The sequence below is a fragment of the Heterocephalus glaber genome, unplaced genomic scaffold (genome assembly GCF_053883595.1).
Source record: "Heterocephalus glaber isolate CG9 unplaced genomic scaffold, H.glaber_assembly_v1.0 deba00000347, whole genome shotgun sequence".
In the NCBI taxonomy this organism is placed as follows: Eukaryota; Metazoa; Chordata; class Mammalia; order Rodentia; family Bathyergidae; genus Heterocephalus; species Heterocephalus glaber.
In genome coordinates this window covers 1,282-73,370 of record NW_028258143.1, presented here as the reverse complement: position 1 = coordinate 73,370, position 72,089 = coordinate 1,282, and the positions used below count along the sequence as shown (strand labels likewise).

At 35.4% G+C, this 72,089-nt stretch overlaps 1 long non-coding RNA gene across 1 annotated transcript; it reads right to left on the bottom strand.

Annotated features, from left to right (window-relative positions):
- Positions 1–17,290: 17,290 nt before the first annotated feature.
- Positions 17,291–69,778, bottom strand: LOC147829830 (uncharacterized). Its single transcript, XR_015445936.1, has 4 exons — positions 40,061–69,778; positions 28,257–28,377; positions 22,798–22,888; positions 17,291–22,083 (listed from the first exon to the last, which is right to left on the bottom strand). It is a non-coding gene; the product is annotated as an uncharacterized LOC147829830 (long non-coding RNA).
- Between the last annotated feature and the right edge of the window lie 2,311 nt (positions 69,779–72,089).

Here is a 72,089-nt window from a genome sequence, read left to right as displayed (position 1 = left end):
CCAATCTTTCTTTCATCACTGTTATCATGATATATCAGTTTTTTAGACCAGAGACCAACCATGTTCTTCATAAAGGATCAAATAGTAAATACTTCTGGCTGCTTCTATTTTTCTGGCTACATTGGCGATGTAAGTCCTCTGCATGCCACACACATTTGCCAGTGATTCTTGTGTTGGGCGCATATTTACTTGTGTATTCAGGGATGAGGAGCAGCGAGTTTCATAGGAGGAAGTACCACTGTTTCATTTACTTTCGCAGTGTGGGTACGGCCTCTGAATTCTTTCACATTTTTCCTTTACCAACCACAATGCAGTACATCTCAAATTTTCTTTCTAATAGAGCCCCTCCTTCAGAGACAGGACATCAGCAAGGTGGCTGAACGTTCCACGTGTCCATGTTACCCAGGGGATGTTCACACATTCTTGCAAGGATAAACTTTGGAGAGCTAACATTTCTATTTTTTCTCTCCAGTCCTTTGCCTCTCTCCCAAATTCATCTCCTTTTCTCCACATACGTGTAAAAGGCAGATAAAAACTTTCATTGTATAAGCAGATTGTCCAACTTGGAAAAACATGCCAATCGCCCCTTCTTGCTGGCTACTAAGTACTAACAAACAAATCTCTTTCAGCTGTTCTCATTTCAGGAAAGTATGTGGTTTGAAAAGAGACCCTCTTCTTTCCTCAATGAGAAGAAAGGAACATTAACTTTCCCCGTGAGAAGAGACCCAACTAACTTCAAGATCCATTTTTTTGATACCTGGGCAAATCTTCCCACCTATGCACATATAAAAGTGAATTGGCTTTCAGGATAAAACCATTCGTTTTTTACTAGATAAGCCCCCAGGAGGTTATGAAACCAAATATTCTGTTTCAGCTCCATTTGGAATTTGGAATAAAGCTCCTTTTCTCAGCTATTCATCCTATTCATCAACTTTAAGATAAATGAAAGTCTAAGAAATATACTTTAAAAACACAAGAAAACAAAAATAGTCACCTCTACCATGGGGAATCATTGAATGGCACCAGGACTAAGGTCCAATCAAGGAACTAGGAATATAAGCTTGGGTGAATTTCAGATGAAAAAAAATACTATAAGATGGAGATTGTTCTGACTCTTGCTCCTACCCTCTCAATTGTCTGTCCATTTGCTAAAATATAAAGCATGATTAAAGCCGAATACTTTTTTTTATTAAATTCTTTTATTGGTACATTGTAGGTATACAACACAATTACATTTCTCATTAGGAATTGTACCTTTACATAATGCATCTTGGTTCTTATTTTTTTCCCCTTTCCTAGCCCTCCCTTCACGCCCTCCACCCTTCCCTTTTTACAAAGACTTTATTTCCATTTTTTCCATTTCTCATCATTTTTCCTTTCCCTTCTTTCCTTTCCCCTGCCCCTACCACTACCCTTTGGACCTTTTCTTCCTATTTTACAGTTTCGATTATTCATTCTAATCATTGGTACATTTTAGGTATACAATATAATGACATTCATCATTGGAAATTTGCACCTTTACATAGTCTCTCTTGGTTCTTATTTTTCACCCTTGATTAGCCCTCCCTTCAACCCTTCCATTCTTCCCTATTTACAAATATTTTTTACAAATATTACAAATATTCCTATTTTTCCATTTTCTCATATTAATCCCATTGCCTTCTATCCTTTCCCCTAGCCCTCCCACTTCCGTCCCCTTTGCCCCTTTTCTTCCTATTTCACATTACCTATTATACATGTAGTCCTTATTTACACTTTCAGTTTCTCACACCAGAGAAACTATTTGGTATTTATACATGTGTGTCCTATTTACTTCACTTAAGAGTATCGCCTCAATGTGCATCCACTTAACTATAAATGTTTCTAATTTCTCATTTTTTATGGCTGAGTAGTACTCCATTTTACCAAAAAAAACACATTTTCTTTTTCCAGTCTCCAGTTGATGGGCATTTGGGCTGTTTCCAAGTTTTAGCTACCACAAACTGTGCTGCTATGAACATGGGTCCACATATATCACTGTGGTATGATTTTTTTAATTCTTTGGGGAAGATTCCCCAGCAGTGGAATAGCGGGATCAAATGGAACTTCCAGTCCTAGTTCTTTGAGGTATCTCCATACTGATTTCCACAGTGCTTGCACCAGTCTACACTCCCACCAGCAGTGGAGCAGGGTTCCTCTTTCCCCACAGTCCCACCAGCATTTGTTATTGGTTGATTTCATAATAGCAGCCATTCTTTCTGGAGTGAAGTGGAATCTCAGTGTTGTTTTCATTTGCATCTCTCAAATGACCAGTGATGTTGAACATTTTTTCATGTATTTATTTGCTATTTCTAATTCTTCGTCTGAGAAATTTCTGTTCATTTCAGATGCCCATTTTCGGATTGGGTCTTTAAATTTGGAAGGTCTGATCATTTTAAGTTCTTTACAGATTCGAGATAGTAGATCGTTGTCTGAGGAAGAGCAGGTGAAGACTTTTTCCCACATTGTGGGTTGTCTCTTCACACTGCTGGTGGTTTCTCTTGCTGTGCAGAAGCCTTTTACTAAGAAGAGATCCCACTTGTTGATGGTTTGTGCTAGTTCACGGGCAACTGAGGTTTTGTTCATGAAATCTTTTCCTACACCAATGTCTTCAAGAGTTCTACCTAAACTCTGTTCCAACTGGTTCAGAGTTTCTATTTTAATATTTAGATCTTTAATCCATTTTGATTTTAGTTTAGTGCGTGGTGAGAGATACAGGTCTAGTTTTAATCTTTGGCAAGTTGAAGCCCAATTTTTCCAGCAACATTTATTAAAGAGGCTATCTTTCCTCCAGTGAGGGTGTTTGGCTCCTTTATCAGAGATGAGATGGCTGAGTGTGTCTGGCATTGTTTCTGCATCTTCTAATCTGTTCCACTGGTTCTCAGGTCTGTTTCTTTGCCAGTACAATGCTGTTTTTATCACAGTAGCTTTGTAGTAGAGTTGCAGGTTGGGGATTGTGATACCCCCTGCCATGTCTCTGTTACCTAGAATTACTTTTGCTATTCTGGGTCTCTTCTTGTTCCAAATGAATTTTTGGATTGTTTTCTCAAGGTCCATGAAGTATGCTGCTGGGATCTCAATTGGAATTGCATTAAATCTGTGTAGCAGTTTTTGAAGTATGGCAAGTTTCACTATATTAATCCTTCCTACTTAGGAGCAGGGGATGTCTGTCCATTTTTTGATATCATCTTCAATCTCTCTTTTCAGAGTGCCATAGTTTTCAGAGAAGAGGTCTTTGATTTCTTTTGTTAGCTTGATTCCTAGATATTTCAGTTTTTTGGATGCTATTGTGACAGGAATTATTTGCCATATTTCTCTCTCAGTGAGTCTGTCATTGGTGTAGAGGAAAGCTATTGATTTTTGTGTGTTGACCTTGTAACCAGCTACTTGACTGAATTTGGTTATTAAGTCTAGAAGACTTTTGGTGGAGTTCTTGGGGTCTTCTATATACAGTATCATGTCACTTGCAAATGATGACAATTTGACTTCTTCATTACCTATCTTTATTCCTTTTATTTCTTTCTCTTGCCTATTTGCCATGGATAATGTTTCCAAAACTATATTGAACAAGAGTGGTGATAGTGGACATCCTTGTCTTGTTCCTGATTTTAGTGTGAAGGATTTCAGTGTTTGACCATTTAGTATGATATTGGCTGTTGGTTTTTCATAGATGGCTTCTATCAGTTTGAGGTAGAGACCATAGATTCCAATTTTTTGTAGGTTTTTTTTTTATCATAAATGCATGTTGGATTTTGTCAAATGCTTTTTGTGCATCTATGGAGATAATCATGTGTTTTTTGTCCTTGGCTCTATTGATATAGTGTATTGCATTGACTGATTTTCATATATTGAACCATCCCTGCATCCCTGGGATGAATCCCACTTGATCAGGGTGTATGATCTTCTTGATGATCTTCTGCATTCTGTTTGCCAGTATCTTATTAAGGATTTTTGCATCTATGTTCATTAGTGAGATTGGCCTACAGTTCTCTTTTTCAGTTGGGTCTTTCTCTGCTTTGGGGATCAAGGTGATGCTTGCTTCCAGGAATGAATTTGGGAGTATTGCTTCCCTTTCAATTTCATTAAAGAGTTTAAACAGTAGTGGCAGCAGTCCCTCTCCAAATGTCTTGTAGAATTCAGCAGTGAAGCCATCAGGGCCTGGGCTTTTCTCAGTTGATAAGTTTTTAATTACATTTTCAATTTCATTGGTTTGTTCAGAGTTTTTAGGTCTTCTTCATTCAACTTTGGTAATTCATATGTATCTAGGAATCTGTCCATTTCTTCTGTGTTGTCCATCTTATTGGCATATAGCTTCTGGAAGTAGGTATTGATGATCGTGTGGATTTCTGCTGGGTCTGTTGTAGTTTCACCCTTTCCATTCCTAATTGCATGGATTTGGGCCTTTTCTTTCCTTTTGCTGACAAGGTTGGCTAAGGGTTTGTCAATTTTGTTGATTCTTTCGAAGAACCAACTCTTCGCTTCATTGATTTTTTGTATCATTCTCTTAGTCTCCATTGCATTGATTTCTCATCTGATCTTTATAATTTCCTCCCTTGTATGAGCTTTGGGGTTGTTCTGCTCTTCTTTTTCTAGAAGCTTGAGGTTCAGCATCAGGTTGTTTAATCGGGCTCATTCTGTTTTCCTAATGTGCGTATTCACTGCTAGGAATTTCCCTCATCAGGCTGCTTTCACTGTGTCCCAAAGATTCCGATATGTTGTATTGTCATTGTCATTTAATTGAAGGAACTGTCTGATTTCCTCTTTAATTTCCTCTGTGACCCATTGGTTATTCAGAAGTGTGTTGTTCAATTTCCATGTGGTGATGAAATTTTTGGAGTTTCATTTGGTATGGATCTCCAATTTCATTGCACTATGGTCTGATAACATATAGGGGATAACTTCAATTCCTTTGCACTTACTTAAACATGTTCTATGTGTGAGTATGTGGTCTATTTTGGAGAATGACCCATGTGCAGCTGAGAAGAATGTGTATTCTGATTTTGTGGGATGGAAGACTCTGTAAACATCTGTTAAGTTCATTTGTTCAAGGGTTTGATTGCATTCTAGTATTTCATTACTTATTTTTAGTCTAGTTGATCTATGTATTTGTGACAGTGGGGTGTTGAGGTCCCCCACTACAATTGTATTAGTGCATATATGACTTTTCATGTCTGTTAGTATTTGTTTTATATAGTTGGGTACACTAGTGTATGGTGCATAGATATTTATGATTGTCATCTCTTCCTCTTGGATTCTTCCCTTTACAAGGATGTAGTGTCCTTCTTCATCTCTCTTAATCAGTGTTGGTTTGAAATCTACTTGATCTGCCAAGAGGATAGCTACTCCTGCTTTTTTTTCAAGTTCCTGTCACATAGAGTATTGTTTTCCACCCTTTAACTTTCAGTCTATGAGTTTCCTTTTGAATTAAGTGTGTTTCTTGTATGCAGCATATTGTTGGATTTTGCTTCTTGACCCATTCTGCCAGTCTATTTCTTTTGATTGGTGAATTGAGACCATTAACATTGATGGTTATAACTGAAACATATTGACTTGTCATTGCCATGACTTTTTCTTTTTGTTGGGTTCTCCTCCTTTACATTTAATTTTTTGTCATGCCAGATGGGTTCATTGTGCTTTGCTTCCTGGGGTTGTGATCCTCAGTTTCTGTTCCTAGGATATTGTGCAAAATTATTTGGAGTGCTGGTTTGGTATTCACGAAGTTCCTAAGGTGCCCTTTGTCATGAAAGTATCTTATTTCTCCATCCATCTTGAAAGATAGTTTTGCAGGGTACATCAATCTGGGTTGGAGGCTGTTTTCTTTTAGGGCTTGGAATATGTCCCTCCAAGCTCTTCTTGCCTTGATGGTTTGTGTTGAGAAGTCTGTTGTGATTCTGATGGGCTTTCCTTTTTATGTGATTTGTTTCTTTTCTCTGACTGCTTGTAGAACTTTGTTCTTCTGTTGATTTTCTGGAATCTTAATAATTATATGCCTATGTGTAGATTTTTTTTGATCAAGGCTATTTGGAGTCCTATATGACTCACTTATCTGTATGTCAAGCTCTTTTCCCCTGCTCAGGAAGTTTTCTGCCATTATTTCTGTGAAGAGATTTTTTTATGTCATCTGCACCCTCTCCTGTTTCTTCATTGAGTCCAATCAGTCTTATGTTATTCTTCGTTGCATCATCTAGCAGCTGCTGGATTGATTTCTCATGTTCCCTTATAATTTTGAAGCAATTTTTCTTTTCCTGGTCATTAATTGCAATCTTATCTTCTATATCTGAAATTCTGTCCTCAAGCTGGCTCATTCTGCTGTATAGACTTTCAATAGAGTTTTCATGTCCCAGAAACCTATTTGCATCTGTTTTATGGATTCCATTTGTTTCTTATGTTGGGATTCCATCATGTTCCTGAGGTCCTCTCTAGATGTATTAATCATGTCTTGCACTAGGGGCACAATTTCTCCAGTTATCTGAGAAATTATTTCTGATTTCATTTTTCCCAGATCCTGTTTTGTTGCCAGTTCAGTGGGTCCAGGTGGTTGAGTATCAGATTGTCCCATCTCATTTCACTTTGGGGTTGCTGTATGTGATCTGGAAGTCTGGTTTTGAGACTTATTTACGTGTTTTCTCATTTCAACTGGGGCGGGGGGCTGTTAGCGCCTGCATGGATTACCTCCTCTGAGCTGGGAGAGATGGGACAGTGGCTGGGAGCAGCAGTAGGGATGGTGGCCCAAAAGCCCTTTCCTGTGGGCTGGGAGCAGTGGGAGGGATGGTGGCCTGGAAGCCCCTTCCTCTGGGCCAGTAGCAGTGGGATGGCATCTCAGAAGCCCCTACCTCTGGGCTGGGAGTGGTGGGAGGGATGGTGGGCAGGAAGCCCCTTCCTCTGGGCCAGGAGCAGTTGGACAGCTGCTCAAAAGCCCCTACCTCTGGCTCTGGAGCAGCGGGACTCAATACCGTGGTCTGGTGGTCTGGTGGTCTGGTGTCCTCTGCGTCTTTGTAGTGTGGAACCAAGTGGCTGCCTGTGTGCAGTGGGCACCGAATACTTTTTCTTTCCTGGTTTCCTTTCCCATCGAAGTTTGGATGTGCCTAGGCCTCTTAATTTCATAGCACTGTTTTCCCTTTTAGATGGAGATGGCAGTGTTCTTTCAGTACCAGTGTCTTCAACATATTATGGGTCGTCTATGAATCTTGTTAAAGTTCACTGCATTAAACAGAAACTATTCACACAAATATATTGAGATATTTTTATATCTTGAAGTCCTATAATTTTGAAGGACAATGCACAAAAACCTATTAGATGTCTAATTGTAATGGAAATATACTGTAATTCATGCTGTAAAGTTCTTTAGATCGGCTTTCTATTCATCTGAAAAAGTATATGAGACACCATCTGAGATCTTTTTGAAATCTTAGAAAGTGTTTTAAAGATGTTTTTGAATCATATTTTCAGGACAGTACCCTGGATTGATCTTTTCCTGAAAGCTATCTCCCAATTTGAATACTAGTTTACCATCTGGAGATGGTAAAGAAACCTCTTTATTTCTGAGGCCAAATCCTGGGTTCTCTGTATTTGACAGTCCATTTTTAGCCTTATTTCTTTAGCTCTTCTCTCATTTCATTATAGCTAGACTGAAGAAACAAGGTAGAATCTTCAACACTATGCTTAGAAATCTGTAGGCAGGTTAGCCAGTTCATTAGGTGTATGCATTTTCCACCTACAATAGGTGAGAGTTTTTCTAATCTTCTCACAACTACATAACAAAGATCTCCTTTCCATTCTTGGAAGGAAACTTCAAAGAGCAAATATTTCAGTGAGAGTCAGGCAGGACCTTGACTCAAAATTCATGAAGGATCACTTCCACTGCATTCTATTTCCATTCAGTGGGAAAGGAAGGGTACTTTTCCCCAGCTTCTAACACTTGTTTATTTTCTTTTATTGATTTAAATCCTCCGCGACAAACTCCTCAAGCCACTTTCAATTTTCCTAACAAACATTAGCCTCTTACAGTTATTGTTCATGTCTTAGTTCCAGAGTCAATGACCCATGTTTGAGGTTGAGTTATGATACTCCATTATGTGGCACTCAAATATTTTCTGTTTACCTACAGTGACTTAACAACCCACTTCAAATTTAACATCACATGAACACAGAAATCACCCTCGATTATTTCTCAGGGCTCTGAGGGTTGCCTAGGGGTAAGCCAGTCAGTTCCACTGGGCATCTTTTTAACAAATATATTTATTTTTAACTGATTTACAAAAATAAAAAATTGCATGTATTAATGGAGTGCCATGTGATTTTTTGATACATTCATACATTGTATCATAATATAATGAGGTTAAATGTATCTATTGTCTCAAAGATTATCATTTATTTATAGTGAAAAAATTCAATAGTATTTCTTCTAACTTTTGAAACAGGCAACATATTATCATTATCAGTAGTCACCATAGTGTGCAATAATACAAGAGAACTTCTTGCTTCTATCTAACCATAATTTAGTACCTAGTGATCCATCATTGTTCCCCATCTTTCCTTCCCCATCCTTTCTCCCCAGCCTGTAATAACCATCACTCTACTCCTCACTTCTATCAAATCAACTTTCTGATATTGCATGTATTACTAAGACCATGTAGGACTTGTCTTTTTGTGTCTGGCTTATTTCATGCAACATAACTATCTCCATTTCTAGCTATGCTGGTGTAAATGACATTTAATTCTTTTTTTAATGACTGAGTGATATTCTATTGTTTATATGTTCCACATTTTCTTTATCTACAATAAACATGTGGATGCAGATATCTCTTTGATGTACTGTTTTCAATCCCTTTAGATATATATCCAGAAGTGGGATTGCTGGATTATATAGTAAATCTATTTTTTAATTTTTTGAGAAAACTCCACAGCTGTAGTAATTTACATTCACATCAACTATGTGAAAGTGCTCTCTTTTCTCCACATCCTCACCAGTGCTTGTTATCTTTTTTTAATAGTAGTCATTCCTATGGGAGTGGTTTGCATTTCCCAGATGGGTAGTGATGTTGAGCCCTTTAGTCATAGGCCTCATGGGCATTTCTATGTCATTTTTGAGAAATGTTTATTGAAGTCTGATGCCTAAATTTTATGTAGATTATTTGGCTTTTACTGTTCATTTTTTGGAGTTCCTTATGTCTTCTGGATATTAACTCTTTTTCAGATGTTGTTATGGCTTAGAACTCCCCTAAGTTTCACATGTTCAGGAGTGGAACATTTGGAAAGTAATTGGATCATGGGGTGATATATTCATCTGTGGATTAACCAATTAATGAGTTTGTAGCTGAATGTGCTGATAGGAGTTGGAACCTGTTGAAGGTGGGTGTTGGGGGCATGACCTGAAGGTGTCTGCTCACACTGGGCCCCTCCTTTCTCTATCTGCTTCTTAGCTGCCATTGGTTGAACAGATGTCCCTGCTTTGCCCTTCAGCTATGCCATTTCTGCCTTGGAGCTGGTTGGCCATGGATTAAATTCCCCAAAACCATGCATCAAATTAAACCTTTTTTCCTTTTTAATTGTAGGTGTCAAGTATTTTGTCCTAGTGTTGGAAAAGCTGATTAATACACATGTGTATTTTGCAAATATTTTCTCCTATTCCATAGGTTCTCTTTTCGCTCTTACAACTGTTTCTTTTCCTGCTCAGAAGCTTTTTAGTTTGATGTAATAACATTTGTTTATGTTTGGTTTTTAATAGTTTTGGATTCTTGTCCAGAAAAATTCTTGTCTATTCCAATGTACTAAAGTGTATTCCCTGTTTTTTCTTCTAGCAATTTCATTGCTTTGAATATTACATTTAGATCTTTAATTCAATTTGAATTGATTTATTTGTAACCGATGAGAATTAAATTTCTCTTTTACAAATTAATTTTATTGGTACATTTAAGATATACAATATAATGACATTCATCATTGGAAATTTGCACATTTACATAATCTCTCTTGGTTCTTATTTTTCCCCCTTCCCCTGCCCTCCCTCCAACCCCTACACCCCTCCCTATCTACAAAGACTTTGTTTCCATTTTTCCATTTTCTCATATTAATTCCATTCCCTTCTTTGTTTTCCACTACCTCTCCCACTTCACCCTCCCCTTTGCATCTTTTCTTCCTATTTCACATTATCCATTACATATTTTAGTTTTTATGTACACTTTCAGTTTCTCACACTAGAGAAACTATTAGGTATTTACACATGTGTGTCCTATTTATTTCACTTAAGAGTACCACCTCAATGTGCATCCATTTAGCTATAAATGTCTCTAGTTTCTGATTCTTTATGGTTGAGCAATACTCCATTTTATTAAAAACACACACACACACACACACACACATTTTCTTTATCTAGTCTCCACTTTACGGGCAATAGGGTTGCTTCCAAGTTTTAGCTATCACAAATTGTACTGCTGTGAATGTGGGTGCACATATATCACTGTGGTATGATTCTTTTAATTCTCTGGGGAAGATACCCAGCAGGGGAACAGGGGAATGGCTGAGTCAAATGGGACTTCCAGTCCTAGTTCTTTGAGGTATCTCCATACTGATTTCCACAGTGGTTGCACCAGTCTACACTACCACGAGCAGTTGAGCAGGGTACCTCTTTCCCCACAGCCCCAACAGCATTTGTTATTGGTGAATTTCATGATAGCAGCCATTCTTTCTGGGGTGAGGTAGAATCTCAGAATTGTTTTCATTTGCATCTCTCAAATGAACAGTGCTGTGCAACATTTTTTCATTTATTTATTTGCTATTTCTACTTCTTTGTCTAAAAAATGTCTGTTCATTTCAGATGCACATTTTTGGATAGGGTCTTTAAATTTGGGAAGTCTGACTTTTTAAAGTTCTTTATAGATTCATTACAGTAGACCTTTGTCTGAGGGACAGCTGGTGAAAATTTTTTCCCACATTGTGGGTTGTCTCTTCACAGTGATGGTGGTTTCTCTTGCTGTGCAGAAGCTTTTTAATAAGAAGAGATCCCACTTGTTGATTGCTTGTGCTAGTTCATGGGCAACTGAGGTTTTGTTCATAAAATCTTTTCCTACACCAATGTCTTCAAGATTTCTTCCTAACTTCTGTTCCAGCCAGTTCAGTGTTTCTGCTTTAATATTTAGATCTTTAATCTGTTTTAATTTTAATTTAGTGCATAGTGAGTGACATAGGTTTAGTTTTAATCTTTGACAAGTTGAAACTCAATTTTTCCAGCACCATTTACTAAAGAGGCTACCTTTCCTCCAGTGAGGGTGTTTGGCTCCTTTATCAAAGATGAGATGGCTGAGTGTGTCTGGCATTGTTTCTGCATCTTCTAATCTGTTCCACTGGTCCTCAGGTTTGTTTCTTTGCCAGTACCATGCTGTTTTTATCACAGTAGCTTTGTAGTATAGTTTCAAGATACCCTATACCTCGTCTTTATTGCTTAGAATTGCTTTTTCTATTCTAGGTCTCTTCTTGTTCCAAATGAATTTTTGGGTTGTTTTCTCAGAGTCTGTGAACTATGCTGCTGGAATTTCAATTGGGATTACATTGAATCTATATAGCAGTTTTGGAAGTAGGGCCATTTTCACTATGTTGATTCTTCTTACCCAGGAGCAAGGGATGTCTTTCCATTTTCTGATAACCTCTTCAATCTCTTTTTTCAGAGTGCTATAGTTTTCAGAGAAGAGGTCTTTGATTTATTTTGTTAGGTTGATTCCTAGGTTTTCAATTTTTTTGGATGCTCTTGTGAAAGGAATTGTCGGCCCTATTTCTCTCCCAGTGAGCCTCTTGTTTGTGTAGAGGAAAGCTATTGCTTTTTGTGTGTTGACCTTGTATCCAGCTACTTTACTCAATTTGGTATTAAGTCTAGAAGACTTTTGGTGGAGTTCTTGGGGTCTTCTATATACAGTATCATGTCATCTGCAAATAATGACAATTTGACTTCTTCATTTCATATATTTATTCCTTTTATTTCTTTCTCTTGTCTAATTGCCATGGCTAATGTTTCCAAGACTATATTGAACAGGAGAGGTGATAGTGGACATCCTTGTCTTGTTCCTGACTTTAGTGTTAAGAATTTCTGGTTTTGACCATTTAGTATGATATTGGCTGTTGATTTTACATAGATGGATTTTATCAGATTGAAGTAGCAACCATCTATTCCAAATTTTTCAAGAGTTTACATCATAAATGCTTGTTGGATTTTGTCAAATGCTTTTTCTGCATCTATTAAGATAATCATATGGTTTTTGTGCTTGACTCTATTAACATGGTGTATTGCATTTATTGATTTGCATATGTTGAACCATAAACTGCATCCCTGGGATGAATCCCACTTGGTCAGGATGTATGATCTTCTTGATGATCTATTTGTCAGTATCTCACTAAGGATTTTTGCATCTGTGTTCATTAGTGAAATTGGCCTATAGCTCTTTTTTTTTTGGTTGGGTCTTTCTCTGCTTTGGGGATTAAGGGAATGCCTGCTTCCGGGAATTAATTTGGGTGTATTGCTTCCCTTTCAATTTCATTGAAGAGTTTAAACAGTAGTGGCAGTAGTTCCTCCCTAAATGTCTTGTAGAACTCAGCAGTGAAGATATCAGGACCTGGGCTATTCTTAGTTGGTAAGTTTTTAATTACGTTTTCAATTTAATTGACTGATATTGGGTTGTTTACAATTTTTAGGTCATCTTCGTTCAACTTTGGTAATTCACACATATCTAGGAATCTGTCCTTTTCTTCTGTGTTTTCCATCTTATTGAAGTATAGATTCTCAAAGTAGGTATCGATGATCCTCTAGATTTCTGCTGTGTCTGTTGTAATTTCATCTCTTTAATTCCTAATTGCATGGATTTGGGCCTTTTCTTTCCTTTTTCTGATAAGGTTGGCTAGGGGTTGGCAATTTTGTTTATTCTTTCAAAGAACCAACTCTCAGCTTCATTGAATATTTTATATCATTCTCTTAGTATCCGTTGCATTGATTTCTGGCCTGATCTTTATAATTTCCTCCCTTGTATGATCTTTGTGTTTGCTCTGCTCTTCTTTTTCTAGAAGCTTGAGGTTCAACATCACGTTGTGTAATTGAGCTCACTCTGTTTTCCTAATGTGAGTATTTACTGCTATGAATTTTCCTCGTAAGACTGTTTTCAGTGTGTCCCATAGATTCCAATAAGTTGTTTTGGTATTGTCATTTAATTGAAAGAACTGTCTCATTTCTTCTTTAATTTCCTGTGTGACCCATTGGTTATTCAGAAGTGTGTTGTTCAGTTTCCATTTGTTTATGAAATTCTTGTGGTTTCTTTTGCTATTAATCTCCAATTTGATTGCACTATGGTCTGATAATATACAGGGGATATCTTCAGTTCCTTTGCACTTATTTAAATTAAACATGTTCCATGAGTGAGTATGTGTTCTATTTTGGAGAATGTCCCATATACAGCAGAAAATAATGTGTATTCTGATTTTGTGGGATGGAACACTCTGTAAACATCTGTTAAGGTCATTTGTTCAAGATTTTGATTGAGTTCTAGTATTTCATTGTTTATTTTTTGTATAGTTGAACTATCCATTTGTGACAGTGGGTATTGAAGTCCCCCACTACTAATGTATTAGTGCTTATATGACTTCTCATGTCTGTTAGTATTTGTGTTATATAGTTGAGCACACTAGTGTAGCATATATATTTATGATTGTCATCTCTTCACCTTGGATTTTTCCCTTTACAAGGACATAGTGTCCTTCTTTGTCTCTCTTCATCACTGTTGGTTTGAAATCCACTTGATGTGCAAAGAGGATAGCTAGCTACTCCTGCCTTTTTTCGGGTTCCTTTTTTGTGGAGTATTGTTTTCCACCCTTTAACTTTCAGTCTATGAGTTTCTTTTTGAATTAAATGTGTTTCTTGTATGCAGCATGTTGGATCTTGCCTCTTGACCCATTCTGCCAATCTATTTCTTTTGATTGGTGAATTGAAACCATTAACATTGATACTTATAATGTATATGTATTCACTTATCATTGTCATGACTTTTTCTTTTTGTTGGATTCTCCCCTTTGCATTTAATTTCTTGTTATGCCTGATGGATTCATTCTGCTGGGCTTCCTGGTGTTGCGATCCTTGTTGGATCCTTGTTGTCTTTTCCTAGGATATTGTCTAAAAGTTTTTGGAGTGGTGGTTTGTTATTCATGGAGTTCCTGAGGTGTTCTTTGTCATGAAAATATTTTATTTCTACATCCATTTTGAAAGATAGTTTTGCAGGTTGCATCAATCTGGTTTGGTGGTTGTTTTCCTTAAGGGCTTGAAATATGTCACCCCATGCTCTTCTTGCCTTGTGGATTTGTGTTGAGAAGTTTGCTGTGATTCTGATGGGCTTTCTTTTGTACGTGATTTGTTTCTTTTCTCTAATGGCTTGTAGAATTTTGTTCTTCTGTTGAGTTTCTGGAATCTTAACTATTATGTGCCTATGCATAGAATTTTTTTGATCATGGCTAGTTGGAGTCCTATATGCCTCACTTATCTGTATGTTAAGTTCTTTACCCCTATTTTGGAAGTTATCTTCCATTACTTCTGTGAGCAGTTTTTTTATGTTATGTGCACTGTCTCCTGTTTCTTCATTGACTCTGTTCAGTATTATGTTATTCTTCTTTGCATCATCTAGCAGCTGCTGAATTGATTTCTCATGGTCCCTTACTATTTTAAAGAAATTTTTCTTTTCCTGGTCACTAATTACAATCCTGTCTTCTATCTGAAATTCTGTCCTTGAATTGCCTCATTCTGCTATGTAAACTTTCAATGGAGTTTTTAATCTACTGCAAATCTGTTTGCATCTGTTTTATGGATTCCATTTGTTTCCGATGCTGGGATTCCATCATGTTCCTCAGCTCCTCTATTTTTTTTTTTTTATCTTTGTCCTCTCTAGGTTTATTAGTCATGTCTTATACTATGGGCAAAATCTCTGCTGTTATGTGAGGAAGTATTTCTGATTTCATCTTTTCCAGATCCTCTTTTGTTGCCAGTTCAAGGAGTCTAGGTGCTTGAGTATCAGATTGTTCTATCTCATTGCCCTTTGAGTTTGCCCTAGGTGATCTGGAAGTCTGGTTTTGCGACTTATTTATGTGTTTTCTCATTTCAACAGATGCAGCCTGCTGTGCTTTTGTTGAGGCAACTTTGTTCACCTAGTGGTCTTGAATTCTCAGCAAGCCACTGAGCAGCCTTTACTCTTCTACTCCCCAGTACACCAATTTCTGGGTTCAGAGTGGTGGCCTTCTGGATCCCTGAGCTGATCTGTTGTCTAGGCAAGCTTGTGGTTGGGGCCTATGCACTCTTGGATAGTATCTAGGCATGCCTCTCACTGGGGCCTCTGTGTAGCTGTTGTCTGCGAGGGCCTTTGGCTGGAGGCTGTGTACCTCAGTTCTTGTTTTCTACATAAGCTTCTGGCTAGGTTCTCCACACACTTATCAATGGTATCAGTGTGAGCCTCTGGCTGTTGCTTGTGCACCTGAGTAGCTCTTTTCCAGGCAGGTCCTTGGCTATGGCTGATGATATGGTGGGCCTCTGGCTGAAGCTTGTGTACCTGTGCATCTCTTTTCTGGGTGTGCCTTTGGCTTGAGTGGGTGTGCCTGAGCTTCTTGGGTTGGCGGGGGGAGCCCTGGCTGGGATCCTCCTGCAGCTGCACTGGTCTGGGCCACACAGCTGCTCCCTGGGATCTGTGCACACTTACCGATGGATTGGCAGGCCTCTGGCTGGAGAATTAAATTTCATTAAATGTCATTCTTCTAACTGTATATACTCAATTTTCCAAGCACGAATTATGAAAATATTATGCTTTCTCCAATGTGTATGTTCATCAATTTCATCAAAATTCATTTGGCTATAAAAATGTTCATTGACTAGCCTCTCTATCCTGTGCTTTTATGCTGATACCATGCTGTTTTGATAACTAAGCTTTGTAGTATATTTAAGATCAGACAGTACAATGCCTCTTGCTTTATTCTCTTTGCTCAAGATTGCTCTGGCATGTGACAAGAATGCCCACTTTCACTACATTTACTCAACATAGTGTTGAACATCCTAATCAGACAAGAGAAAAAAAGTGTCATCTAAATTGGAAAAGAAGAAATCAAATTATCACTGCTTTCAAATGACATGATCTAACATAAAAAAAATCAAAGTAAATCAAAATATACTTAAGTTATCCATGAATTCAGCAAAATTTCACAATAAATCTCAACATATAAAAATCAGTTGTGTTGATATACATATATATATATATATGTATAGTGAATTATCTGAAGTTGAAATCAAGACTGCAATCTCATTTATAACACCTGCCTAGAAATAATGCAATAATAGTAAAATGTCCAAGTATAAATTTAACTAATGGGGAGAAAGATCTCTACAATGAAAACTATAAGACATTAAGAAATTCAAGAAGACACACCCAGAAAAAAATGGAAATACATTCCATGTTTATGGATTATAAGATGCCTATACTATCCAAAGCAACCTACAGATCCAACACAATTGCCTGTCATAATACTAAGATGTTCTTCATTGAAGTAGGGAAAAAAATCCTAAAATTTGTGTGAGATCACACACACACACACACACACACACACACACACACACAAAGCCAAAGCATTTTGAGGACCTATTTATAAGGTGGCAGTCAGGTACTGCCTGGGACAGAAGCCATTTCAAAAGCTTCCTTACATGTCTTGTGGTTAATGCTGGTTGGTGCCTGGAATCTCCGTTAGAAGTTTGATTTCAGAACACCTGTGTGACACCTATCAACATGACCATACCTCTTTAAATATGATATTGTAGTTCCAAGAGCATGAATCTCAAGAGAGAGTCAGGCTGAAGGAGCACTGCTTTTTTTATGACCTCATCTCAGAATTCTTGGAGAAACTCTGTATTCTATTTTCATTCAAAAGCAAAAAAGTTAGAGCCCACCTCTGATGTATGTGTTATTAAAGAATTTGCACACTGCTTTTAAAATCGTCACAGTCTTCTCATTAGTAGATATATGGATATATCATATGTTCAGTAATGCTCCACTTTAAAATTTTATAATTTTAATAAAATTGAAAAATGGGAAAATAAAGAATATTATCATGTTTTAAAACATCTTAGGAAGATACTCTTCATTAAGATTTAATAAAATATCAAGAGAGTACACTTATATTCACACAACTGCAACAGAACACTAATTAAGAGATAGAATGTCAAAATGTGAAAACATAAGAAAATGTCATTTTATATCACTGTACATGAAAAAGCCAAACAGGATGATGCTATTTTATGAAATTTCAGAGATGAAGAAAAGGGTTATCACTTTCTTCACTGCCATTCTTAGTATAACAAGTTACATAATATTTTCAGACATTTAAAGAAAGAAATAGGAAAATGTATATTATACTTGCATGACTTCAGAGAGGAAACTAAGGTGTGGAGATAATAGAAAGAAATCTGGTCTCCATAAAACTTCTTTTTTGGGGAGTATGTTCTCCATGTTAAAAATGTTCATGCAGAATATGATGAAAACTATCTAGAGAGGTTCATTCATTAGGGAGAGTTTATTGGTAATTCAGAAATTCAATGATAATATGAACATAAAAGATGAAAGAAAAAGTGAAGAACCCATCAGTGTTTATGACAAAATGTTTGTCTTCTATTCTATGCAGGCTGTCTTCAAAACATATCTGATTAGCATTCAGAAGAGCCTAGAAAAATCTCCTATCTATTCTGAATCCCATATACTGTATAACCCTAGTTAAGTGAGTTTAAAGTGATATAAGGAGAACTTTCATCCAAGCACTTTAACCCGGTGTCAGAGAAATTTCCAAAATTAACTTGATCAACTAAGGAAATGGGTCAAAGACACATGTTTTAGTGATTCTAGTTACCTTGCTTTAAAAATCCACAAACATATCTTTATCACAACTGTGACCATGAACTTGGTGCTAAAAGGGTGCCAGTGTTCTGTATTAGTAGGGTACTCTTGGTACTAATACATTGATTAATATAACTTTTTAAAAAACTGTGAAGAAAAAAGAAAGCCTTCTAAAATCAACTTCATTCTCCTAACTTTTAGAACACAGCTATTTTTTAAATGGTTTCTCCTTTTTCAATGCATATTTACTAAGTGCCTAGCAAATACAAAGATGAATAGGACACTGTCCCATTCCTTACAGAACCAAGAAGCACTTACAAAAAACAAAATATTGACCTCAACAGCAAACTGTAGTACAAAGTACAAAAGTAGTAAGTACCACCTGCCAGTTTTAGTTACCTATATCTCACTTTAATGTAAGTCACACAGTGACATTATAACAAATAGCATTCCCAATTTTATAATAAAGTGTTGTTTTGCACATACTTCAAAGGCCTTATGGATATTTTCTCTAAGGAAAATCAGGTAACAGAGTCTGAAAAATGCTTTTTATGTCAAAGGTGTAAAAGCATCTGAGAGATATAATTTAGATGCTGAAAAATTGAATTTTTAAGAGTTTGTTGGCTTAGAGGAAAATAGAAATGAGTATTGGAAAATGAGAACAATTGTTTGAAATTGGGATGAAATGATCCAGAAAATCTAGTATGCTGTAGATCCCATAACCAACAGAAACATGCAATAAAATGATAAAGTATTTCAGAGAAGATATTTATGTTCAAGAGACAAACATTACCGAATATCTGAAAGGTGCTAGAAGCTATAGTAGATGCATTATATAAATTACCTTTCACATATAGGATAGGTATTATCATAAATGGAACCAAGAATTTGGTGAGGGAGAGTCAAATAATTTCTAAAGACTACATTTTTGAAATTAATTTATAGTAAAAGTATGCCAACTCATGTCAAAAGAGAAGAAATTATCTCTGGATTTGGAAATGTGATTATGCCTTGAATTATTGAATTATTAAAGCTAAAAACATACAGTGTCAACTGCAAAAAAGTAAGAATTGAGTATGAAAATAGAAGATTCACAAAGTATATGGGCAGACTTCACTGGATCACCTTTCCTTAGCAGCATAACTGAAAGCCTTAGTCATGCCACAGCCCTACTGCCAAAGCCAACCTTGATGTGGACATAACCACATGGTACTGTGACAAGGTACCTGCAAATATTCCTGTCTGAATGATAAAATCATCTCTATTTTGAAATAAATATGTCAGGTTATTCCATTAAGGTTTCATGTCATTTGATTCACCTTATTTTGATCTCAAATTCCTTCAGCAATTTTCTTATTAAGAGTTAACTCTATAAAGATTGAAAATCAAGGAGAAAATTAACAGTCAATGTTTCTGCTCTGATCATAATTTTTCTCACTTTCCATCAACTCACCATCATTCCTCATTCACAAAATACATGAGTTTTAGTTAATGTAAGTACTGCTCTGAGAGATGGGTCTACTCAACCCATGCCAACAACATCAGACTTTGCATCTTCATATACCAAACCCCGTGCTGTGGTGTCTTTGCTGGGGTGCCCTGCATGAGCAAATAGCCCAATATCTACGATAAAATTATTCAGATGTGAGTAGGCATTGTCATATTTCACACCTCTGTGACAAAGTCATCATTATTCTCATTTCATAAATGAAGGATGGAGACTTGGAAAAATTAAATTTCTTTTGAAAAACAGGAGAAGCAGAAGACCTGAGCAGTTTCTTCAATAACCATCCAAGACATTTTTCAATTAGCTAAGGTGTTTCAGAAATAATTGAGAAAAATAAGTAATTTTTTCTAGGACAGCCTACATTTATTAACAATTAATAGTCCATCATAACCCTTATAATTGCTGAAAATTGAAATATGAATTCTTTTACATAAATCTTCACCAAAAGAAAATATTTCACCAGTGATGTTAAAAATAAATTCTGGAGCCTAAATGTGAAAAGTGGACCACATAGGTGTTATTGTAATTTTAAAGATTTCGGATACTGTTGTGACTTGAAGTTGGCATGAAATATTAATAATTTGACTAACAAAAATTATGATATTACAACCACCTTACTTCTTTTACCATCATCTAGTTATTTTCAGCTGAGTGGAACAGGCACTTCAAAGGAAGAGAAGAAGTGAAGTATTCAAGTTTCATTTATATTACATTGTTGGAAATCGACATTACTTTCATTTTTAAACTCTATGATATTTTTTCTAGTCAGAGAATGAGCTTGGTATACTTTAAGGTGCCAGTCATAAGAGAGAAGAAAAATTTTATGATCTCATATTAAAATAAGGCAAAGAGCATAATAGATAATTTTCAGTTTACCAAACTTTACTCTTCTACCATCCAATGGAGAAATTCCTCATTTCATCACAAATGAAAATATTACTATTTGTAAATAATACCACTGAAGAGACGCCTTCTATCTTTGAGTTGGAAGTTTCATGGCCTTGGCCTTTTTCTTATGTCTAGACAAATTAGCAACTGGATTTATAAACTTCTGGCTAGGCTCAATTTCAATCTTACTCCCTTATAATCCAGTTCATAATCCCATGTTGTTCTCAGTCATCCCATCATGAAAACTGAGAGAATGGAGTAGCTTTTAGGATCTACCTATTTCTCACATTTTGAAATGAAGGAAGATGTGGATTATTTACTCATTTTTTCATAAAACATTTATTTGGATAAATTATTTTTTAAATAAGAAGAGAGTTACTAAGGGAATATCCATCTGTGTTTAAGAAATATCCAAATAATCTGCTCTAAATGAGTGATGAATGAATGGTTGTATGTATCAACTGGAGATATAAATGAAAAATAAAAAACCCACTAGACTATCAAGTGATATTTCTAAGACTTATTTTTGGCTGTTGCATTCTTTTTCTCTTTCAAAATAGTAAGATACAAACCAGCAACTGTTATGTATGTAGAATATGAACCCCAACAGCACGGACAAAGTAAGCAAAGGAGGGTGAAGACATTTCATTTCTATTTCTTATGTAGTAAAGGCCAAGAAGAGTCAGGCTGAAATGAGAGAAGGTGACATTTTGGAGACAATATGTGACATTATAGTTCAATATTGAAGAGTATGATTGAAAGCACCAGCTTGGGAGCCAGGGACACTGGGTTCAAATTCTCACTGTGCCACATGTGCTCTGTGACTGTGAGGAAGTTATATAACTTCCTTGGTCCTCAGTTTCCTTAATGTGAAAAGAGCTTAAAATCAGTGTAGAGATAATTGTAGAAATGAAAAAATTGTAGAAATTAAGTTACACAATGTATGCAAAGTATCTAGCAAATTGCAAATAGCCAAAAACTGTATTGCATGAATTTTTTTTTCCTGCTTGGAGAGGGTCATAAAAGGTCCAGAAGGCAAAGTATGGTATTGTTGTAGCTTTCCATTGCTTTGAAAAATACCAGAGAAAAATAACTTAAAGGAGAAATATTGAAAGATTTCTTTTGGTTCACTGTTTTAGAGGATTCCGTCTGTGGTCACTTGGCTCCATTATTTCTGGGCTTGTAATGAAGCAGGTCATCATGATGCAGAGCATGCCGTAAATCAAAGCTGCTCACCTCATGACAGCCAGAAAGTGCCGGGCGATTAATACCTTAAACTCTTATTTTCAGTCAGAGAATTGCTTAATCCTTTGAAAGTGAAATTCTTCAAGATAAATAAGAAAAAACTTTTTTTCAATTATAACTAAGTCAAAAAATCCAACATCTTGCAAACATTATTCATTAAGGCAGTCAATCTTTGCTTTAGAGTTTTTTTCGTTTATTTTTCTTATTTTTTTCAGTGAAAATAAGGACAATATTGATCTTCTTTATTAAAATCTTACAAAGTCTACTGAGAAAGGGATAAATTCAGGGAAGAACTGACAATCCAGAAAAAACAGATTTGTTTGTTTGTTTATTCAATTCCAGAAGAGTAGCTCTCAGACTGTTCTTGGCTCTTGTGGAGTTTAAGTCCCACACTGGGGACTCCAGACTTGCCATACCTCAGGAGCATGTGCCTGCCTATATGGGGTATTTTAAATGTAAGCAGTAGAAGAGTTGTTATACCAACTGCTGTCACCCAAATAAAACTGCAGCCATCCGCATCATTGACACCAGCTGTTTCTGTTAAGGAGAAAAGTAGTATTACTTTCTTGTACATACATTTGTATGAATTCGTAAATCAGTTATATCAATATGTCTCTATTCAATCTGGTTGACCATGATCATGACCTTTAGAAGTTGTTTTTTTTAATGGATTCAGTCCTATTTTCTGATTATACAAATCATCCTCAACAAACATTTAGGCACAGCCCAAGGAAGACTGACAGTGTTTTATAAACATTCCATGAACCAAAAAGCATTCAATCAAAACATATTTAAGAATCACTACCAGTTTGATAGGTCCTGAAGGGAGAATAAGGGCAAACAGGCAGATCTCATGTGTGACAAAGATATCATTAACACTTTCTGTATCTTTTTTGAATTAGCAAGAAAATATACAATGCTGTTGCATCAAATACCCAGCCAGCCCCAGAAAGTCATTTTAACCAATTATATGTCTGTAATTGAAAATTCGTAATCTAAAAGAAACTAATCATGACACAGAAAAATATTTATATGTAAAAATTAATTTCCAGTTTCAACTTGGTGTGCATGACACTGAGGTTCCCTTGTGTCTCCTGTCATTTTTTTTTTCCTTTACTTTTTAACAGGGGATTAAAAAAAAAACCCAGCCTAAAACTAGGGTAGAATACCAGCAATACTGGAGCTATTGGGAACTCAGAACATGGCACCAAGTCTTAAGAGAAGGAAAATCTGGGGATCCTGGGATCTTACCATAGTCATCCTTTGGGGCCTTTCTTGGTTCCACCAAGTCCATGACCACTGCCACATTGGTACTGGATGATTGCTCCAAAACAGTGTTACTCTGTGGTATAAAGAGCACCATGTATTATGCAGGGATGTCCTTCATGTTTTATTTCCATCAGCACTTCTATCTGTGGCTCCTCAAACAAGATTCCTGCTATGTTCAGGCATTCTTACATAAAAGGTTCTGGGGACCACTCCCACAAGCACAGAGGAGGTGAGTGACTCCAAGCACACAAGAGGGGGCTTCCGGGCCACCGTATAACCCCCATGAGCACTGAGGAGGTGAGTCCCCCAGGCACCAGCAGCAACTCCCCCCACCATGTTGAAAAGAGAAGACAAGTAAACAAGTTTTAAAAACCAGACTTCCAGATCACCTAAAACAATCCCAAAGGGAAAAAAGATGGAACATTGTGATACTCAATCACCTGGACTCCCTGAAATGGCAACTAAAGAGGATCTGGAAACAATGAAATCAGAAATAATTTCTCAGATAACAACAGAGATTGTGTCCATAGTTCAAGACATGATTAATAAACCTAGACAGGACACAGATTAAAAAAATAGAGGAGCTGAGAAACATGATGGAATCTCAACATAGGAAACAGATGGAATCCATAAAACAGATGCAAACAGATTTCCAGGAGATTAAAAACTCTGCTGAAAGTCTACGCAGCAGAATGAACCAATGTGAGGACAGAATTTCAGATATAGAAGATAAGATTGCAATTAGGGACCAGGAAAAGAAAAATTTCTTTAAAATAGTAAGGGACCACAAGAAATCAATCCAGCAGCTGCTAGATGATGCAAAGAAGAATAATATAAGACTGATTGGACTCAATGAAGAAACAGGAGAGAGTGCAGATAACATAAAAGTACTGTTCAGAGAAGTAATGGCAGAAAACTTCCAAGCAGGGGAAAAGAGCTTGACATACAGATAAGTGAGGCATATAGGACTCCAAGTAGCTGTGATCAAAAAAAAATCTACACATAAGCATATAATTGTTAAGATTTCAGAAACCCAACAGAAGAAGAAAATTCTACAAGGAGTTAGAGAAAAGAAACAAATCACATACAAAAGAAAGCCTATCAGAATCACAGCAGACTACTCAATGCAAACCCTTAAGGCAAGAAGAGCTTGGAGTGATGTATTTCAAGGCATAAAAGAAAACAGCCTCCAACCAAGATTGATGTACCCTGCAAAATTATCTTTCAAAACTGATGGAGAAATAAGATACTTTCATGACAAAGAGCACCTTAGGTACTTCATGAATACCAAACAAACACTCCAAAAAATTTTAGACAATACCCTAGGAAAAGACAATGAAGATCACAACCCAGGAACCCCAGCAGAATGAATCCATTGCAAATGACAAGAAATTAAAAGGAAAGGAAGAGAATCCAACAAACAGAAAAAGTCATAACAATGATAAGTCAATATGTATGAGTTATAACCATTAATGTTAATGGTCTCAAAATTCACCAATCAAAAGAAATAGACTGGCACACTGGGTCAAGAAACAAGATGTAACAATATGCTGCATACAAGAAATACATTTAATTCAGAAAGAAACTCATAGTCTCAAAGCTAAAGGGGGGAAAATAATACTCCATGTGACAGGAAACCCCCCCCCCCAAAAGAAAGCACTAGTAGCTATCCTCTTTGCAGATCAAGTGGATTTCAAATGAAAATCTGAAACACTCTGGTGCTAACAATTTCAGAGAAGGGATATTCCAATTGTATGTACAAATCTATTGTGAACATGTGTTTTCATTCCTCTCAAGAAAAAACTTAGGCACAGGACTGTTGGTTCTTAACAGTAATACAAGAAATTTCTATATTGTTTTCCAAAATGATTTTGTCATTTCACACTCACATTAGCAGTATTAGAAAATTCTAACTGGTTCACACCTAAGCTGACATTTGTTCTTTTAAAACTTTTAACTTCATCTTCATAATGCGTGTATAATTCAATCTTGTTATTGTACTGATTAGTATTTTTCTGATTCTAGTGTTGTACACCTTTCCTTGTGCTGTACTGGCTATTTATCATCTTCTTGTGTCTACTTTTTAATTGGGTTGTCTATTAATGAGCTGTAAGTGTTCTTTATATATTCTGGTCATAGGTTATATGCATTATAAATATGGTCTGTTTAAGGACTACGTTTCATTTTCTTAATGATGTCATTTATAGTTCTAAATTTTGATGGAATCTCATTTATCAATTTTTTTCTTTTAAACATCATGTTTTTATATCCTAGGAAATTCTTGCCTACCCTAAATTCATAAACATTTTCCCTTATAATTTCTTCTTAAAGTTTTATAGTTTTAATCTTTCATATTTAGGTTCATAGATCCTTTCAAGTTATTTTTATGTATGGAAATAAAGGGCTGAGGTTAAGTTTTTATATAAGGATACCAGGTGTTCTAGTGCCACTTGCTGACGGCACTATGTTTTCCTCTGCTCTTGAATTGAGTTTATGTTCTACAAAATGTTACTCTTAAATAATCTTTCAAAACTCAGTGGACCATATATGTGTGGTTCTATTTCTAGATTGTCTGTTTTATCCCAATGATCTATATGTCTTTCCTTACACCAGCACTGCCTTAATTACTGTAGCTTTAGAGGAAGTCTTAAAATTAGGTACTAAGTGTCTTCCAACACTGTTTTCTTTTTCTTTTTACTTTTCTAGCCCTTTGTATTCCTACATAACTTTTAAATTTCAATATCCAATTCTTCATTGATAGCAAGTATATATAGACCTGAATTTTTATATATACCTTTTGTTTTTTAATCCTGCTAAATTTAAATACAAGTTCTAGGGGCTCCTAGAGATTTCTTAGTATTTTCTCTGTAGATGATAATTTCTTCTACATATAAAGATTTTACTTCTACCTTGCCAATCCTATGCTATTTGTTTATTTTTATTGCCAGACTCTTTTGGTTTGGGCCTATGTTTCAAAGTTTAATGGACAGATGAAGAGTAGGCATATCTGCCCTTGTTCCAGATCTTAGGGAGAAAGCATTGTATCTTCTCCATTCATATAAGGCTTTTTTGCTGGAAGTATGGAGTACATGTTTTTGATCTGTTGAGAAGGTTCTGTTCTATTTCTAGTCTCCTGATAGCTTTTACCATGAACAGCTGTAGAATTTAGTCCAACACATTTTCTGCAACCTCTGACAGGATTATGTGGCTTTTTCCTTTCCCCTGTTAAAATGATGGCTTTTGGGGGTGGATCTTCCAACGCTGAACCAACACTGCCATCCCTATAACAAAACCACTTTCTACATACTGCCAGATCTGACTTCTAATAGTTTGTTTTGTTAAACAAATTTCTATCTATGTTCATACTTTTTTCTTCTATTATCTTTATCCACTTTTAGGATTAGCACAATGTTGAGTTCCTGAAATGAGGGGAGAAGTGTTCCTTCTTTTTTCTGCTTTAAATATTTAATATAATTTATCAGTCAAAATGTATATGAGTCTGTTGTCATATAGGTAGGTTTTCATGCTAGGAATATACTTTCTTTAATAGGTGCTATTCAAATTTTATACTTCTTCCAGAGTTAGTTTCATTAATTTGTCTTTCAAGGTACTTCTTAGAAGTTGTCAAATTTATTTCAAAAAAGATTTTTGTAATATGCTTTCTAAATCCTTTTAAATTCTGGAAAATCTATGGCAATGTCTAGATCTTGACATTATAATTTTAATAATGTATAATTGATATTGTGTAATAGGAAGAAAAAGTCTAACGGAGTAAGGGAAGTGGGAGGGGTAGAGGAAAGGAAAGAAAGGAAAAGAAAAAGTATGAGAAAAGGAAAAAAATGGAAACAAAGTCTTTGCAAATAGGGAAGGGTGGAGGGGGTGAAGGGAGGGCAGGGGAAGGGAAAAAAAATAAGAACCAAAATACATCATGTAAAGGTACAAGATCCTAATGACGAATGTAATTTTATTTCATACCTAAAATGTACCAATAAGCTTAATGGAAAAAAAAAAAAAGGTTGTGGGACTTGCAGGTTATCTTAGGTCAGACAGATATAGAGCATGTTAGCTCTAATCTCTCTTAAAAATACCTGGATCCATATTAAGATCAGTCTACCAGTCATTTTTCTCATAGCAAGATTCCCTCTAGAATTTCTGGCATCATTTCTCATCAGCCAGCTTTCGACTGGTTCACCTCTCCCCACCGGAGGGATCCTTAAATTGAAACCTCAGGGACAGGAAGTTGGGATCTCACATCCTACCTGGCTGGGCAATACCCTGGTTTCTGTTTGTTTCTCTCCCTAGAAATGAACTCTAGATTTCATTTCCTTTTTTTTTCTATGTAAATAGGGAAGGGTGGAGGGAGTGAAGGGTGCACAGGTAATGGGGAAAAAATAAGAACCAAGATAACATCATGTACAGGTACAGGCACCCAATGACAAATGTAAACGAACTGTATACCTAAAATGGACCAATAAAAGAACTAAAAAAAAAAAAGAACTCTAGTAACTAAGAGGCCAGGGACCCAAAAGATTGCTATTATACAATTTTTTTCAGGAAAATGGGACTTCCTTGCCTAGTAACTTCTCAACTAAAAAGAAACACTCAGGGCCGGCATTTAGCTCAGTGGTGCCCCACCTGCCTCAAAAGTGCAAGGTCCTGAGTTCAATCCCCAGTCCTGGAATAAATAAATAAATAGAATCACTTGAGTTAATTTTCTCATAAAACAGAAGTATGCTTTAAGATCATTTGTAATTTCCACTTCTGGTCACAGAAGAGATTAACTTGCAATGCGTTGTTTTTCCTACTGCAAAACTTCACTTGAAAAATGTACATGACTCGTCTTATATGTACTATGTATTGCTAGATATTAGCTATTCAGTTTTCACATAACACTTAATGCATATGAGAAGTAACCTATACCTTGTAGGTTAAAAGAGAGATGACAATGATAGACATTTGAGTTGGCACTTCAGAAAGAACTCAGTCAGTGTCTTCTGCATACTTGACTAGAATAACAGGATCAGAAAAATAAATACAGAGAGTACTAAAGAAAATATTATAAGACTGATGGGCCCTGGTACTGAACAACACTGGATCAGGATCAGGGAGAAGTATTAGAGAAAAAGGAAATATCTAATGGGCTTCTTCCATCTGTCTAATTTATTTGCTATAATTTAGAGGACATTGTGGCTTTAGAGAAGAGTAGGGTCTAGCTAATGGAAAGAGAAGGATGGTATAATGTGGAGAAAATCCACAGATGCTGCTGTGGCTCTGGAGTCACCACAAAAAGACATCAGAGTAGGGTGTCAACTCCTTCACAGTCTTGAGGCCATCAGTGTAATATCAGTTCCTTGTCTCAAAGATATTTACCTAATCAAATGAATATCACACAAGCGCATACAATAAAATGAGAGGAATTAAGTACCATTCTCGGTTCTTACCAAAAGGTCCATAGAGAACTGTGTCACTTTTCTGTTCTGTAATTTGCTGTTTTCCTCTCTTGGGTGTATTTCCTTCTCTTTAAAGTTTCTTGGTGTTTTGCAGAATATGATGGCATTTTATCTGAAAGAATTTGGTAAATGTTCTCTGAGTCTAGGAGGCTGCAATTTAACAAATGGCTTCCTCATACAAACTATAAGTATGATACAAAATGATTGACAACTGTGCCAACATTTGAAAAGCAAGAAAGAGCTTTAAAGTATACAGTAGCTGAGTCCAGGACTGGAATTTATCATCAGCCCTGGAGATTGTGGGTTTTTTTCTGGCAATATAAAGTATGTGTCATTGTAATACAGCTCTTACAAAGATTTTTAAACATGTCATTAAACAAACATGCCAGAATGATGGGCCTAGAAGAAACCAGTTTTAAAATAACAACAATAGAATCAAAATACATTATCACCAGATAATGGTCTCCTACTGTTTGATAAAGGGCTCAGCTTCTAAAGCCAAAACAAACACAGAGGCACAGCCAAGATGTTTGTTTTAGAAGTGGAAGACATTGATCTTATGACACATTTCTATTACAATGGTTTTATTTCTACAGTCAGAATACTCTACTTAAAATTATGCTGTCTAATTTCAGGAATATTCAGGAGAAGAAAAGTTGCTCATAGTGCAGCTAAGCACATTTATCTCCTGTCTGTAGACTGATATCTTTTCTCCTTCATTTATTATCCATTCCCAGCATCCCCAAGAAAAATATCTGCAAAATAGTAAAACGAAACCAATAAGAGCCAGGGTCACTAAATGAAGTAGGGGTATGAGTTGTAAAAGAATCACCAGAAGTAGCATTGCTTTTTCACTGCTGCATTTTGAACACTCTTGGTCAAACCTGAAATCAGTAATGGTATCTTCAGCAGAGATGGAATTAAAAATGTCTAAAGGCCATCTTTACTTCCATTGCTACAGATGTGCTTAAGAACACTGACAATATTGAGGAGGCCTGGCCAGTGTCTCAGGGAATAGGGATAAGTGTATATCTGCTGAAAACCTCGGGCACTGGAGTCACATTCTTTTTTAAAATGATTAATTTGATTGGTACATTTTAGATCTACATAATGATCACATTCATCATAGGGAATTTGTACCTGGATATAATGTATCTTGATTCTTCTTTATTCCCCAATCCCCTCCCCTCCCTTCAACTTCTATGCCCCTCCTTATTCACCACAGTTTTATTTTCATTTTTTCCTTGTATTCTCTTTTTATTCTTTCCCCTTCCTTCCTTTCCTTCTGCCCCTTCCCTGGTTCCCCTTCCTATTTGGACATTTTCTTCCGGTTTCCCAGTATCTATTATATATTTTGGTCCTTATTTAGCCATTTGGTTTCTCACACCGGGGAAACAATGTGGTACTTAAACATATGTGTGTCCGATTTATTTCACTTAAGAGTATGGTCACGAGGTGCATCCATTTACCTAGAAATGTCTGAAGTTTGAACTCTTTTATGGCAGAGTAATACTCCATTACATAAAAAAAATCTACAACTTCTTTATCCATTCATCCACTGACAGACCCATGCCCCCAATTTAAAGACCCAGTCCCAAACTAGGCATCTGAAATGAATACACATTTCTCAGATGGAAATGTACAAGTGGCAAATAAGCATATGAAGAAATGTTCAACATCACTGGTCATTCAAGAGTTGCAAACTAAAACAACACTGAGAGTCCATCTCACTCCGGAAAGAATGGCTGCTATCAAGAAATCAACCAATAACAAATGGTGGTGAGGCTGTGGGAAAAAAGGAACCCTTCTCCTCTGTTGGTGGGAGTGTAGACTGGTACAATCACTGTGGAAATCTGTATGGAGGGGCCACAAAAAACTAAAACTTAAGGTTTCATTTGATTCAGTTATTCCCCTTCTTGGTATCATCCCAAAAGAATTAAAAGCATCATACCACAATGATATATGCAGACCCATGTTTATAGCAGCATGATTTGAAATAGCTAAATCTTGGAAACAGCCCAAATGAAGTCACATTCTTGATGTGATGTTAGGATAGCTCTCTTCCAGGAAGTGGGAGGGGTAGAAGAAAGGAAAGAAGGGAAAGGAAAAAATGGAAACACAGTCTTTGTAAATAGGCAGGGGTGGAAGGGTTGAAGGGAAGCCAGGGGGATGGGGAAAAAATAAGAACCAAGATATATTATGTAAAGGTACAAATTTCCAATGATGATGTCATCACATTGTATACCTAAAATGTACCAAACAGTGCATTTTAAAAAAAGCATAACTCTCTTCCTTTCTGTAACCCTCATGCTTTACCCATGTCATGATGAAGACTGTGTTCCTTTCTTTGAAACAAAGCTCAATGAGTTCTGGTTCTTGTGCCAGTATGTTTATCTTCATAATTCATGTAATCAGAGTCAATCTTAAGAGTGTTGGTGCAGTATTGTTGAAGATTGGTAGCTATATTATTTAACCTGCTCAAAATACCTCTCCCAATCTAACACTTGCACTGCCTGTCAAAACTCTGAACAAATTTTATTAGGTAGTAGTTTGGGACAAGCACTGGGCCTCCCAAACATCCAGGTTCCAATAGACCTCTGGTAGCAAGAACATTTTAAGCACTACCATGGGCTAAGCATCCTACAACAATGATCAGAAGAGGACTGAAGTAGAGACTAAGACATAAAATGGGGATCCAGACAAACAGACAAATTAAAAAGTAGGATAAGTGCTGTAATACAATTCTCCCAGAGAGGATAGGGCTAATTTGAAAAAAGTCCCTCCAGTTCTCAATTAGCTCTTAATGATGGTGACCGTGAAGAGAGCAATTTCAGATGAGAAGATGAAAGCCAGATTACATTACAGTCCTAATAACTGGGAAGATTAGTTGATGAGACAATTAACTACTCTATTGAAAATTTTACTTGAAAATAGGTAAACCCTGATTGGTAGCAAATGAGATGTCAAGAGTCAAGAGAGCATTTAATTCCTTTAAAGATAAGAGAGTTGGGCCGGGGATTTAACTCAGTGGTTCCACTGCCTGCTGCACAAGCTCAAGGACCTGAGTTCCATCCCCAGTACCAAACAAAAAAACAAAACAAAAAAATAAAGATGAGAGAGTTGAGATCATATCTATGGGCTATAGTGAAGGAACTCTCACAGGATTTCTTTTTAAAGTTTTTAAAGTCAACTTTTAAAATGAAAATACTACTGGGAGAGAAGGCTCTTAGTAAAATCTGTCAGTTGTCAGTTAACACCTTAGCAGGGCACAGGATGCTACTGGATGCCAAGAGAAGACAGGAGAGCGCTGCTCCCGATGAGGTGGGAGAGCACCCAGTACCTGCTGCTTCACAGTTACACCTGGGAGTCAGCCAAGGAATCCCAGCTGGTCCTGCTTTGACAAACAATCCTTTCTCTCCTGCAATAGCTTGGAATGTAAGAACACAAACAGCCTCCAGTGAATGTGTTTGCACATTACTCTTTCTTCCTGGGATTAGTTTTCAATTAAATGAGGACAGAGATTACAGAAGCTAACCAGGAATTACATGTAAATTTGATTATTTTAAATATATTCAAAATAATGCAGATTTGTAAAAAGTTAAAAGACTATATAATACATGAAATAAGAAAGGAGGCAATCTTTATCCCCTGACTCCTCTATATACCATACTCTACACCATCGCCATACACCCAATGGTAATCATTGTTACTGATGTGGTAAAGGACTTTCTGTACTTGTTCTGTGCATTTGCATGCACATATGTGAGCATAACACATGGGTGATTTAGTTACCTGGCACCCTTACCAAGCACTTGTTTTTCCTAATCTAAAATGTATACATAGGCAAAAATATTATTGGGGAAGTTCTCATATACCTATTGTAATAATAATAAATAGCTAATATTTACTAAGTACTCACAACATTCCAGATATTGTTCGAAGCACATTTTCACTTTTTAGTTTTAGAAATAAGAATTACTTAAGTCAAGTATAGTGGCACACACACCTGGAATCTATGCACTCTGGGAGGATGAGGCAGGAGGATTCCTTCAAGTCCAGCCTGGGCAAGTTATTGACTTAACAAGACAATATTTCAAAATAAAAAATAAGAAAGGGCTGGGGATGTAGCTCTGTGTGAAGGTCCTTGGTTCGATATCCAGTACCACAAAGCAAAGGACAGAAAGGAAGGAGGGAAAGAAGGAAGGAAGGAAGGAAGCAAGGACGGAGAAAGAAAGAAAGAAAGAAGAGAGGGGGAAGAATAAAACATAAGAATAATTAATTAAATGTATCCTCATAAATGGCCAAAACTAAAAATAAAGCAAAAATCCTCATAATTAGTTTCCCTAATCCTCAAACCTGCCTCTATCATGACCATTGTTATATGTGGATATCCTCCTAGACATGGTAGTTAGGTGGTTACCCTAGACATATTTTAAATGCACCTATATGTATATGCAAAAAAGTAATTTCCTTTGTAACTATTATCATACTGTAGATATTGTACATAACTATATTTTCATTGTAATCATGCAGCTCTATTTCAAACTGTATAAATCTAACTCATTCTGTTTAATATTTGCATAGAATGCATGCTAATCCATTCTATGGTTTTACCATAGATTAATTAGCCATTTTTCTGCAAGGCACTGAAGTTGATTCTAATTTTCACCACAACAAAGACTGGCACAATAAAAAGCTCACATAAGTCTTTTGGACTCTAAGTCATCATTTTCTTCAGTTGGTAAAAAGAGTAGTTGCAAGTCAAAGAACAGAGAAGACATTTACCTGGCATCAGTTCCATGCTCCCCCACTTGTAATCATCTTCATACTCCATTCAACCTCTTTTGATGTAGGGTCAGACCCTGACAGAAGTGGTGCTTGTGACTTAGGTTAAGGCAAAGAGTTCATTTCATACCTCTGATCATAAGGATGGATTTAGAGAATGAAGGGCATCTTTAAACTGATCTCGTAAAAATGAAATTTAGGAATTTTGATGAAAATTCTGAGACAACTTATTCTCTCTTGCCACATATATAAGAACAACATAGTACTGAGAAATGTCAGGACTGTCTATATGAGTTTGCTCTGACTACCATAACAAAGCATGACAGGTTGGGTGACTTAGGAATTTATCTTTTCACAGCTCTGGAGCCTAGAAAACAAGACACGGGCTGAGTTAGTTCTTTCTAAGGGCCAAGAGAGAAGGATGGCGTCCAAGCCTCTCTGACTGGTACATGGCCACCTTCTCCATGTGCCTTCACACCATCTCCCCTACATGGGTTCCTGGGTTCGGATTTCCTCTTTTATTAATAATAACCTAACTGGGGCCAGGGATTTAGCTCAGTGGTTTCGCCGCCTGCTGCACAAGCACAAGGACCCGAGTTCAATCCCCGGTACCAAAAATAATAATAATAATAATAATAATAACCTAACTAAGAACACCAGCCCTATTCAAGAGCTCAACCTCAAGGACCTCATTTTGAGTCAGTTGCCTCTTTGAAGACCTTATCTCCAAATATGGGTGTATTCTGAGGTTCTAGGTGCTAAGATTTTCAAAGTATGAATGGAGGAGGGTGGCACATCATCTGGCTCACACTGTGGAATTATCTCAGTATCACAAGTGGAGGCAGCCCCAGGACAGAGGGGGAACTGAGAGTCCGTAAGAAACTGGGCTCTTGGTGAGCTAGACTCACTTGAAACCAATGTTTCTGCCTGAATCCCTCAACTGAACTTCATAGGCAATAATTTGCTTGAATTATGTAAGCAAGATTAAATGGGGTTTGGGGCTTTTGACCAAAGGAATTTTGGAGTGACTATGAAAGTGTGATTAGTACTGCTCAGTTAACATCATTCAAATCAGTTTAACAAACTTTCTCATCAACAACATGAAAACGTGTTCATGTTCCAACACTGTAATCAAGAATTATGTATAAGCTCATATAAAATTGCCATTCTTTCTAGTAAGAATAAAAATGTCTTTGTTTTGATAATTTTTCCTAATTACAAGGAGGTTCAGCATCTTTTCCCTTGTTTATTGGTCATTTTGGTTTTGTGAAATGACATTTTGCCAATAATTTCTTTTAGCTACTTAGTAATTTTTATTGACTTCTAGAGTTCTATGGAGAAAACAAATACTTTTTCCTTCTCTGTCTCCATTTAAAAATTTCTATTTAGATTGATTTGTGTTGCATAGAAATTTCTATTGAATTATTAGTTGAGCTGACATGGTGGCACACACTTATAATCCCAGCATTTAGGAGGCTGAAGCAGGAGGATTGTCATGAGTTCGAGGCCAGTCTGAGCTACATAGTGAGTTCAAGGCCAGCCTGAACTACAAAGTGAAACCCTGTCTCAAAAAACAAAAAACAAACAAACAAAAAAAGAATTATTAGTTGATAAAATATTACCTTTTTCTTTCTAGTGTCTAGGTTTTATTTTTTCCTTAGAAATGGTATTCCCATGCCAAGATTACAAATACCATTAACCTATACTTTCAGCCATATTCCTTTATTGTTAAGCTTCCCCATATTTAGATCTTTAGTACATTTAGAATCTATTGAGAATGTTATGATATAGAAAATGTAATTTATTATAATGTATAGTCAATGTTCCTTAAATTGTTTAGTAAATGATTTGTGTCCAGTGATTTGAATTATCTATTTCATTATATCTCGGATTATCATATTTAGGGTGCTGTTTCTGGAAAAATCAATTCTGTTCCATTGATCTGTTGTGCTTACTTGTATACTAAAATCATCTGTATCATATAGTTAAATATTATTAAAAACAAAGTAAGATGACTTTGTAATAAAATGCTTGGAAGCAAAATCTTACCATATCGTTCTTTTTAAACATTTGTTGCATACTCTTTTCCATTTACAGAAATCAGCTATTCTGGGTAACCAAAAATTGTAGTAATTCCAGCCTCTACACAGGAGCATAGAGGGAAAGGGACATCACTCTCACCTTTGAAATCAAAAAAGCTGAACTTCATTTAAAGAAAAAAGTGTCCTTTTTTTTTAACCATTAGAGAGCTGAGGGCCAATGAATAGTCCCCAACATCTAAGAAGAGAAGATACCTGCAGAAGGAAAGGAGATGCTCCATTTCATTCATCTGGAATACACATCAAGCAGATAAGGTAAGAAAAATTAAGCTAGAATAGCTGAAAAGTTGGTAAAGTCTGAGCCTGAGCCACCAGGACAATGTGAAAATCACGGGGGCTGTAGAAATTGTCCACATCTTCTTGCAGTCTATCTCTCCATGAATCTCAAATTGTTTGCTCACAAAAAGGATTGGGAAGTCAAAGAAGTGTGCAACTGGGGAAAAGCAGCTGAGTGAGGCAGGAAAGGACACTGCCCGATCCCCTCCCTTGTCTTCATGAAGAAACACAAGCTAATCAAAACGTATGTGAGAACGTCTACATAGCATTCAGACATAGCATTTACACAGAGTTTTTAGATTTAACACCAAAGATATCACCCACAAAGAAAAAAATGATATTTAGAGTTTTTAAAACTTAAAATAATTTTTGATGGGAAAGATCCCATTAAAAGGATGAAATAACAAATCACAGTCCTCTTAAAAAGCTATGTCCACAATACAGAAAAACAAAATCAATAATAAGTGAAACATTTAATTAAAAATGGACAAAGATCTGAATGAACACTTCAGTAAAGGTGGTTATTGAATGACCAATGACCATATATAACATTCAACATATTGATTAGGGAATTCAAATTAAACAAAATACTACCACTAGACACATAATAAAATATCCTCCAAATGATTTTTTAAAAGGTGAAAATATCTAGCACTGACATAAATGTGGAGCAACTGGAACTTTTGTAAATTGCTGGTGGAAGTTCCAAATGTCATAGCCACTTTAGAAACAGAGATATGGCAGTTTCTTATAAAATTAAATATGCTCCTGTTCCACACACACACAAACATTGTATACTAATATTTACAGGAACATTATTTGTAAGCACCAAAAGTTAGGAAAAAATCCAGATCTTTCACCTAGTAAATTTTAAAAATATGTGTTTTTCATAAAATGGAATATTATTCAGCAAGGAAATGTAACAAATTATTGATTCCCACAATAACATACACAAACCATATATACATTTTACTGAGTTAAAGAAGCCAGACCCAAAAACCTACATGAAGTCTTCAGACGACACCAAAAACGGCAACAGTATAAAAACTAAAACTGGATCATTGGCTTCCTGCATTGTTATTCAGGAGAAGGGTTGTCTACCTAAGGGAATTTGGGGACAAATGTGTCAGCAGTGCTCGATCTCACACTTGACAAAACCTAAAGCCACAAAATATAAAATATGCAACATATAAATTTTTATTTTTTATTTCTCCATTTTACTGTGTATATTTGAGGTTTACAACATGATTCTTTCGGGGCACATATTGCTATGGCCTGGGTCTCCACTTTCCCCTAAAGGCCCGTGTACTTTTTTTCTTTTTGGTACCAGGGATTGAACTTGGGTCCTTGTGCTTGTGAGGCAGGTGGCGGAACCACTGAGCTAAATCCCCAGCCCAAAGGCCCATGTATTAAAGGCTTAGTTCTCAGTTTGGCATTCCAGGAAGGTTATGAATTTCTAGGAGATGGAGCCTAGTGGAAGGAAGTTGGGTCGCTGAGGGCAGGCCCTTGGGATATTGGGACCCCAGCCTATTCCGTGAGGGAATATTCCTTGAGGAATAAGCACCTCAGCCTATTCCTTTCTTTCCCTATTTGCTTCCCAGCTGCCCTGAGGTGCAGTTTCCCTCCACCAGGCACTTCTGCCATAATGAACTGGGCTATCACAGGCTCAAAGCAGCAAGGCCATGTACTCATAGACTGAAACCTCCAAAGCTTTGAGCCAAAAGGATCCTTTCCTCCTTTTATGTTGATTTTTCTCAGATATTTGTTACAGGAATAGAAAAGGTAAATAATACACATGTAATAATATAGTGATTACTACAGGATGAAATTAACACAACAATCATCTCAATTAATTCTGATGACAAAAGTGACTAAAGTCTACTTATTTAGGAGAAATTTTAAAATAATAAAAGAATTAATAAAATAATTTTATGAACTGTAATTCTATATTTGTACGTCATATCTCTAAAGTTATTTATCCTATATACCTGTTTCTATGTGCCCTTTGACTTACACCATTCTATCTCCTACTCCTTTTTCATTTATTACTGTTTGCTGTTTTATTCTCTATCTCTATACTTTTTACCTTTTTATATATGTACCCCATAGACAAGTGATATCATGCCTTTTTTCTATGCCCGGTTTATTTCACTTCATACCATCTTCCAGATCTATGTTGTTCCAAATGGAAGGATATCCATTTTTAAGGCTCATTAATAGTTCACATTATCTCTATCCAATTGTCTGTCAACAGATATATAGGTTGTTCCCATATCTTGGCTATTGTGAATAGTGCTGCAATGAATATGAAAGTATAATGTTATAATATTATATATATATTATATATAATATTATAATCTTATAATATTATAATAATATTATAAGGTGTAATTTCATCTCATTTAGGCATACATTCAGAATAGGAATTGCTGGGTCATATGGCAGTTCTAGTTTTAATTTTATAAGAACACTCCATACTGTTTCTATATGATCAGTCTTTCTTCTCACCAACCCTTTTTCCAACAACTTCACCAACACTTTTTATCTCTTGTCTTACTGATAACAGCCATCCTAGTTGGTGCAAACTGGTGTGTTATAGTATTTATCATGTATACTTTCCTGATGATTGGTAATATTGAACATCTTTTCTTATAATTGTTAGCCATTTTATATCTTGTTTGGAGAAATGTCTGTTTATAACCTTTTCCCTTTTGGAAACCCAGTTATTTGTTTTCCTGCTATTGAATTGTAAGTGATCTTTATGCATTTTAGATATTGACCCCTTATCAGATATGTGTTTGGAATTTGTTTTTCTCAGTCCTCAAGTTGCCTTTCTTTTTTTTTTTTTATTGTTTCTTTTGTTATCCAGGAGCTTTTTAGTTTGATGTAACCCCATTTACATAATTTGGTTTTGTAGCTTGTGCTGTAGGGGTAATAACCAAAATATCACTGTCAAGGCCAATGTCATGGGACAATTCCCTTAGGCTCTGCCACAGGAGTTTTTTGATTTAAGGTATTAAATTTAGTTATTTTATACATTTGGAGTTGTGTGTATAGTGTAAGATAAGAATCTATTTTCATTATTTTGTAGATGGAAATCCAATTCTATCAGAACCATTTTTTGAAGATTGTTTTCCTCTATCATGTCCACTTTGTGTCCCTGTCAAAAATTAGTTGAATATATATGTTTGAATGTATTTCTGGGGCTTGTCATTGTTCTTTCTTTGTCTATGTCTCTGTTTTGATGCCAATATCATACTGTTTTGATTAAAATATATTCTAATACAATTTTAAGTGATGAAGTTTGCTTCCAAGTTTGTTTTTCTCTCTTAGTATTAAGTTGGCTATTCAGTAGTGTTTACAATTCCATAAAAATTATAAAATCATTTTTATATTTCTCTGAAGAATGCTACTGGAATTTTGATATGGATTTTATTATACCTGTATATTTCCTTTGAGTAGCAGGGACTTTTAATATTTTTTTGATCCATGAATACAAGGTAAGTTTTCATTTATTTGTGTCTTTGTTAATGAAGCCAATATTTTTAAAAAATTAGTCAAGTGGGCCGGAGATTTAGCTCAGTGGTTCCACCACCTGCCCCACAAGCGCAAGGACCCAAGTTCAATCCCTGGTACAATAAAAAAAAAAAAAAAATTAGTCAACCAAGTTGTGCGTCTATGGAGCTGGATTAGCTATGGCAAATGAATTTATGTTATGGTCATATTTATGGCAATGAGAAGAAGGAACATGGTTAACTTTGAAAATAGTATTGCCAATGGATATCATGAAACTAAAGATGAAAAGAGTCAAACCACTATAGTGATAAATTGTTTTCTCCCAAAATCTAGGTTAGAAGTCTGATCCTACTTTGTTTTTATATTTTCATTGAATAAATTAGTTAAAAGGAAACCAGAGTAAGTAGTTTTAATTAAGAAAGTGAAAAAACCTAGAATAAATACTGTGGGACTAGATAAATTACAGGGGTATAAATACAGAAAGGTTGCTTAAAAATATAGATGACAATGGTGACTATGGTGATGATAGATATCTACATACACATGCACACATATATGCATGAGAGAAAGAGGAGCACAGCGCAGATGTGTGTGTCCTAATTTTACCTACTAATAGGAACTAGAAACACTGATACCCCAGTAACAGCGAACATGCTGGCACCCAGATCTTGGTTTCTAAATACCATTCTTTAATCAAAGGAATGAGAGCTTTTTGGACAAATGGTTTAGTTCAAAGTTTGGGCAGTAAAACAAATGAACCTAGTGCATCTTCCAGTCCAAAAAAGGAAGTCCTCAAAGACAAAAAGATAGGAACATATCAAAAGACATTAAACTCTGACAGGGGATTTAGCACACTGATGATGCTGCCTGCCTCACAAGCACAAGGTCCCAAATTTGATCCCCAGTACAAAAAGGAAAAAAAAATGTAAAACTCAATATGATAGTCAACTGATTGTGTCAATTTGAGTAAGAAATGTCCAACTAAATTGGATCAGCATAATTCTGGGTGTGGCTGCAGGGATTTACTGAAGACCAAAATCCACCCTGGGTGTGAGTGGCCCCAACCAATAGCCTTGTAGCCCAAATGGAATAAAAGGAAATCAAAGAAGGAAGGCTTACTTCTATTTCTTTGGAGGAGCTCCAGTCTTCACCTTCACTTGGATGTCATCTCCTGGCTTCCAGTGCACACTCTTCAGGCTTCCAGCACAGACCCTTCAGCCTCCTGATATGAATTCGCAAGGGACACTCCAGTGAGCTCCAGGCCTTTAACCTTTGGCTGGATCCTTTGTACCTCCAGTGGACAGACAGCCCTTTGGCACTCTTTCACATCTGACTCTGTGGGCAGCCATTGTAAGCCTACCTTGTAAATCTTTATATATTTATATATCTTTCATTAAATCTGTTTCTCTAGTGAGCACTGACTGGTATACCCAACATGAAAACTTCTAATGGTCAATAATAAAACACCTTGAGCAACAAAATAAAGATTATATTGAGTTATAATCCAAAAATAATATACATATCCACTAATTCATAGAATATGGATATAAATAAAAACAAATAAATAAATAAATAAATAAATAAATACCATGATTTGTCCTTACATAAGAATACCAATTAATAAATGTAAAAAAATAAAGAAAACACAAAGCCACTTTTGGAACAACACATGTAATCATTGCTGTGGGCAAGATCCACCAATAGAGGCTAAAAATTAGTGGATGAAAGTAAGCAGAAACAAGCTAAGCAACTCTTTGATAGAAAAACAAATCAAATGAGTATAATTTACTACCTTTAAGGAGTTTATTATATAAATTATATAAACTACTTTTAGTAGATGTTGTAAAGCATAAGAGCAACTATACAAACAGTTTCAATTTATTAATTTAGTAATTGCAAAGGAATAAATAGTTATTTTAGAGTGCAGAATCATGGAAGATACCATTTTAATCAAGTGATCATGTTTAATGTCACCAATAATACAAACCAACATCATGTGCCCCCTAGGATGATGTCCTGAGAAGGTATATCACCTCATGGTATCCTTCTCAAGAAGCATAACCCACAATCTAATGAAGAGAAAAGTTTAGACAGACCCAGATTGAGAGAGTCTACAAATAAGTGACAAATATTACTCAAAAGTGTCCAAGTCATGAAAGATGGTGGAATAAAGTTTCTGTCACACATTAATGGAAAGTAAGGAGGCATAACAATGAAGTATAGTATCATGAATGGAATCATCACAGAACAGAAAAATCAGTGAAATTGAAGGAGTTCTTCATTTGAGTTAGTAGGGTATATTAAGGTTAGTTTCTTCATTTTGATAAATCTTCTGAGCTTATTTAAGATGTTAGTTTAAGGAGAAGCTGGGTTAAAGGTAAATGAGAATCTGTATTATTTTTGTAAACTCTTCTGTAAGCTTAAAATTATCCCAACATAAACAGTTAAATTTCAAAACAAACACTGTGAGAAGGATGTTGATTGAAGCTGAATTGAAATTATGGATTAATTTTAAAACTGAAATTTTTGTGATAGTTCACTCTTACATCCAGATACCAAGGTTTATTCCACTTATTTGGGGTTTTCTGCTTCTTTTATTTTAACACAGTTCTATCAATTCTTCAATACTAGTTTATATTATTTTAAGTTTCTTTTGAATATTTCATAATTATATTTCTATTATTAAAATTGTATTTTCTATTGGTTCCTAATGTGTGTCCATTCATTGTTAAGCTACCATTTTTTGTTAAAATAATGTTTGGAAGTTTTATTGAACTCTCTTATGAAAGACTTAAGGCTTTTCAACTTTTTGTCAGGATTTTCTAAGTAAATAGTCATAAAAATTTGCAAATATTGACAGTTTCTTTCCTTCTGATATTTATTTTCTATAAACTTATTTTATTAGTTAAGTTCTACAGAATAAACAATAACAGTGGTAGGTATTATACTCTTATTCCTGACTTTAGTTTGAGTGCCTACTATATAATTGGGTGGATTCTATTATTTTTTATATCTATGAGTTATAGAATTCATTTGTTCTTCAAGTACTAGCACTTTTCACTTTTTAAATTGTATTTAATGTGCTTCCCATCATTATTAATAATTTTATAATATTTAATCTTTACCCAAAATGAACTAAAATGTTAAGTATGCTTTAATTTCTGATCTTCACCAATCACTCTCTTATTTTTTGGAAAATAATTTGGAATTTGATTTCCATCCTTGGTAGAGTAAATCCTCAGTAATTCATTTAAAACTTTGGTTTGTGGTAAATTCTCTGCTCCTATTATGGCTGAGTATGTTTCCCCGGCCCCTCTTTTTAAAAGATAGTTTCACTGAATGTAAAAAGAAATTCACCTTCCAATTTACATTCCCCCAGTGTTTTGAAGAAAATTCTTCCTTTTCCTCCAGTATTTTTGTTGAAAATGGGGAGTCTAATGCCAGCCTGAAGATTATTCTTTATAGTTAACCCAAATTTTGTTCTGCAGAAGGTTAAGGCTTTCTCAATTACTTTCTTTCCTTGATTACTCTTATATTTTGATGAATGTAGGCCTACCTAGATTGATTCATAATGGTCTAGACTGATCAATCCTAAGAAATATTGTTTATGTCCTAAGCCAAGTAAACATGTCTCCTTCACTAACTAGCTTTTAATGAAATTCTAGTTCTAAGAACCTGAGCTATGCTATATTCTTGTGGGAGGTGAAAAAGATGGCATAAATTTAAGAGGCTTTTTAAAAAAACAATTGTTAGTAATTTATTGTTTACATATCTATTTCTTTTTCCTCCTAACAACTATAAGTGGATAGAGAACTGGCCTTCTTAGATAGCCAACATACCCATTCTTAGAATAACTTGCATCAAATCTACCAAATTTATTTGACAAGTGAAGTATGGCACAATTTACTTGTAACAAATAGTGGAACTGGCTAACCCAAGAAGAGTGACCGACAAAGTTGTTCCATAGCCAATTCCATAGCCTTCTTTTGCTGTCCACTTTCTTTGACTCTGAATTACATTAGAGTTCCACTAAAAAGAAAATCACATATTTTGGAGCTGACTTCATATGCTTATATCTTACAAGAATGACTCAATTGATTTTTTTCCCTGATGATAATATTCCATGTACCTTTTCCATGATGCTATCTTTTCTATATTTTTGCATATTATTTAGTTAAAATCTGGAGAGGGACAAAAGGCAATGTCAAACAGCAACTTCAAACTATAAATGTATTTTTAATAGAAAAAAGACAAAATGAAATATACCTTAATTTTATGACCTCTAATAATCACAAGATAGAACAAAAAGATGACAGGAGAGACATAGGTAAAGAGAGTGTAAAATTAGAGAGCTATTTTGTTAACATAAACAGATAAAATAATTTAGAAGAAAAGACATTAGAAATAATAGTGAATACACAAAAATGTTCTGAAATTCATAAAAATAGACATCTAGATGCCAAAACTAGAATAAAAGTAAGGTATACACAGAAGAGAAAACTAAAAGTCACCTTCAGATAAAAATGGAAAGTCAAAAATAAAATGTGCCCATGTACACACACTCGCCGACACTCATGAATGGGTGTACAAGCCATCCACATGGAGAAAAAGAAACAAACAATCTATCAATCATTTCCTAGGAAAGAAGGTAATTTCATTCCTTTCCCTGTTCAGAGGTGCTAGAAAGTTTAGTTCTATCTTCTGTTTCGCTTTTATTCCCCATAAGAGCTCCTGTGGAATATATTTTTAAGCAAGGTAAAGAAAATGCAAATGGAAGCAGAATTTGTTAAAATAAATGAAAATAACACACTATTAAAGATAAGAAATGCTGAGGCAATTGCCCTGCAGTTTCTCCAGATGTTCATTGTGCATCCAACAGAGATCCAACTAGTCTTCCACATACTATTCACTGGTGACAGGCAGTTCCCTCAGGGTCTGGTACTCTTCCATCTGCAAAACAGCCAGAGGATTCAGGGGATGCTGTGCTTCTAATGGCTAGGTGAGTATGTGCCATTACCCCATCAGAGCAACCATGAAACCCCAATGTCTTATGTGGCTTCATTTTTATAATTTCTAGGAGGGAATATTCATTTCATTAATGGTTGGTGACCTGGTCTGTGTCATATGTGAATAAACAATTACAGGTTGCAGATGTATTCTTGGAAGGCATTTCATATGAAAATTAGATAAGAAAAATGTGATAAGTTTAATGTAGAAAGCAATTACTGTCCTTGGTTGTACCAGAGAGTCCAAAAGTGATCTAAATATAACATGTCCAGGTCTCCAAAACTTAGAGTCACAAATTGAAAGGTCAACTACAAAAGGTGTCTTTCTTCCATATTTGGTGATAAGGCAATAACAAGTAGTTTAACAGAAAATGTTATATTTATGAAGAGCTAAAGGGAATATGGTAGAATTTCCTGAACTAAATGAATGTATCTCTGTCATTTGGCTATTGTGTTATGTTAGAATTTTACATAAAAAATCATAAAATGTGCACATAAAAGAAAACTAAAAATAGCATGTATATGGTATGTGTTTATTTCTTCCTCCTCAGGAACTAGACAATGCAAAGCTGATTAACAGTTCTGAGGTTCTCAGAGACACAGGCCCCCACCTACCATTTTGTTTGACCATGTTCCACATGCAATTTCCCTATCTCACTGATAATCTAAAATAGCTGCTGGAACTTTGTTCTTGACATCCACATACCAGGCCCCAGGAATGAATTATAAAGCATATATGTACAAAAGTCTGTCCTGGTTTTCAGTGATTTTTCTAATGAACTTCCTGGACGCCTCATCCAATAACTGTTTTTCACTTCAGTGGTCAAACGGGCATATGGCCACTACTTCCTAAAAAGTGGGCTAGGGAACAGTCTAAAGGGCTTCATTAGCACACCAAATTGTATTGTGGTTTTCTTCCTAAGGAGGAAGGTCACTGCTGCAGTGCCTGATCCATACGATTAATGAAATTAGTTTCAAAATAGGTCTTCGGTGGAGCAAGGCAACTTCCCTCAAGCATCAATTCTGTTTCTGGTGAGATTTTTTCTTCAAAAAATAAATCATTTCTATAATAAATTCATATAATAATATTTATTTATTTATCACAGAAATTCAGTACAAATTAAGAGGCCAAAAAGCAAGACTAAATTTACATAACAATACAGGATCCTTCAGTGGGACCCACAGGACTTACAGAGAGACATAGCAGCAATGACACTGTCAGTGTAGGATGTGCTAAGGCTTAATTTTGCCCTCTGCCACAGTCCTTGGTATTTGGGACTTATACCACCATTGAGGAGAAACAAACATGATCTGTGCCCTTTGCCCTTCCACTTAACAGAAGCTTTACAAATTAGAGGCTTTCTTGATCTTTGAACCAAAATGATACTCTGGGTTACACCCTTATGGGGCTAAGGGTAGGAAAAGTCATTACTGAGTTGTTCCTGAATCCTGTCATGGCCTCCAGGTAACCTTCATTCTGGAAACCACGTTTTCAGTGACAAATGACCCAAATGTTGTTCCTGACTTTAAAGGTCTTTATACTATGTAAAAAGGGAAGAGTGGATGTTTGGTACTGTTCTTATTATATAATTCTATAATTCTACTCTTATTAACTCATCACTCAACTGACCCAAGGAATCTCTGAATGAGCAGCAGAAACCAAATTACTGACGTGCAGATGGGCTACTGACAGGATTCGATGAATATTTGATCTGTTGGAGTTCATATATTTCTTCATCAAGATATGAAGCAATTGTATGACAGAATACAACTAATTATGACCACCTCTGCCAGGTTTTCAATTCAGCTACTTTTAGTCTCCTGCCTAAAATTTAAATGGAAGGATTAAACATGAAGTAGGACAGCAACATAAAAATGGAAAATGGAACATTTAAAATATTAACTCATTAAAATAATAATCATGTTGATGTATAACCAGGTTTTATTTCTAAAAACACATTATTTTTTAAGAGCCTCAAGCTTTCATTATGTTATAAATAATTTTCCCTACCATCTTTCAGAGGGGCATGCTCTGTCAGATTTAATAGAATCTATTTTCCTAAAGTTGTAGAAAAATGAGAGAAGACACCTACTTAGGCCACTAATACAATAAAAAATGATATGTGAGATACAGTATTAAGACAAAAAGGTAGAATTGAGCATACTAGATCATTTTTCCAGGATGTGCATTTTGTAGCTAGGTGTTTTGCAAAATTTAGTGGTAGTTCATGCTTAGATAGTTGAATGTTGTTTGTATTAGGGATTAGTCTATGCTACCAACAAGATTGAAAAGACAAGTCAAGGAACAAAAACTCTGAAAAAATTATTTGTAAGAAATGTAAGAAAGGATTAATAGGAATCAAACATAAAGACTACCTACAAATAAAAACATACTTTTACAGTGTTATTCATTGAAGAACTGCTTGTGGTAGTAAAATTGGAAAATAATATAAATATTTATAGATATAAAATACACATTTAAAACCACAAAATGATACATTTATACTATGTAAAATGTAAACAATCATGAGGATTAGGAGTTTCTTCTAATATTTCAATATTTGTTGAATAAATCAGTAAAACCCTGGATATGGAAATAGAAAATTACAGCATTTAAACAAAATTAGAAGTTCTGTTGTTTATTATTTATACGTAACAGTTACTGTGAGTCTTTAAAACAAATGAGTACCATAAACAAAATCTGATTTAAAAATGCAGTTTGTCATGATAAATAAGCAACAAGGTACCTAAGAGTATTAATCTGACCACATAGTGCAGTGCATAAGATATTAGAGTTTTCTTTCAGTCTCAGTGAAAAATTTTCTCAGCTTGAAACTTGACAAGCAACAATTTAATCTCTATGAGGAAATGTTAACAACTAAAATAAAATCTCAAGAATCACTTGTGGCACACCCTGATAGCTGTTAAAGCAACAGCCAACTGAGGATTTCTGGCCCACTGCTCCAAGGTATCAGATTACCAGCCCAGATGCCAAAGCTTTCATGCAATCACCACATCTCCTTTTCTTCCTCACATATCAAGAGAAATGTGTACAGAAATATGTACTGAAGGTACAGTAAATTCTAAGTAGGTGAATCTGAAAATGATAGGAGAAAAAAGTATGATGTTGGTTCCTATAAACATGAAAGGCAGGAGCTGAGCCTTCCAGGCTGCCATACCACTGCCCTCAGTGCTCAGGAGGTGAGCATAATGGGCGACAGCAACACACCTTCATGCCCCCAGTGAAATGAGAAGACATGTACAAAAGTCTCAAAACCAGACTTCCAAATCACCTAAAGCAATCCCAAAGGGAAACGAGATGGAACAATTAGATACTCAACCACCTGGACTATCTTAACTGGTAACAAAGAGGATCTGGAAAAAATGAAATCAGAAATAATTTCTCAGATAACAGTAGAGATTGTGTCCATAGTGCAAGATATGATTAATAAATCTAGAGCAGACACAGAAAAAAAAATAGAGGAGCTGAGAAATATGATGGAATCTCAACATAAGGAACAAATGGAATCCATAAAACAGATGCAAACAGATTTCCAGGAGATTAAAAACTACATTGAAAGTTTACACAGCAGAAGGAGCCAATTTGAGGACAGAATTTCAGATATAGAAGAAAGGATTGCAATTAGGGATGAGGAAAAGAAAAATTTCTTTACAATAAAAAGGGACAATGAGAAATAAATCCAGCAGCTGCTAGGCAATGCAAAGAAGAATAACATCAGACTGATTGGAGCCAGTGAAGAAACAGGAGAGAGTGGAGATGACATAAAAAAACTGTGCACAGAAGTGATGGCAGAAAACTTCCAAGCAGGGTAAAAAAAGTGACATACAAATAAGTGAGGCATATAGGACTCCAACTAACCTTGACAAAAACCAATCTATACATAGGCATATAATAGTTAAGATTCCAAAAACCCAACAGAAGAACAAAATCCTACAAGCTGTTAGAGAAAAGAAACAAATCACATACAAAGGAAAACCCATCAGAATCACAGCAGACTTCTCAACACAAACCCTCAAGGCAGGAAGAGCATGGAGTGACATATTTCAAGGTCTAAAGGAAAGCAACCTTTAACCCAGATTGATGTACTCTACAAAATTATCTTTCAAAATTGATTGTGAAATAAGATACTTTCATGACAAAGAGCACCTCAGGAACTTCATAAATAAAAGACCAGCACTCCAAAAAATTTTAGAAAATATCCTAGGATAAGACAACAGGGATCACAACCTGAGGAAGTCCAGCAGAATGAATCCATTGGGCATGAAAGAAATTAAAGGCAAAGGGGAGAATCCAACAAAAAGAAAAGGTCATGACAATGATAAGTCAAAACATATCAGTTATAACCATCAACGTTAACAGTCTCAATTCACCAATCAAAAGAAATAGACTGGCAGAATGGGTCAAGAAGCAAGATCCAACAATATGCTGCATACAAGAAACACACTTAATTCAAAAAGAAGCTCATAGACTGAAAGTTAAAGGGTGGAAAACAATACCCATGTTACAGGAACCTGAAGAAAGGCAGGAGTAGCTAGCTATCCCTTTTGCAGATCAAGTGGATTTCAAACCAACACTGATTAAGAGAGACAAAGAAGGACACTACATCCTTGTAATGGGAAAAATCCAAGAGGAAGAGATGACAATCATAAATATCTATGCACCAAACACTAGTGCACCCAAATATATAACACAAATACTAACAGGCATGAAAACTCAAGTAAGCTTAATACAGGAGTAATGGGGAACCTCAATACCCCACTATCACAAATAGATAGATCACCTAAACAAAAATTAAACAATGAAATACTAGAACTCAATCAAATTCTTGAACAAATGAACTTAAAAAATGTTTGCAGACTGTTCCACCCCACAAAATCAGAATACACATTATTTTCTGTTGCACATGGGTCATTCTCCAAAATAGACCACATACTCACTCATAGAACATGTTTAATTTAAGTAAGTAGATAGGAATTGAAGTTATCCTCTGTATATTATCAGACCATAGTGCAATCAAGTTGGAAATCAATAGCAAAAAAAATTGCAAGAATTTCATAAACACATGGAAACTGAACAACACACTTCTGAATAACCAATGGGTCGCACAGGAAATTAAAGAAGAAATCAGACAGTTCGTTCAATTAAATGACAATGCCAATACAACTTATTGGAATCTATGGGACACACTGAAAACAGTCTTACAAGGAAAATTCATAGCAGTGAATACTCACATTAGGAAAACAGAGTGAGCTCAATTACACAACCTGATGCTGAACCTCAAGCTTCCAGAAAAAGAAGAGTAGGACAAACTCAAAGCTCATACAAGGGAGGAAATTATAAACATCAGGGCAGAAATCAATGCAATGGAGACTTAGAGAACTATTTAAAAAATCAAGGAATGGGGCCAAGGGTTTAGCTCAGTGGTTTCGCTGCCTGCTGCGCAAGCACAAGGACCCAAGTTCAATCCCTGGTACCAAAAAAAAAAAAAAAAAAAAAATCAAGGAAGCCAAGAGTTGGTTCTTTGAAAAAACAAAATTTCCAACCCCTAGCCAATCTAATCAAAAAAAAGGAAAGAAAAGGCCCAAATCCATGCAATTAGGAATTAAAAAGATGAAATTACAACAGACAGCAGAAATCTAGAGGAACGTCAATACCTACTTTGAGAACTTACACGCCAATAAGATGGAAAACACAGAAGAAATGGACAGATTCCTAGATATGTGTGAATTATCAAAGTTGAACGAAGATGACCTAAAAATTGTAAACAATCCAATATCAATCAATTAAATTGAAAATGTAATTAAAAACTTACCAACTAAGAAAAGCCCAGGTCCTGATGTCTTTACTGCTGAGTTCTACAAGACATTTAGAGAGGAACTACTGCCACTACTGTTTAAATTCTTCACTGAAATTGAAAGGGAAGCAATACTCCTGAATTCATTCCTGGAAGCAAGCATTTCCTTGATCCCCAAAGCAGAGAAAGACCCAGCCAAAAAACAAAAAACAACAAAAAAAGAGCTATAGACCAATTTCACTAATGAACACAGATGCAAAAATCCTTTATAAGATACTGGCAAATAAAAGATAGAAAATCATCAAGAAGATCATACACCCTGACCAAATGGGATTCATCCCAGGGATGCAGGTTATGCTTCAATGTACGCAAATCAATAAGTCTAATACACTATATTAATAGAGCCAAGCATAAAAACTGCATCTCAATAGATGCAGAAAAAGCATTCAACAAAATCCAACAAGCATTTATGATCAAAATCCTCTCCAAAAATTTGGAATAGATGGTCTCTACTTCAATCTGATAAAAGTCATCTATGAAAAACAGCCAATATCATACTAAATGGTCAAAAGCAGAAATCCTTCACACTAAAATCAGGAACAAGACAAGGATGTCCACTATCACCACTCCTGTTCATACAATTTTGGAAACATTGGCCATGGCAATTAGACAAGAGAAAGAAATAAAAGGAATAAAGATAGGAAATGAAGAAATCAATTTGTCATTATTTGCAGATGACATGATACTGTATATAGAAGACCCCAAGAACTCCACCAAAAGTCTTCTAGACTTAATAACCAAATTCATTAAAATAGCTGGATACAAGGTCAACACACAAAAATCAATAGCTTTCCTCTACATGAACAACAGACTCACTCACTGCAAGAGAAATAGGGCAAACAATTCCTTTCACAATAGTATCCAAAAAAACTTAAAAAGCTAGGAATCAATCTAACAAAGGAAATCAAAGACCTCTATTCTGAAAAGTATAGCACTCTGAAAAAGATTGAAGAGGTTATCAGAAATTGGAAAGACATCCCTTGCTCCTGGGTAGGAAGAATCAACATAGTGAAAATGGCCCTACTTCCAAAACTGCTGTATAGATTCAATGTAATCCCAACTGAAATTCCAGCAGCATAGTTCACAGACTCTGAGAAAACAATCCAAAAATTCATTTGGAACAAGAAGAGACCTAGAATAGAAAAAGCAATTCTAAGCAATAAAGATGAGGTAGGGGGTATCACAACCCCCAACTGGAACTATACTACAAAGTACTGTGATTAAAAACAGCATGGTACTGGCAAAAATACAGAGCAGAGGACCAGTGGAACAGATTAGAAGATGCAGAAACAATTCCAGACACACTCAGCCATCTTATCTTCGACAAAGGAGCCAAACACCCTCACTGAAGGAAAGATAGCCTCTTTAATAAATGGTGTTGGAAAAATTGAGTTTCAACTTGCCAAAGATTAAAACTAGACCTGTATCTCTTACCATACACTAAACTAAAATTGAAAGGGATTAAAGATCCAAATATTAACCCAGAAATGCTGAACCAACTGGATGAGAGATTAGGTAGAACTCTTGAAAACATTGGTGTAGGAAAAGATTTTATGAACAAAACCTCAGATACCCATGAACTAGCACAAATAATCAACAAGTGGGATCGCTTCTTATTCAAAGCTTCTGCACAGCAAGAGAAACCACCAGCAGTGTGAAGAGACAACCCACAATGTGGGAAAACATTTTCACCAGCTGTCCCTCAGACAAAGGTCTACTATCTAAAATCTATAAAGAATTTTTAAAAATCAGACCTCCTAAATTTAAAGACCCAATCCAAAAATGGGCATCTGAAATGAACAGACATTTCTCAGACAAAGAATTAGAAATAGCAAATAAACATATGAAAAAATGTTCAGCATCAGTGGTCATAAAAGAGATGTAAATGAAAACAAAGCTGAGATTCTACCTCACCCCCAAAAGAATGGCCGCTATCATGAAATTAACCATTAACAAATGCTGACGGGGCTGTGGGGAAAGGAACACTGCTCCACTGCTGGTGAGAGTGTAGACTGTTGCAACCACTGTGGAAGTCAGTATGGAGATATCTCAAAGAACTAGCACTAGAAGTCCCATTTGACCCAGCTATTCCCATGCTGGGTATCTTCCCCAAAGAATTAAAAGAATCATACCACAGTGATAAATGTTCACCCACGTTCATACCAGCACAATTCGTGATAGCAAAAACTTGGAAGCAACCCAATTGCCTGTCAAGTGGAGACTGGATAAAGAAAATGTGTTTTTTTATAAAATAGAGTATTACCCAACCATAAATAATCAGAAACTAGAGACATTTATAGCTAAATGGATGCACATTGAGGTGATACTCTTAAGTGAAATAAATAGGACACACATGTAAATACAGAATAGTTTCTCTAGTGTGAGAATCTGAAAGTGTAAATAAGGACTAAAAGGTATAGTAGATCTTGTGAAATAGGAAGAAAAGGGGCAAAGGGGAAGGGGAAATGGGAGGGGTAGGGGAAAAGAAAGAAAGGAATGGAAATAATATGAGAAAATGAAAAAAAGAAAGTCTTTGTAGATAGGAAGTGGTGGAGGGGTTGAAGGGAGGGCGGGGGAATGGGGAAAAATAAGAACCAAGAGAGATTATTTAAATGTGCAAATTTCCAATGATGAATGTCATTATATTGTGTACCTAAAATGTACCAATAAAATAAAATTAAAAAAAAAAACATGAAAGGCAACACTCTCCTAAATTGAAGTCCATTTATAAGCGAAGAGTGGCTTTAATCCTGCAATCAGCAAACTGGCCCCTCATGGATTTATGAAGGTTACTCAGCACAGCAATGAAAAAGCAGTCCAGTCCTTAATCCCAATAGCAACTGCTTTCCTAAGTTCTGTCCACTCACCTCTTAGCATGCACTTACAGCTCTGTACGTATTATTTTGGGGAGCACAGTCATAGCAGTCTATTTTTTATAGTCGATGTCTATTTTTTCTGATTTCAGACTTAACATTCTGCCAAGCTCATATTCTCTTGGTTCTTCACTGCACTGACTAAAATGTCCTGCTCCTAATATTGGTCTCTTTGGTGACAGAGCAATCTCAACCTTGTGTTGATGCTCACCACAGACGCCATTCTCTGGAAAACCGATTTTCACTCCCCAAGTCACATGGAGAAGATCTAAGAGTGGACTGTCCATTGTCTTCCTGTCAGAGCAGTTTCCACAGTCACACACAAAAACTCCACCACAGCAATATGTCTCCTATCAGAATGGAATAGTGACATAATGTACAATTAAAACGTGACTTCCTTGTTGGTATTTAGAAGGGGGAAAATCGACAGGTCCAATTATAAAAGCCTCAGAAAAATATCTAATGAACTGGCCAGGGGATCCATTCCTAAATCCTGCTCTCCCCTGCACCTGTCTCATCTCTGGGGACATATACCCATTTAGGTGCTTCTCCTGCCCTTTGGGGCCTCCACATCTTACATTTGCTTTTAAATCTATCCCATTTAGGTCTTCGTTCCCCCAAAGATTTCCATACACTTCCACTTTATCAAAAGTTTCCCTTCTGATCACCAGTGAACTCTACGGTGTGAAGTATAACGGTCATCTTTCATTTTTCATTCTTATCCAAATCAGCCTTGTCCTGCAAGTGATCTATCTTTTCTCTTTAATGTGCTTTTGGAAATGAGTACCCAGGCTCCAAGTGTCTTTTCCGTTGCCTCCACTGACACCTTTTTTTCACATTCTCCTTTGCTGAATTCCCCTTCTCCCACCAATTTCTAAGAGATGTGATTTAAGACTCTCTTTGGTCTTTTTTCTCTTTTCTATATTCTCACTCCCAGGAAAATTTCTTAGTCTTACATCTTTAAAAATATCTATGTATGAAAAAGTACAAGATTTTAAAATTATTGCTCAAGATTTCTATTCTGACTTGACATGGCTACTTGAGTGGTTAGTATATAACTCAAACTCAAGTCCAAACTAGCTTTTTGTTCTTCCTCTCTCAGCTTATTTGTTTTACACCATTTCCCATCTGAGTTGTAGCAATTTTCATCCTTCTACATATTGAAGTCAACAAACTTGATTCCTTACTTTTTCTCTTTATCCACATCTCTTGTGTTAGGAATTCCTGCTAGCACTACCTTCAAAGTATATCTAAGATCTGACAATTTCTCAGTATATTTATCCTTTTCATTTCGGCCTAAAACCATACCATCTCTCATCTAGACTTATACTGCTCTGCAGACTTCTAATTGGTCTCGCTGATTTCATTCTTCATCCTCACTTTCTCTAAAGTGATCCTTCCTAAACTAAGCCAGTATATAGTATCTAGAGACAAATAATACAACAATCACATCTTAAAAATATAATAATATCTAACATTGTTGGAATCATCCAAGGGACCTGTGAGATGGCAGATACAAACACTTAATTATAGTATCATGTACAGAAGATTAATTTTATGTCATTACTGAAATCCATTATATTTATGAATTATTCACTATTTATTATTTTCCAAGAAGTGGAGATTTCTATGTCCTGAATGTTTGTCCTCTCACAGCTGTTACGCTGACATCCTAACCCTCTAGGTAATTGTATTAAGACATAAGGCCTATGGTAGGTGGTAATTCTCATGCTCCACTGTCATGATTGAGATTAGTGCCTTATAAAAGATATCCCAGAGCACTAGTTCATTTCTCCCATCAGGTGAGAATACAAGAAGCTTTCTATTATGAACCAGAAAGTAGATACTCATCAAACAGCAGTTGCCTTGATCTTGGGCTTCCCAACCTCCTGAACTGTGAGAAATAAATTTCTGTAATTTACAAGCTATCCAGTTTCTGGTATTTTGTAATAACAATCCAAATAGAGTAAGAATCAAAGAATACGATTCAAAGTTCTCTATATTCACAACCATTAAGCTAATGTGTGAGGAAATCTTGAGCCTCCCATAGATACCATGAGAAGGTTAAAACCTGACATACTATGCCATAGGAGTTAACAAGGGACACTGCTTTCTGTTCGTAGAGTACATTAGAAAGCACGATGGCTTTCCAGCAGGTGAATTAAGGGAAATATCAAACCTAACTTAAAGACAAAAAAAACTGTGGGGTCCTCATGATTGCCCTGCCCCTGTCACTTCAGAGTAGCCATCCCATTCACTACAGCAAGAATTCTCCCAGGACCAGGTTCAGGAGTCCGCCTCTGAATCTCTGTTGTGATGCTCACAACTCCCTTCACTCTGTTACTCTCTCCACACTAATTTTATATATCATGCCCCAAGTTGTTTTTATGGCTCATATGGTCCTTATTTTACAATACTTCAATAACTTTCAGCACACTGTTTTGCCATGTATCCAGCAAATGAAAGCTCTGGATAAGAAGGTCCTTCCCCATCTCCAGTTCCACAGATTCCAGTACTACTTGTCAATAGAGGAATCCATTGGGCCATCCCATTGAGGTTTCATAACTAAATACAATGAAGACAGTGATTGTAGTTTGATTAATGAATTTCTTCTGGAGAGGAAAACACAGCCTATATAATGTGCATAAAAAATAACAGCAGCTAAGACCTCTCTAACATGCACTATGCTTCAGGAACTCTTGTTGGTGCTTCTCATATGTGAACTTATCAAAGTCATATAAATATTCAATGAAGATAGGAAAATTGGGGTATAGAAGACAAATAAATTTTTTTAGTCTACATCCACAGTAAGTTCTGGTGCTGGGATTAAGACATTTAACAGTCTTCTCCATCATTTGTGTTCTTACCACTCTAAAGCACCATATGTTTGCTCATAAGAATAAAGTTCTTATTAGTATAATACATCACATAACAACTAAAATCTTTGGTCTTAAATAATAGAAACTTTAAGGACTGGAAGCCAATTAATTAATTCAAGATTGGAAATGAGTGGAGTTAGTACTTAAAACTGAACAATTACATTTCATAGTCGGGAAACTAAGAAACAGCAGCCAGAACTTCAAGAAGCTGACGAGTAAAGACATAACACCAATGTCAATAAACACTTAAGACAAACTCAAATGGCAAGAAATTCCTTTATAATGGTACACAGGACATGTAGTAACAAGTAGTTCCAAGCATGACAGGTATCTGTGGGTGTAGCTGTTAAACCAACCAAACAAAATTGAGGCAAAGAGAGTGGGCAGATCCACATTTTACAATAAGGCACTGGCACCAGCTATGATGAGGTTCAAAAGCAATGCATCAATAGACCTTGCTATTTCCCTAGATCACTTGCCAATGCTGGTGTCCTGTATTTGCTGAGGAGCAAGCCCTGGCTCAGTGTTTCTCAGAAGGTTCCCATAAATAAAAAGCACTAGAAAGCCCAGGTAATAATAAGAAAGAAGGCAAGCAAACCCTAAGGAAGTCAATATTATTCAAATGGAATTATATTACAAACTGCTATTTATTGAGCAATCAACATATCATGTATTGTCCTTGTTATCTAACTTCAATGCATTTAGTCCTCATAAGAAACACATAGAAGGCCGGGGATTTAGCTCAGTGGTTTTACCGCCTGCTGCGCAAGTGCAAGGACTGGAGTTCGATCCCTAGTACCAAAAAAAAAAAAAAAAAAGAACACGTTACATGTAAGGAAACTCAGACTCTTAGAGGAATAACAGCCAAGACCCCACAGCTAGTATGTATTAAAGTTTGGAATCAAACCCAGCTTTTTATGACACTAACACTTATGCCCTTAACCTCAAAGGTATTGAGAAAAAACAGTTGATAAGTTTAATTCTTTTGCCTTTTTTTCTAGAATACTGAGACAAGTGGAGTCAAGAATTTCTATTTTGAAATATCCATTTCATTGTCTCCATTCACCACAACTTGGCAGGAATTGTGTGCAATCTTTAAAAATAATCATCTCTTTTTACCTTTACCCCATTTGCTTTTCTCTTCCATCTGTAATATAAACCATGTGGGATAGAAGGACTCTGAGAAAAATTTGTAGAATTAAATACTTCCTGAAATGTCATTGGCTTAAGCTACTATGATCTGCCTTTACGTGACCCTGGCAAAAGCAGATGTAGGCACTGTGCTCTTTCATGCCATTGACATGTTTCCTAACAGGCAGATTGACTGGGCCAGGACAGTAAGGGGTTGGGGGCAGAAAGGAAGTGTTGACCTTTAGGTAATCTGTGGCTTTACATGACATCATACTTTCCACCCATGTGCACCCTAAATAATACTTTCCCAGGTTAGGTACTGTGGGAAGAAACTAAGCTTTGAGAGGTGGCATTTGGAAGCATCCTGAAATCTATGTAAAGAAAAAAATGTCCTCTCAGAGAGCTCCAGTGCCTACAGAGCTGTCAGAACAAGCATGGGAGCCCAAGGCTATAGCCAGCTCATTGTGCAGCTTGGAACAAAGCTGTGATTGTGTGGTTATCATTCCCTTAAGATCTATATCACAGGCAGAATATGAGGGTATCACAAGCAGGGTTTGACAGTTGTTTCTGAGCTTTCTAGATCAGAGATAGAAATAGATATGATCTGCACCACCTCCTTTTTGCATTACATTTTCAAATGGGTGGGTTGCCTTTCACATTACACAACCAACCCCAACCAATTACCCTGACTCTCACCTAACTCTGGCTTGTCCAGCCCACCTGACTAGCCACAGCCACCTTTTCAAAATAAAGTTTGGAAAATCTTGGAGATTCTCAGAATCATGTCAATAGCCTAAAGATCTGATAGGCCCTCAATTGCTTTGAGAAACTGTTAAACAAAAGATAAGTATTACAGATCCACAGAAAAAAGAAACTCAGGCTTCAGAAAACTGAATCATATTACATTTTAAAAAATTCAAAGAGTATCCCAGTTATCCTATAAGCCATACATACATTTGTTCAGCAGATATTTGGGGAGGATCTCTTATGAATTGGGGCCATACTGGAGGCCTAGGGCACCAGAACAACCAATAACAATCCTGTTCTTAGAGAACTTGCAGTTTAGCAATGACAATAAACTTATACAGAAGCAATTTTACTCAAATGTAATGAGATTTAAGCAAAAGGTAAGAAATAACTACAAGAAATAACTACAGGGCCAGAAATAATGAGTGAGGCACATATATAAAAATATTCTCTTCTTCATGGGATCAAACAGACAAGAAAAGTTTACACTGACTGGTCTGACCAAAGCCAGAGCTGGTCCATCTTTCCCTTTCTTGCCACATGACTTAGGACACCTGGGCATCTGATAGAAAGACAACTTGGAGACAATCTTAGGCTAGAAAGAAGGGTAAGGTTTTATAAAGTGTGACACTCCACCCTCAAAATACTATATTGGCAAATCCAATTCTTTCTCCCCCTCAGAAATTACTTGAGAAAACAGAATAAATTGTCACTTGGTAGTAGGACAGAAATGGAAGGTACCACAGGGAGTAAGGTTGTGTGCTTCTAATAATGGATATCCCATGCTTTTCCTGAAATCTGAATATACTTTAATTTATACTTAAGTTCCTGTGGAGGCAGGTTGTGTCTCTGCTGCCTCACTGGGCCTTCATGATGTTATGGCTTCCTTATCAATACTTTCAACAACTTCTCTTTACTTGTGGTAGTCTGAATTATCTCTGAGTTTTATGGTAAAGGAGCTGAATAGATGAGCCTGAATGAAAATAACACATTCAAATGTCAAATTCAGTCAGAATTTAATTTTTTAAAATCCATTTGTGTGAAACCACACAAATAGGAATTAAAATGTCAATAATCTTCAACTGAAATTTCTTCCAATCCCACAACTCTCCATGGGGGCCAATATGGAATGATGTCTACATCTTTCTCCAAGCTCATAAAAACATATTCACAATTCTATGCACATACATAAAGATTTTTGGGTTGTTTGTGATAATGATTTTTAAAGCATTTATATTGATATCACATTTGTTCTAATATCTTTCAGTGACTACTCAGGCACAGTTTAATGCTATCAGATCTCAAACTAGATTTTGGTTCAAATTTTTGTCACTAGTTCACCATAAGATTATATGAAAATCAATTCACTTTACCTAAATTAGGATTCCTCATCTCTTTATCAAAGACAAAAAGCAGTAAAATAACACTATGTTTGTTGCTGGGCTAAGTAAATTTTCAAAATTCTATCCTAGTCCTGTAGATGCAAACACAGCAGGAAAAAAAATACAGAGCAATAGCCCGAGAGTGATAATACCTATGCTCAGAGGATGGTGGTGGAAAGGTAACAACCACAGTCTGATCCATCCTTGAACTGCACAGTACACAGAGAGACTTCAAATGGGGTCTATAGTGCACTATAAATTGGGAGCAGGAAAAGTCTTTCCTGACCCTTGCTAGGAATCTACATGTGATTTGAGCAAATTACTCAATATCTTGGCACTTAGATTAATTGTAAATGAAATTCAATTCAATAAATTTTAGTAACTACATGTCTCTCAGTGTTAAGTAATAGGTACTGAGAAAAACAAAAGGATTAGGACAGATTTCTGCCATTAAATATCTTGTAATCTCAATAATGATGGAGAATGAGATAGCATAAAACAATAAAGCATAATAAAATATAGTCATTGCTTTCACATATATAAGAAAAAAGTTGTAATGCTTCAAAGAAAGAGAAACTCTCTGCCTAGAGATTATGGAGTTGATGAAAGCTTAATGTTGGTGGTTTCTTTTCAGTGCGGATTTGGGTTTGGAGGTCAAATAACAGAGTGACAGAGTTGGTCCTGGGAACCTATGAGAACCCCATGAGATTTCTTGGAGCTTAAGATATGAAGACATATGTGGCATAGTTTATTCTCTCCCCTCCTTACATCCACAGAACCATGACACAGGTGTAGAGGCAACACTTTATGTTGGGTATAGTATCTAATAAGAACTAAAAGATCTATGCTTTCCCTATAGGTTGCCAATTCCTTCCACACTTGCTCCTACCTCTTCATCTGTAAACCACAGCCTCTGAATGAATACCTGAGACAAGAAGTCAGGTAAGTTTGTCTTAGGTCATTGCCATTTCCATTACATTTTATCCTCCCAGATAACAGTGGGTTAACAGGGCTACATAGAGTGTTTTATTATTAAGGACACAGCATAATCAATCTTGAATGGTGGATTCATCTTTTACTACCTAAGGTTCTTTGAGCAAATGATTTAACTTCTCTTAGAGTCAGTGGTTTTATTTTTTATTATGAAAATGCAATAATAAAATTTAAAGCACAGTGCTTTTAAGAAGGTTGAACAATTTACACAAGTTCTCAGTTTTTGGAACATAAATAAGATATCAATAAATAATAGTAGGGTCATCATGATAATGATGGTGATGATAGTGGTGGTGATGACAGCTCCAATTCACACATGCAATCTCCTGGTCCTCCAAGATCCCCAGAAAAGTTGGGCTGGATCTCAGTCAATAGAGTCAATGGACTCCCCCTCTGTGTGTTCTGTCTTCTCAGCATCTGCTTCCTGGTTTTACTTATTCATGGCTTCCAGTCCTAGATTCTGACATAGCCTTAACCAAACTTAACTACCAATTATACTTTTATTCTTCACCTTGATTTCTCAGCCCTCACTTGTTCATCACCAGTGCATAAGGCTCATTCTGGATTTCTGTTAGTGGAGTCAGCTTCTATTCTGAGCCCTCTCTTCTCATGGATCCCTAAGTTTACCTTCCTCTCAGACACTTTGCTAACCAACACTCTTCCACTTGTGCTTTGCTCTGCCTGATTACCTGCTAATTTCAGCTTTCATGATCTTCAGGATCACAGTAATAGTAACTCTGGAAGTATAAGTGTAGGCCTTAACCTCTTTCAAACCTAGTTCTAGCAAGTGGTACCTTGATTCATGAACTTAATTATTTCCATGATTGTGGTCACAAACCAAATTGGACAAGAACTGAATCAAATTCAATGGTTAGGTTCAATGTTGACCTAATCATTGACCTAAGCAATGTTGACCAATGTTGACCTAACCAGAGTTGGCTGATGTTGTTCCATTGGCTCCCTATAAGGCATTGGTAGGAATCTCACAGAAGAGCCAATGGGAAAGGCAGAAATTTGATTAAATATTTGATCATGTAGAAATCAGTACACACAGCCTCCACAGGGACTGGACTCAACTCAGTCCTCTGAACTCATATGACAATTTTATATTTCAGAAGACATTTTCAGCATATTTTCAGCTCATTTCTACATCAAAAAGCATCAATTACCTTATAATATCACTGGATAAAATAATACTTTAAAATCTATAGTCATATCCTAAACATATATATATACATATTTATGTGTGTGATTTACATATATAATTTATGCTATGTTAATATAGTATTTATTATATATTACATTTAATTATGCTATTTTTATATTGTCTAAAGAAAACTATGTAAAAATGATTTAATACCAATAAATTAAGTAATAACAAAAATTATGACATGAATTCTACTTTTTAAATGAACAGTAGACTCAGAAATGTTTAAGAAAAAAATTAGATACCCAAAAACAAACAAACATTTGCAACAAAACTTAAAAAAAGAAAAACTACAACATCAAGACAGTGCCCAAACAAACTTTCAGATAAACTTATATTTTCATGCTGGTGAAGTCCATGTTGATTCTTCTTGGGAAGTAGAGTATCATCAAGGCAAGAGGTATGTGGTCCACTTCTTGCTCTGTGGCAAGAGACCTCCATTTAGCCCTTGACATCCCTTCCTGTCACTAAACCTGATGTCAGGTTCTTTGAGGGTCCATAAGATCTTTGCAGATTTCCTTGGCAGATCTTTTTTTACTCCTCAATCTCACAAAAATTGTTAGAAATCGGCACACAGTTTTATACTCCCAAGGTAGTAATCATACAAACATACCAAAAAAAAGAGACCAAGAATTTGATACTTTCTCTGGGCAGTATGCACTTTATTTGGCTTGACTCATAGAATTAGATTTTGCAGTTCATGGAGAATGTCTATTGAGAAATGGGTGTGTAAGAAATAGATTGCAAATGAAAGGTGTAGCTCACTCAGTCCTGTGATCTACCAATATAAGCCTATCCTTTTATCTGTGCCCTTGACAAGCAGTGTTCCAAATGTGGTTGTGTAACTTATGTAATTCTACTCACTTATGCAATAAAAGCCATCAGTGAAACACATCTCAGGGCAAAGAGAGAGAAACTATTTTAATACCTTATGCAAGCAATCTATTGAAATTATAGTCATTACAATTGGAATGATTTTCCTAATAGAAAATAAATACCATTAATTACCAAGTTGCTAGAATTATTTGCTTTTCTACCAGCTGTGGTTTCTATATACAAGAGCTAACATTGAAATTCTCAGACTTATTTAAAAATTTTTAATAAAAGTTTTATTAAGATACAATTCACATGCCATAAAACTGACTTTGAAGTTATAAAATTAAACATTTTGCTGGTAATTTAGCTCAGTGGTTCCATCGCCTACCTTGCAAGCACAAGGTTCTAAGTTCAATATCTGGTACAAAAAAAAATTGTTCTGCAAGGACATAAAATTAAACATTTTAACATATTCATAGGGTAGTAAAACTGTCACCACTATCTAATTTTAGAACATTTTATCACTGCAGGAGAAACCTCATACCTGTTGCAACCATTGCTCATCCTCTTTTCCCCAATACAATTAATCAATTTCCTGTTTTTATTACTCTGGATATTTCATATAAATGGATTCATACAATATGCAGATTTTTGTGCCTGGATTACTTCATTTACAATAATGGTTTCAAATAGTATATTCATATCATATGTTAATACTCCACTCTTTTTGTTATGACCAAGTAATAATCCATTGTGTAGATATACCAAAACTTGTTTACCTTTTTATCAGTTGGTAGACTTTTGAATTGTTTCCATTTTTCACTATTAGGAATATTTCTGTAGTGCACATTCATATACAGGATTTTGTATTGACATTTTTTCAATTCTCTTGATTTAAATTTGATATGAAATAGTTAATCATATAGTAAATATACATTTGGAGGAACTGTTAATGTATTTTCCATTGTGGTTGCATGATATTTTGACTCTACCAGCAATTTGTGATGGTTCCAATTTCTTCACATACTCTCCAACCATTGTTATTATCTGTCTTTTTAATTGTAGCTGCCATAGTAGGTACAGAGTGGAATTATAAAGTGATTTTAATGTTCATTTTAATGGTACTGAGAATAATTTAATGTTAGCTTCTATCTAGTTGTTCTTTCAATTAATGAAAGTCTTTAAGAATTGCTGTGGAATCATCTATTTCTTCCTTCAATTCTGTCATGTTTTTTCACTTATGTATTTTGGAGCTCTCTTGTTAGGTGCATGTATGTTCATAGTTGCTATTTTTACAAGTAAATTGACCTATTCAGTGTTATAAATCAACCTTCTTTATCTCAATAACATTTTTTTATAAAGAGTATTTTGTCTGATATTAGTATAGGAACTCCAACTTTTTTGTGGTATATTTTTTTCTATCATACTTTCAATTTTTGTCTTTAAATCTGAAGTATGTCTCTTCTAGACAGGATAGAGTGAACATGTGTTTTATTTCTTATCCCAATCTTTGACTTTTAAGTGCAGTGCTTATTCCATATATATTTAATATGATTGTTAGGTAGAATTTGCATCTGTCAAATCTATTTGTTTTTTTTCCTGTGTACTGCATGTCTTTTTTATTTCTCTATTATTTCTGCCTTTATTTTAAGTAGTTATTTTCTAGTGTACCATCTGAGCTCCCATTTCCTTTTTTTTTTCTTATTAAACCTTTGAATTATTATCTTAGTGCTTGCCCTGGGGATTTCTATTAATATAACAATATTGTTCAGATTAATACCTATCAAATTTCAATAATATATAAATTATTGCTAATATGTAGCTTGATTTCTTCTGCCCTTATTATGGTTTATATTCAGATGCTCCCAAAAGGCCTCATGTGTTCATAGGTGGGGATTTGGGGGTGGTTATTAGCTCATAGAAGAGGATTAGTCCCCTGATAAGTTTTTACTGAAATGTGATTTTGGGAGGTGAAGTCTGGTTGGACGGTAGGTCTTGGTAGGTCATGGGGACATGGGCTAGAAGTGTATTTCTCCCTCTTTCCACATTTGATGTCTTTCTGTTTGCCACTGCCATGTCATGAGCTGGTTCTCTTCTGCCATGGCCCTCTGCCATGACACCAGCTGACTATGGACTAAAACTTCTACAAACTGAACCAAACTAAACCTTTTCTCCTTATATTTCTGGGTGTCAAATATTGTGTCTCAGTGATGAGAAAGTAAGACACCCCTCTTTTTTGGTATTATTTTGAAACAAATTAGGTCTTTATTCATTATAGGACCAACAATGGAACTTCACAATTATTTCTTTTTATTTTTTAATTATATTATAAACAAATACATATTATTAACAAAAAATATATTTATACTGACTTCTATATATACTAAAGTTACCTTAACCTGTCTCTCTATCTTTACATGTGATTAGACCACCTGTCTGATATTCTTTCACTTCACCCTGAGATTCCTATTAATATTTCTTGTAGGAAAGATTTGTTAATGATAAAGTCTCTGTTTTTCTTTATCAGATAATGTCTTAATTTCTCTCTAATTTTTAAAGAAGAGTTTTGCTGGATACAAAATTTCAAGCTGTCAGTCACTTTATGTTAGCACTGTGAAAAAATCTAACATCCCATTCCCTTCTGGCCTTCATGGTTTGTCATGAGAAATTGGCTATTATCTTATTAAGGATTACTTTTACATGATAAGCTGATGCTGTCTAGCTGCTTTCAAGATTCCTTGTCTTTTAATAGTTTGATTATAATATGTCTCAGGGTAGATCTCTGAGTTTATTCTACTTGGATTTTGTTGAGCTTTTTAGATGTATAAATGAATGTTTTTCATTAAATTTAGGGAATTTTCTAGTTCTAATAACTGTTAAGCCCCTCTAATGATTTTTTCTTTTTAAAAAATATTTTTAAAATATTTTCTATTTCCTAACTGGTATTCTTCATTTATTAAGATGTTGTTTTTATAACTTCTCTTTAGTTACATAGCAATGGTTTCCTTTATTTCTTTGAATTTATTTATAGTAGTTAATTTAAATTAGGTTTTAATAATTTAAATGTCTAGCCTACATTTTCTATTTACTATTTTTCCTTTCTTTTTTTATGGACCACTCTTCTGTTTCTTTGCATGTGTCACACATGTTGTGGAAAACTTGATATTATAAATAATATTAATAATGTCACAGCTCTAAATATCCAATCAATTCGTCCAAGATATTAATTGATGTTCTTGATGTTGTTATTATTGTGGGATATGACACTGTTGCCAGTATTTTTGTCTAAATCATATTCCTGAACTAAGTCTTCAAAATCTATAATCTTTATTATACGTAGCCACTGAAATCTCTTTGATAAATAAATGGTTAGCGGATAATTGGGCACACATATCCTTAAAGGTTTTGGAGCACTGGAGTCTCTGAATCTTTGCTGAGACATCCCCTCAGTACTCTAGCAGGTATTTTCTGATTGTCTTAAGCTTCACTTCCTATATGCACAAAGCCTCAATGTCATCCACAGGTAAGAGAATAAGGGCTTCCCAGATCTATCCTTACCATGTACATGTATGTGTTCTTCTAAGCTCTCAGAAATGTGTTGTAGTTGTTCAAAGACCCCTAAGGGTCTTTCCTCAACCTTTTATTTTAAGTCTTTGGTTAGCTTCTAGTTTGCCACCAGTGAAATGTTAAGCAACTACCACTGACCTTTTTTTTTAATGCCCAAGGGAAAGGTTGTTTGCACTGAATAAAGTCCAGAGCAATTCAAAAAATTACAAGCCCTGCAAGAAGTTGTTTCCAGGGGACTGTCATTTATGTCAAATAATGAAAATTCTCTGGAAAAAAGGAGTTAGTGAGCTTGATGCTCATTCTGCCCACTCCTGTGGTTGTTAGACTGCTGATTTTTATGACTCTCATAATCAAAAGGCTGTTGGTTTTCAAGACTATCGTGAAGCTTAGGAAAGAGATTGAAATCAGACAGATTAAATTGCTACAAAACTCAGGAGAGTGACATCAAAAAAATAGTGCAATAGAAAGCCCTAAACTCTGTTTTGCCCCTGGAGGTACTGACAATAACAATATAATTTCTATCCCATCTGACTCAGTGATGAGAACCAACATAGTTTGGATACTGAGGCCAAAAGCTAGTATAGCACCTTGTTGCAGCACAAGAGAAACTGTATAACTGAAAAAAAAAAAATGGGGATGGCAAGAGATTTCAATTCTTTTTTTGTTTCTTTTTTTATATATATATATACCGGGAATGGAACTCAGGTCCTTGTGCTTGTGAGCCAGGTGGCAGAGCCACTGAGCTAAATCCCCACCCCAGATTTCAAACCACTAAATCCAAAATAAGAACTATTTTTTTAAAAGCTGGGAATCCATGCAAAAGTGCAGAGAAGAAGTGTATACAAAGAAGTTTTAATAAAGTCCTAGAATTTCTAGCTGGGTTGATTTGTTTTCATTTATGCAAAGACAGCCATAAGACCAAGAGATATAGCTGTTTTTTGTTTAAATATCCCAATTTTAATAAATGATCACAAAGTATGCAAACAGAGATATATTACCGATTCAAAGACTTAAAATAAAACTGCAGAAAATACCCTAAAGAAGTACAGTTATAAACCAGGTGCCACGATGGGTGCCTATGGTCCCAGCCCCTCTAGAGGATGAGGCAACTGAGTCAATTAAGACCACAAATTTAAGACTGGCCTGGGTCACATCGTGAGACCCCATCTCAAAAAAGTTAAAGAAATGCAGATATATGAGTTTACCCCATATGAATTTTAAATAACTATCATAAAAATGTTCAATAAGCTAAAAGAAGATACAGACAAGTAAATAAAATAAGAAAAGAATCAGTAAACGTCACCACAAAAAAAAAATCAACAAAACAAAGGAAAATAATGAGAAAAGAAAAGTGGGACAAAATAGCTTACAAGGCATTCTGAAAACAGTTAAGAAAATAGCAATAGTAAATCTTTTCCTATCACTAACTGGTATAAACTTAAATGGAAGAAATTCATAAGTGAAAAGTCATAGGTATTCTGAATGAATTAAAAATATGATCTATTTATATGCTAGTAAAAAGAGACTTGATTTAGACACAAGGATACACATAAGCTGAAAGTGAAAGCAGAAGAAAGTAATCTACAGCAAATGTTAACCAAAAAGGGTAGAAATAATTATAGGAGACAAAATAGATTTTAAGTCTGAAACCATAAACAAAGACAAAGGGGAACATTACATAATGATTTAAAAAGCTGATTTATCTCCTGACATCAGATTTCCAAAATATACAAAGCAAACACTGACAAAATTGGTGGAAGAAATACCACAATAATGTAGAAGACTTCAACACCCACTTTCAATAATGGATAGAACAACTGGGACCTAACAGACATGTAACACATTCCATCCAACAACAGAATATACATTTTTCTCAAGCATACATTGAACTTCTCCAGGTAAGACCACATATTGGGCCATAAAACAAGTTTTAACAATCTTAAAATTTAAATCATACCAAGTATTTTTTTCTCCTGATAACAATGAAATGAAAACAACTACAAAAAGAAAACAAGAAAATTCACAATTGTGTAGAACATACATAATATCTTTAAAACCCATTTAAATATTTTTAAGCCCATGAGTCAAAAAATCACAAAGAAAATTAGAAAATATCTAGAGACAAATGAAAACAGAACATAGGGCCTGATTGTGTGGCACACATCTGCAATCCCAGCACTCAGGAGGCTGAGATGGGAAGATTGTAAATTCAAGGCCAATCTGGACTAAATAGTGAGAAACCTAGTCTCAAAAAAGAAAAACCCAAAATTTACGGAATGAAGCAAAAATAGTAAAAGAAATATTAAAAAGGTTTGTACCGTAAACACATTTTTAAAAGAAAGATTACAAATCAACAACCTAACAATATATCTCAAGAAGATAAAAAATAAAAATAAAACCACGGCAAAGCAAGGATACCAAAAGGAAGGAAATAATAAAAATTAGAATAGAAAATAATCATTGAAATTACAAGTGATTTTTAAAAGAAGAACAAAATTGACAAGTTCTTAACTAGATTTACTAAGGAAATAAAGAAGGCTCAAATAAATAAAATCTAAGGGTAGCAATATCACTCAGTGATACAGTATTTGCCTAGCATGTGCAAATCCCTGAGTTTAATCCCTTGTAGCACAACAAAAAAGATTAAATTAAAAATAATAAGTAAAATCAGAAATGAAAAAGGAAACATTTCAACTGATTCCACTAAATTAAAAAGGTTAGGGGGGAAAAAATAAGAACCAAGATGCATTATGTAAAGGTACAATTCCCAATGAGAAATGTAATTGTGTTGTATACCTACAATGTACCAATAAAAGAATTTAATACAAAAAAAAAGGTTATGAGAGACTAATGTGAACAATTATATGCCAACAAATTAGAAATATACAATCTGTCAAGACTGAATCATGAAGAAATGAAAAACCTAAACCAATTCAAAGAATTAAAATAAAGCTGCAGAATACACCCTAAAGAAATCCAGATATAAACCAGGTGCCATAATGGGTAAGGAGATTGTAAGGAGATTGAATCCACAATCCAAAACCTTCCACAAAGAAAAGCCCCAAATTAGATGAACTCATGGGGGAATTTTACCACATATTTAAAGAAAAATGAACACCAATCTTCTTCAAACTATTCCAGCAGGGCCAGCATTATCCCAATACCAAAGTCAAAGGAAAATTTCATGAAAAAATACTACAGACCAATTGTTCTTGAAGAATTCTGATGCAAAAGTCCTCAACAAAATACCAGCAAACCAAATTAAACATTAAATTAAGAGGATTACACATTGTGACCAAATAGGATTTTTTTCCTGGTATGCAAAGATGGATTCAACATATCAAAATCAATCATTGTAATAAATTATATTAACAAATGAAAGAAAAAGATGCATGATTATCACATTTATATGGAAAAAGCATCTGAAAAAATTATGAAACTACCTTTTCATGATAAACACTCAACAAACTAGAAATAGAAGACACACAATAAATTCCATGTATGAAAAACCCATAGCTATCATCATACTCAGTCATAAAATCGATAGCTTTTCCTGTTAAATTATGAACAATACAACGATGCCCACTCTCATTGTAATACTTGAAGATTTATTCCAAAAAATTGGGCAAGAAAAAAGAATAAAATGCATTCAAATTAGAAAGGAAGTAATAAAATTATTATAGATAGATGAGCTAGGTAAAAATACTATAGGCAATAAGACAGGGCTGAGTCCTGGAGGGGGCCAGGACAAAGGTGAAACACAGCACAGTGGCACAGCAGCTGAAAACCAGCCCTCTGGATGGAGATGAGATGACCAGACCCACAGACTTCTTCAAAGAACTGGGCTTAGTGAAGTATAGATAGGCATCACCACCCTGGGGTGACCAGAGACCTCTGGACCCACTGCCCCCTAGGAGAATCCTTGTTCTTTCCATCCACGTTTGCTACGTGACTTGCTTCCCAATTGGACACCATTACCTAAGTGACTATACTTGTAACCTTACTGGATGTCCATGGCTGTGGCCCACATTGTGCCCAAGTGGGTTTCACCCTATAAAATTTCTCTGTAAAGTGGGGTCCTTGGGCTACCCACTCAGGACCCCTCCTGATCCTGGGAGCTGTCCTATCAATAAATGTCTTCCTACTTTTAACCTCCACCATTCCTAGGACTCATTCTTCAATTTCTAGAGAACAAGAACTTGGCATATCATACGGTTAACAGGTTGGGAGATACAATATTTCATATCTCATATTTCCCATGACATTATTATCTCTGTTCACGGATAAGATGATCTTTTGTGTAGAAATCCAAAAACAGTACACACACACACACACACACAAAAAAAAAAAAAAAAAAAAAAAAAAACCCTGCCAAGACTAATGATCAAATATGAAGAAGTTGTGGGATACAAAATCAAAATATGTTGCTACATTAGTTGTTGTTTGTATATTAACAATGAACAATCTGAAAGGGAAACTAAGAAAATGATCCCATCACAATAATATCCAAAAACATAAAATATGTAAAAATAATCTTAACCAAAGATGTAAAAGCTTTGTACACTAAGTATGAAATACCAATAAATTAAAGAAGACATAATAAACAGAAAGACATTCATGCCTATGAATTGGAAGACAATGTTGATAATATGCTCCTAATATTTGAAGTGATTCAAAAGTAATTCCTATCACAATCCCAATAGCATTTTTTTAAAAAAAAATATGAGGCCTTATTCTCTCTGGGTTCAAAACATAGTACAAATCTCACTAATCAAAACACTGCAGTACTGGCATAAAGCCAGATCTATTAGATCAATGGAATATAACAGAGAACCCATAAATAAACCCTCATGTATATGGTCAAATAATCTTTGACAAGGTTGCCAAGACCATACAATCAGAAAAAGACAGTATTTTAAGCAAATTGTACTGTGAAACTGAATATCCACATGCAAATGAATGAAGATGGATTTTGTTTTCCACCACACATAAAAGTTAACTTAAATGGATTAAAAATCTATCCATAAGACCTAAAACTATAAAGCTTCTAGAAGAAAACATGGGTAAAAACTTTAAGACACTTAATTTGGTGGTGAATGTTTTGGATATCATACCAAAAAGAGAGGCAACGAAAACAAAGATAAAAATTGGATTGCATTAAATTTTAAAACTTTTGTGCAAAAGAAGAAACAATCAGCAGAGTACAAAAGCAACCTAAAGAATGGGCAAAAATGTTTTCCAACATATATCTGATAAAAGGTTAATATTCAGAATATATTTTCTTTAAAATGCCTATAAATCAACAACAAGTAATTTGATAAGCAAAGTACCTGAATACACATTTTTCCAGTGGGTATATACAAATGGCCAATGAACATAGGAAAATGATAAACATCAATAATTTATCACAGAAATTAAAATGACTACAATGAGATGTCCCTTATACGTACTATAATGGCTACCACCAATAACAAAAACAAAAGAAGACAAAAACTAGAAAATAAAAACTGTTGGCAAGTATGTGGAAAAAATTAGAATCTTTTTGTGCACCAGTGGATGGAGTATGCAAAATGGTGTAGCTGGCATGGTAAAAATGTATGGAAGCTCTTCAAAAAAAAAATAAATTAATATATGATACAGTAATCACACTCCTGAGTATATAGCCAACAGAATTTGAACCTGAATTTTGAAGAGATATTTGCACACCCATATAATCACATTTACAATACCAACAGGTAGAAACAAGCCAATGTCTGTGAATGAATGATTAAATAAAGAAAATATATAGAAAGCCCCAAATTATGAACCAGTTCCATTCCTGGATAATGTTTATAAGTTGCATTAGTTTGTAAGTCTGATAAAGTGACTCTTACACACCTTTGACACAAATATATAATATATATTGTTTGCACTAGCTAGTAGTCCTCTCCACATCACCACTACTTTTCCTCTTGCTTCTGGACATCCTGAGCTCTGAGTGAGCACTGTAGTATTGAGGCACTGTACACTGTTGTACTGTACAGTAAACACACAGCAGCACAACTGTGACAACATCTGGCAGACATGTGAGCTCCTTCCACAATTTGTTTGCATTTATGAATGTTTGTAATGTGAGGTCCATTGGTATCTGTGAAAGTTCACAACTCAAATATTCATAAGTTGAGGACTTGCTGTACCTACAGTGGTTTTTTAGTCTGCATTGTTCCTGCAACAGAATACCTGAGACTTGTACTTCATAAAGAGAAGTTCATTTTGGTTCAATAAGGCTGAGGACTCATGAGAGCTCTGCCTCCATGACCCAAACACTTCCCACTAAGCTGCCCCTCCCAAAACTGGCACAATGGCAATCAGACTTCCACATGAGCTTTGTAGGGGACAATCCAAATCAAATTATCGCAAATGAAATATTATTTAGCCTTAAAAAGAAAAAAATTCTGTCACAGGCTACTACATAGATTAAACTTAAGGACTTTATGCTAAATGAAAAAAAGTCATAAAAAGACAAACATTGAATGCTTTGGTTTGGATATGGTTTTAGTGTGTCCCCAAGGGTCTGTGTGCTAAACTTTAATCCCCATTATGAAATAGTAATGATATAAAGTTTAGTCTGACCATGGTGGTTAGAGCTGAGATCTTAGGAGCATGACTAGGATTAGGAAAAGTCCATAGAG